This window comes from Equus quagga, chromosome 16 (assembly GCF_021613505.1).
Source record: "Equus quagga isolate Etosha38 chromosome 16, UCLA_HA_Equagga_1.0, whole genome shotgun sequence".
In the NCBI taxonomy this organism is placed as follows: Eukaryota; Metazoa; Chordata; class Mammalia; order Perissodactyla; family Equidae; genus Equus; species Equus quagga.
The window spans coordinates 80505829-80577917 of NC_060282.1; the positions used below are offsets into that span (position 1 = coordinate 80505829).

At 40.8% G+C, this 72089-nt stretch overlaps 1 long non-coding RNA gene across 1 annotated transcript; it reads right to left on the minus strand.

The window, feature by feature from the left end:
• Positions 1-21341: 21341 nt before the first annotated feature.
• LOC124227697 (uncharacterized) lies at positions 21342-33337 on the minus strand. Its single transcript, XR_006885520.1, has 3 exons — positions 33289-33337; positions 29810-29869; positions 21342-21632 (listed from the first exon to the last, which is right to left on the minus strand). It is a non-coding gene; the product is annotated as an uncharacterized LOC124227697 (long non-coding RNA).
• Between the last annotated feature and the right edge of the window lie 38752 nt (positions 33338-72089).

The window sequence follows — 72089 nt, forward strand, 5'->3', positions numbered from 1 at the left end:
TTGCTTAGGATAAATCATATATATTTGTGTGTGTGCATATGTGTCTGTGTGTGTGTTTAAATCATGGGGAGCACGGTAGCATGCAGAGCACTATGACATATGCAGTGTGGCTCCTTGATGTGTATTTCCCATCAAGAGTTCACTTTTCAGATTTGCGATAAAGCTTCTTTGCACCATTTGGAAAAAAAAGAAAGAAAGAAAAAATGGAAAAGCATCTTCAGAGCAGCAGGGGAGCCCTGGCTGCCTCTGTCGCTGCTATTTTTAGCCTGCCCCACTTCCGTCAGACTGGGTCAGTGCTGATGCCAGGGGCAAGATGGTGTCCTTGGCAGGAGCAAGACAGTGCGGTAGGGATGGTTTTTAAAAGCTGCACCTAAAAACTTGGAGAGTGTGTGATGAAGTAATTCTTACTTTTGAAAGGACTGTGTTGTGAACTCCTAAATGTTGAAAGACTTCGAATTGAGGGGAAACCACAAATGCCCTTGATCAAGTGAAATGAGCACAACCGGCCGCCTTGGCCCTTCTCTCAAGGCATTTTAGTCTGGGCGCTGCTGTGCTGATGGTGCAGACTCCACAAAGGTCAGAGCTCACTAGATCTTTATTTGGAAAGATTACCTAAGCATCACAATGCCTTAGAGTTCAATTTAAGTGACAGGGTCAGAAGCAAATCCCAAACTGTAGATCAAAGGAATATCTCAGAAGCTTGAGAGGGATTAATCTTGATTCTTGGGTTCTTGGAATCGTTACACAGAATTGCTAATTAATTGGGATACATTCTAAAAATGCATTGCTTTGTTGTTTTTTCTTGTTTTTGCTAAAGAATCAGGATGATTATCATAGAGTTTACTGAATCCAGGTGTGGGATGGAGGATGTGTAGTTCCATATTCTCACGCAGAAGGCACTGGCCGGGAGGAGGCTGCTGCGATGGTTCCTATGTCCACTTCAGATGGTAGGAGTTACACTCAGTCGTTGTCCCATATCCCTCCTTTGTACCCTGACTCCTCCAAAATTGGCCATCAGCACATAATATACGTGCCTGGTCAGCCTCTTTTTGATGACCAATTCCGCTTTTTATAGTAGGTATTGTCCTGAGAGAATATCTCCAAGATAGGGCTCAGACCCACCTGCCAGTTGAGTTTTGCAAATTCAAACTGTATAACCCCCAGGCAATTGTTTATTTCTTCACCCTGGTTCTGAAACAGTCAAGTCTTTGTTGACCGGTCCCCATATGCAAGTCCAAACTGCCGACTGAAATGTCCACCGGAATGCGGAGTGCTTCTCCCGCGTAGAGGTCATAACCAGGCCTCTCCTTTTCTTTCCATCAGTTTCCACAGAAGGAAGCTCTCTCTCTTTGGGATCGTAATTCCATTCATTCATTTCTTTATTTCTTAATTGACTGTGAGCAAATCAGTTCTTTACACCACACCAGCTTCCTTCGACACATTCTCCTCCTGCCCACAAACCTACTTTCCTCTCTTGTTGGAACCTGCTCCCTTTATTGGTCTCTCGAGGTTCTGCCCAGCCTCCTTATGCTAGAATCTATTTTGCTACCGGATACTTCCTAGGACTCTGGGTCTTTTCTTAGCTTGATCCAGACTCTTTTAGTCTCAGAGAGCTATTAATTTGTTCACTCATCTTTCCGAATAACTTATCCAGAAAGCCATGTGAAGATAGCAGTCTTCTATTTGGTCGTTTTAGATCGGGATTCTCTTCCTTTCCTCATGGATCCTTTGAGAGGAGTCTTCCCTTGGTTCACCCTGGGTTTCATTTAGCTTTGGCTTCTGCTTCCAATGTTTTTCTGGTTGATTAATAGTCCTAGCTTTTCAATTCTCTTTCAGTACATTATGGTCTTATTCTATCTGAATCTAAAAAAAAACCTATGAAGGGTTCACGTAATTCCTGTCTCTAATGTCCTTGGCCCATCTGGTTGTGCACAAGGACTTTATTTCCCCATTGACTGACCACCAGACCTTGGCTAGAAAAGGGTCGTATTTCATCGTGTACCAGGCAGAGCATTATTTTTAATATTATTAGTGACAATATTGTTGTTCCTCTTTATTGAGCATGTGGTCATTTATCAGCCTTATGCTGAGCGCTCTGTAACTATGTATCTGCGTGTGCTCAGAATACAGTGAAGAGGCCCTCAAGACACTCAGTACAAATAGCCATCAATAGGAAACACACTTCAAGACTGTTCCCTATTATGTCCCTTTCTTAACTATTTAAATACTCTGAAAAATTTAAAATTCCTAACTTATCTAACCAGAATTTTCCCAAATTTATACATATTAACATTTCACAAAATCAGTGTTTTGTGGAACATATTTTGGAAAAGGCAACATTGCATCAATTCATACTTAGAGGAAACCAGAAAGGTAGACTTTATTATTCTCATTTATAGATACATAGACAATTTCAGAATGATTATGATACTTGCTCAGTTGAACAAATCATGACATAACAGAGCTAGATAGCAAATGCAGGGCTGTCTGAGTCCAAGGCCCATGCTCTCAACCACTCTGTTATTGTTACTTCAACATCTCTAATGCTAAAGGAAACTTATTTTATACCAAATATTTTTCTGACATTTAGCTCTCCCGATCCCCACAAATGGATCAACTTTAATTAAATGCACCACTTGGATTTGGAGGAAGATAAGATTGCAATGCTTTTGTGATCTCCCGAGCCAGGTTTTTTAATTCACCAGCACACTTTTGTGACATTTACCCATTTTGATGACTTAGCAGCATTCTGAAGTAGTCTCATAGTGGTTCCTGGAAGTCGATTGTAAAATTTCCAGGAATTTTTGGAGCCATTTGTTAAACACAGCCATTATTTAAAATTAAACTACACAAACCTGCAGTTAAATAAGTTATATCAGAAACAAAGGCAAGAAATGCTCCAAACTCATTAATTCCTAATTATTTTACTACATTTTACTCTTATCGATGGGCTTAAAGTTATGTATCGTGGCTGTTTGGTAGAAATACTACACAGCAATGTACAACTGTGCATCTCTTACTGTCACACTGACAGCTTGAAATTGACCATCAGGGGAGTGTTTACCCCACAGAAAATGGCAAATACTATCTATCATTATTTGATTTACTGTTGCGTTGATTGTCTAGATGCATTTTTCAGTGCAGTAGTTACTGGCCACATGTGCCGCTTGAGCACTGATGTGACTAGTCTAATCTAAGATGTGTTGTAAGCATAAAATACACAGCAGATTTTGAAGACTTAGTATGAAAAAAGTAAAACATCTCACTAATAATTTTTATATTGACTACATGTTGAAGTGATACTATTTTGGATATATTTGGTTAAATATATACATTATCAAGATTAACTTTAATCTGTTTTTTTTTAGTGTTACTGGAAAATTGAAATTATACATGTGGCTCACGTTATATTTCTATTGGAGAGCACTGGTCTAGGCTTTAAAAAGTGATGGAGAAAATGCTAGTAACATAAATTATACTTAAAAATTTGTTTTGCTTTTAGCCATTACATTGTGAATAGCACAAAAAAAATGAGGAAATAATCTTCCAGTATTCAAAAACTATTACCTAATTTAGTAAAGAAGCTGCGTACATCATTGACAAACAAGTAAAGTTTTGACAAATGTATTTGTTGTTTTATTTTTTTCTCACTTGGTGTAAATGAAAATATAAACCAAATTCATTTCAGAACTATACTCATTTGCCAGTTGCACGTATAGGTTGACTGTGGATGTAAGATTTTGGCAAATTACAGTGAAAGAATTCTATGAGAGCCATTGGCTACATGGAATTTGCAACAAAAAGTGCTTTAGAGGTTGCTATTATTTGTAAATTTTGTCTTGTACATCCTTTCTTATCAGTAGCATTTATAATAAACTTATGTACATAAACTTTACATATCACGTGGGCAAAATAACTATGGCCAAAAGCTGCAAGGCATACAGTTAAGATATATAAAATTGGGAAAATATGAGATAAGGTTCATCTGTATCTGAGAGAAATATGTATCTGCAGAGAAAACGCTGCATTTAAACACTTAAAAATCTCAAGACAATTTTTAAAGGAAGTCCATTGTGTTTAGAGGCAGGAAGCTAAGAAATAAACGTTAAGAAAATGGCTTCTCTGACTCTTCAAAATTCAATCAAAGTCTTTCCAAAAGCTGAATTTAAAAGGATTTAAAATGCTAAATTAGCTTAGCTGATATTTGGTTCTTGCTGTTTTCTGACACAGGTGCCATGATTATTGCTTATTTTTAGCTCACATTCAATCTTGTCTCTGCTCTTACCTAGGCCTACTCTATTAAATTTTAAATAGCCCAGCTGTGAGAGGTTGTGCTTGCTCTCAAAATGCTCCATTAATTAAATTATCACACAGGAAGTGTTTAATTGCCACTCTTGCGAGAGTCATGATGAGTGGCTGGACCCATGGAGGCTCAGGAAAGGCTTCTCTGAGGAAGTGGCACTGCGAGGTGCTAGGAGAGAGGAGGAGGGGAGGGCAAGGTGCCTTCTGGGTGAAGGGAGCAGCACATGAAACGGCCATGTGGTGGGAGGGAGCAGCAAGTACAAGGGACTGAAAGAGGCTCTTGAGGATGGAACAAAGCAAGCAAGGAGGAAGATGCTTGAAAATGAGGCCAGAGTCATGGGGATGGCTCAGCTCTACAGATAAGCTGTGTTAATGATTACTGTATTTGACCTTCAGAGCAATGAGAAGCCGTAGGTTGGAGGTGGGGGTGCGGGAGGAAGGGGAGCAGGACAGACCCATGTGGCTAAGATCAGGTGTGCGTTCTCAAGGGTCAGTGCTGGCTACAGGGTAGAGAAACAACTTGGGGAGGGGGGAGACAGGGTGCAGAGTGGAGGCAAGTGGATCCCTTGAGAAGCCATTCCCAGGCAGGCGAGAGAATATAATTTTCTGGAATAGAAAAATAGTGCTAGAGAAGGAAAAAGCAGGTGGAAACATTCAGGAGGCAGAATCACAGGATTTCATGTAATCTCTACTAAACACAAACATTGGTGTTTCTCACCAGAGTGAAAGGCCATTGGCCAGGCCTCACGAGGGTGCACACAAGATGCATTTTTTCCAGCAGTTGGGGGGCGTTTTTGCTGGCCAGACACTCGTTTGCCACATTCTCCTTGGGATCTAGTAAATGCAGCTGAGGCACAGGCCTGAGAGCATCGTCGGTGTCTAAGGCAGAGCGCAGCGGCTCAGCCGTGAAGCAGTCAGAGCCCAGGCGTGCCTTCTGGGCGCCTCCAAAGAACAACCAGTGCCCGCTAAGCGCTGTGCTGAGCGCCTCCTTCTCTCTGAAGGGACCCCTCTCTGAGCTCGCAGGTCTTTTCCCGAGTGGAGATGGTGGATTAAAGCCCTCATCTGTCACATTTTTACATCAATTTAGTGTTATTTGGAGACAGCGACATTGAACTATATTTGCATTTGAACACGAACTTATCATAAAGAAATTAAAAATCAACTGTTGAGAACTTTAAATTTAGTTACTGATGAAATTCCATGTCCTAAGTATGGTGACCTAGTCAGCTGCCTTCAATAATTTGAAGGCAGATGCTTTTTTCTTGATTTTATTTTCTTATACTCTCATATCAGGGAATGTTTTCAACCAACAAAATTAATGTCATTCACTTTCCACATCCGTTTTTCTTTTTCCCATATACCGTTTTTGTCTCTCTCTCTTACTCTCCTGGTGAAATACATTTTCTGCTGTTTCTAGCTGCTGTAAAAATTCAGGAAAAATATATATACATGCATTTGCTAAAAGAGCACTAAAAAATGACAAATTACTTAATTTCAATGCTTTCAAAAATCAATCATGGAAAGAACTCTTTGAGTATCCATTGAAGTTGCATATAATTCTCCAAGAGGAAGAAACACTGATGGAATTTTTAAAAGGTTATCTTAAATTTCTGGGTTTTTTTCTTTCCCCCACATTGGATGTCATCCTTTCTGCTCTTCTTTTTAATTAGAACATGATGGGAACTTGTGTATTATTGGGTTGGCTCAGAGAAGCTAAGACCAATTCTGTTAAATAATATACTCTCTGGCTCTTGAATAAGGTTATTGCTTTTGAAAACCACCATCAGGTTCTAAAAGTTTTGTGTTTACCTTTCATAACATAATTGTTAATCAAAATCATTGCATCGCTGTGCTCTATTACAAGGGTTTCTCTACTTGGTTAAGAAAATTCTTGGGTTGAAATTTACGTTTTTAAGGAGTAAAAGCTACTCTGACTGTAATCATGAATGTACACTAGACCTGCTTGCTCTTTAGATTTAATATACACCATGTGTCCTGTACACGTAGCGGCCCATTTAACACTGAACTAGACCTTGTAGGACGGCAAGGCACACACATGGCGCGGAGTGCACAGAACAGCATTAAGGAGGACTTTCGTCTGGAAACTCACTGGACAGAATCCAGAAAACAGAGCTTTGGCTCTGTTAGTGAAAACAGAGAAGGACATCTCCATTTTATCCCACTTTCACAACCAGGCAAGAAAAGAGACGGTCGATATAATAAAATAATCACAGAATAATTTTACTTGTGATGCATATTGTCTAAAACTTCATTGCCTTTCACATTCTGAAGCTCTTTTACAGATAGGCGAGGAAATGGGAGCTGCTGACAAAGAGGAAGGAAGGAGGAATGTCAGCTACTTTACTGTGAATAAAACAAGGATCTCTGGATCCAAGAAGGTCAGCATCCACACTCATTAAAAGCGGTGTGATTCTGTTCGTACGTTTTAAGACTTTTTCCAAGATAATAGTGATATCAGAAGAAGTAGCATTTTTGATCAGTCACTGTCATGCCTTCTTCTAAATGCTTTGCATGTTTTATCTTATTTCATCTGCACAAGTTTGTTAGAAGGGTCCTACGTTAGCCACAGTAAGTTACACTGTTAGTCAGTGGCAGATCCCAGACAGAAGGGTAGTAAAAGGTGTGTTTTCCATTTGCTGAACCAGCTGCTTACAAGTTGTGAAGTTGTGAAATATGTTCACGTTGTGAAAAGGCCATGGGGCAAATTTCAGCATTTGGTAAACAGAGGTTCTCTTCTCACATGTCATATAAACTTTCTCATGCCCGTTTTGTCATATTTCTGCACGAGTGTGGGTATCCCTTTTCAGCGTATGGGATTAATCTTCAGACGAGAAGCCAGAGCTTTGTACTTTAAATCGTTCTAGTACTCAGTGAGGAAATATCCGAAAGAAGCCGAACAGAAATTAATCCTCTAACTTGCCTCTCTTCATTCAAGAAGAAACGAAATTGTCTTCCAAAATCTGGATGAGAGATACATACAAGAGGCAGTTAGCACAGACGTGGTCAGGATGGATAGCACTGAGTCACAAGGGGAAACAAGTGAGCTTTATTCTTAGAAAGCACGACTGTGACCAGGCCAGAAAGCCACACAAAGAATCCCTGGCTCGCTTTACTACGAGAAAGAATTAACACCACGCGCTCTTTAAATAATAGAGTGCTGTTTTCCTGTGCCACGAATTGTATGTTGTGGATACAGTTGTGTAAACACACGTGTGTGGTGTTTCCCACCCATCCTGTTAACAAATAATTCTGGGTATTTTCCTTTTTAAAATATGTCTAGAGCTTAATTCAAAGGAACCAAGCGAACAAGGCAAAGCCGTATACTGAGTCCTCACTATTGACGTACTTCCTCACAAGGACGGTGGCCCTCGTACTGAACAGGGACCGGCTGTGCAACCTGTCAGCCTCTTCAGGGAAGATGGGACCCGTTCCCACGGCCCCGCAGTCCCCAGGAGGGTATGTCTCCCGTCTCCCTTTCCGCCTCTGTAAGCAACGCCACCTAGTTAGCTCTTCTCAGTCAACACACGAATGTTAGGTAGAATTTTGAGCGATTTTTAAAACCTCTCACTCTGCAACTCACTCGCCTACCAGCGAGGTGCCCACCCTGGTGCCCATGCACACACACACACACACACACTTGCACACACAGTCCTCTAAGAGCCTGTTGTTTTCCTAACATCCTGGTGAGAAACACGGAGTCCAGTGATTCAGAAAAGGGCTCTGGAATACAGCTTCCTGAGGGTCAGGCCTGTCACTGGCTTTGTGAGCTTGGGCAAGCCCTTTAAATTCTTTCAGTCTCAGATTTCTCACTTTTAAAATTGAAAAACCAGCCACCATGATACACTTAGATGCTTTCAACACGTTCCAAGCATTTAAAATGTGTCAGGCAATCTTCCAGTCACTTTACATACATTAAATCATCGAATCTTCATGACAACCCTGAGAAGTAGGTATTACTATTGTTATTATTTTCCCCATTTTATATAAAGAAATGGAGGCACAAAGAAGTTAATTTGCTCAAAGTTACAAAAGATAACTGCCTCGTCTTTATTTAAGATGTTATTTTCTTCATCATCGATTTACTTGGGTAACTTCTGATTTCTTAAAATATCACATTGAAATATTTATCTGGATAACTGAGTTTTTTGGTGCCCCCTTAAGTTCTGTACCTGAAGTGAGGGCCTCACTTGCCTCACCCTGTCCTGGCCTGAATTGCTCATCTCTGAGCTGTCATGGGCCTTGGATGATGCATGAGAAGTCCTTTGTACAGCCAGCGACCTTTTAAATGGTGCTGTCATCATTATTATTATTCTTTCATGTAAATGAGGAAAAAAGAAGAGCTAAGTAACTTTTCTAAATAAGCACAAAATGGCAGTTTGAAGAAGAATTTGCAAGTCTCACTTCTCTCTTGACCCAATAATGTATAATGTAAAGAGTCTGCTTTTATTGTCACAGGTACCAAGATTTGTATAATACTTTCTCCTTTTCCAAAACACTTTCATAAATAATATTTACAATTATATATATGCTATAACTTATATATATGTATTATTTATAATATATTCACATAATTTGAGCTTTACAACAGGAAGATTAAGTAGATAGGGAAAGTATTTTTATCTTCTTTTTAGTATGTGAGAAAACCAAGACTCGGTGGGACTAAGTAGTTTGCTCGAGGGACCGGCGGGCAAGTCATGAAGAGCTTTACGTTGTGTTTTGCACCCATTTAGGAGAAATTCTTAGTAATTGCTTGAGCCAGACACCCTCCTGCCTTGACATCCCTGTAATGTCAGTTCAGGGGTTTGGTGCACACAGCTGCTGCCTGCTCCTCCTTCTGTTCTTCTGCAGACAAAGTGATGAAGGGGTGGGATGGATGAAGGAAATGCCACAAATTGCCGAATCCCACAAATCTCTTCTTTTCTCCTCAAAGGGCACAGAAATGCTTCCTGCTTTTCCTGGGGGCCGGGGGAGCAGGGGCACCGAGCAGGAATGGTGACTGTAGTTAGCAATGAATTGAAGTGTTAAAACTTCTTCTTTCCTCTTTGTTGCTTTTACACTTTCAAAGTCATCTATAAGAAACAGCCATTAATAATGTAACTTGATTCGTGAATTAAAAAAAACCTTTGTTTTTAATCTGAGGGTCTTCAAACCCCGTTATCCTTTATTGATATACCTAGAAAGCTTAGAACAATGATTGCTGTCATTTTATTTCCCCAAATAATTTAATTTAAGGATTTTAATTTTCATCCTGTGCTTTGTGACTAATCTGATCTTGTCTCTTCTCCTTTCAAATTTTGGTTATAGCTCCCTAATTATGGAATGCAATTAATCACAGAGCAAAAGGTAACGTCTTTAATTTTCTAGAAATAAGAGTCATATGACCTCTGAAAACAGCTGTTCACACTTGTGCTCTCGCAGTGAAAGGGCAGCTTTTGGTACAGATATCTTTTGCAGGGAAAATTGAAAAATTGTGAAGATGCAATCTATAGCATCAATAAAATAGTCATAATAAAATATTTTTCTCTTAATCTCTCATCTGAAAAATAGTCTTAATTCTACTAATAGTCTTTTTTTTTCTTTATTATTCTAATACTATGAGATAAACCCTACCACTCAAGTATTTCTTTTTTTTATTGTGGTAACATTGGTTTATAAGATTATATAAATTTCGGGTGTACATCATTATATTTCAATTTCTGTGTAGATTACAACATGTTCACCATCCAAAGACTAATTACAATCCATCACAACACACATGTGCCTAATCACCTGTTTCGCTCTCCTCCCTCCCTTCTCCTCCGGTAACCATCAATCCAATCTCTGTCACTATGTGCTTATTCGTTGTTGTTTTTATCTTCTATTTATGAGTGATATCATACAAGATTTGACTTTCTCCCTCTTACTTATTCCGCTTAGCATAATACCCTCAAGGACCATCCATGTTGTCACAAATGGCTGGATTTCATCATTTCTTATGGCTGAGTAGTATTCCATTGTGTATAAATACCACATCTCCTTTATCCATTCGTCCCTTGATGGGCTCCTAGGTTGCTTCCAAGTCTTGACTATTGTGAATAATGCTGCAATGAACATAGGGGTGCATGTATCTTTACACATTTGTGTTTTCATGTTCTTTGGATAAATACTCAGCAGTAGAATAGCTGGATCATATGGTAGATCTATTCTTAATTTTTTGAGAATCTCTGTACCGTTTTCCATAGTGGCTGCACCAGTTTGAAACTCCTACCAGCAGTGTATGAGAGTTCCATTTTCTCTACATCCTCTCCAACACTTGTTTCCCGTCTTGTTAATTATAGCCATTTTGACGGGTGTGAGGTGATATCTCATTGTACTTTTGATTTGAATTTCCCTGTTAATGATGTTGAACAGCTTTTCACGTATCTGTTGTTCATCTGTATATCTGCTTTGAAAAGATGTCTGTTCAGATCTTTTGCCCGTTTTTTAATTGGATTGTCAGTTTTTTTGTTGTTGAGATGTATGAGTTCTTTATATGTTTTAGATATTAACACCTTATCAGATTTGTGGTTTGCAAATTGTTGGGTTGTCTTTTTGATTTGTTGATGGTTTCCTTTGCTGTGCAGAAGCTTTTTAGATTTTTTTTTCTTCTTCTTCTTCTCCCCAAAGCCCCCCAGTTCATAGTTGTACATTCTAGTTGTAGGTCCTTCTAGTTCTATTATGTGGGATACCACCTCATCATGGCTTGGTGAGCTGTGCTAGGTTCATGCCCAGGACCCAAACCTATGAAACCCTGGGCTGCTGAAGTGGAGCATGCAGACTTAACCACTCGGTCACAGAGCAGGCCCCCATGAAGCTTTTTAGTTTGATGTAATCCCATTTGTTTATTGTTTCTATTGTTTCCCTTACCCAGTCAGAGATGGTACTTGAAAATATACTGCTAAAACCGATGTTGAAGAGCATACTGCCTATGTTTTCTTCTAGAAGTTTAATGGTTTCAGCTCTTACATTCAAGTCTTTAATCCATTTTTGTGTTAACTTTTGTGCATGGTGTAAGATAATGGTCTGCTTTCATTCTTTTGCATGTGGCTGTCCAGTTTTCCCAACACCATTTATTTAAAAAACCTTCCTGGGGTTGGCCCCGTGGCCAAGTAATTAAGTTCCTGCACTGCACTTCAGCAGCCCAGAGTTTCACCAGTTCAAATCCTGGGCATGGACATGGCACCGCTCATCAGGCCATGTTGAGGCAGCACCACATATGACAAAACTAGAAGGACCCATAACTAAAAATTCATAGCTATGTACTGGGGGCTTTGGGGAGAAAAAGGAAAAATAAAACCTTTTAAAAAAAAAGAAAAAACTTTCCTTTCTCTATTGTGTGTTCTTGGCTCCTTTGTTGAAATTAGCTGTTCATATATGTGTGTGGGTTTATTTCTGTGCTCTCGATTCTGTTCCATTGATTTGTATGTCTGTTTTTCTGCCAGTACCATGCTGTTTTGGTCACTATAGTTTGTAGTATATTGTGAAATCAGGGAGTGTGATACCTCCAGCTTTGTTCTTTTTGTTGTTGTTGTTAGGAATATTCACCCTGAACTAACATTCAATGCCAATCCTCTCTTTTGCTTGAGGAAGATTAGCCTTGAGCTAACATCTGTGCCAATCTTCCTCTGTTTTGTACGTGGGATGTCTCCACAGCATGGCTGATGAGTGGAGTAGGTCTGCTCCCAGGATCTGAACCTGTGAATCCAGACCGCTGAAGCCAAGATTGGGGAATTTTAACCACTCCGCCATGAGGCTGGCCCCGCAGCTTTGTTCATTTTTCTCAGGATGCCTTTGGCTATTTGGGGTTTCTTGTTCCATATAAATTTTAGGACTCTTTGTTCCATTTCTCTGAAAAATATCATTGGAACTTTGGTAGAGATTGCATTGAATCTGTAGATTGCTTTAGGAAGTATGGACATTTTAACTATGTTAATTCTTCCAATCCAAGAGCATGGAATATTTTTCCATTTCTTTGTGTCTTCAATTTCTTTCAACAATGTTTTAGAGTTTTCAGTGTACAGGTCTTTCACCTCTGGTGAAATTTATTCCTAGGTATTTTATTCTTTTTGTTGCAATTGTAAACGGAATTATATTCTTAATTTCTCTTTCTGCTACTTCGTTGTTAGCGTATAGAAACACAACTGATTTTTGTATGTTGATTTTGTACCCTGCAACTTTTCCATATTCGTTTATTATTTCTAAAAGTTTTTTGGTGGATTCTTTAGGGTTTTCTATGTAAAAAATCATGTCATCTGCAATAGTGACAGTTTCAATTCTTCCTTTCCAGTTAGGATCCCTTTTATTTCTTTTTCTTGCCTGATTGCTCTGTCTGGGACTTCCAACACTATGTTAAATAAGAGTGGTGAAAGTGGGGGTCCTTGTCTTTTCCTGTTCTTACAGGGATAGCTTTTAGTTTTTCTCCTTTGAGAATGATATTAGCTGTGGGTTTGTCATATATGGCCTTTATTATGTTGAGGTATTTTCCTTTTATACCCATTTTACTCAGAGTTTTTATCATAAATGGATGTGTATCTTGTCAGATGCTTTCTCTGCATCTGTTGAGATGATTGTGTGATTTTTATTCTTCATTTTGTTAATATGGTGTATCACATTGATGGATTTATGGTTGTTGAACCATCCCTGCATCCCTGGAATAAATCCCACTTGATTATGTTGTATGATCTTTTTAATGTTTTGTTGTATTCAATTTGCTAGTATTTTGTTGAAGATTTTTGCATCAATGTCCAGCAGTGATATTGGCCTGTAATTTTCTTTTTTTGTGTTGCCTTGTCTGGTTTTGGTGTCAGGGTAATGTTGGCTTGATAAAATGAATTAAGAAGCTTCCCCTTCTATACAATTTTTTGGAAGAATTTAAGATGGCTAGGTATTAAGTCTTATTTGAATGTTTGGTAGAATTCACCAGGGAAGCCATCTGGTCCAGGACTTTTATATTTGAAAGGTTTTTGATTATTCTTTTGACCTCCTTACTGGTGACTGGTCTATTCAAATTCTCTATTTCTTCTTGATTCAGTTTTGGAAGGTTGTATGATTCTAAGAATTTATTCATTTCTTTCAGATTATCCAATTTGTTGGTATATAGCTTTCCATAGTATTCTCTTATAATCTTTTGTACTTCTGAGGTGTCTGTTGTAACTTATCGTCTTTCATTTCTGATTTTACTTATTTGAGCCTTCTCTCTTTTTTTCTTGGTGAGTCTAGCTAAAGGTTTGTCAATTTTGTTTATCTTTTCAAAAGACCAGCTCTTAGTTTCATTGATTTCTTTTTGTATTTTTTAAATCTCTATTTCATTTATTTCTGATTTTTATTATTTCCTTCCTTCTACTGATTTGGAGCTTTGTTCTCCTTTTTCCAGTTGCTGTAGGTGCACTGTTAGATTGTTGACTTGAGATTTTTCTTGTTTGTTGAGGTAGGCCTGTATTGTTGTAAACTTCCTCTTAGAACTGCTTTTGCTGTATCCCATAAATTTTGGCATGCTCTATTTTCATTTTCACTTGCTCCCAAGTATTTTTTGATTTCTTCTTTGATTTCTTTGTTGACCCAGTCGTTGTTCAGTACCATTTGTGTAATCTCCACGTATTTGCAGCTTTTCCAATTTTCTTCCTGTAGCTGATTTCTAGTTTCATACTGTTGTGGTCAGAAAAGATGCTTGGTATTATTTCAATCTTCTTAAGTTTATTGAGACTTCTTTTGTGGCCTAATATGTGATCAATCCTGGAGAATGTTCCATGTGCATTTGAAAACAATGCGTATTCTGTGGTTTTTGGATAGAATGTTCCGTATATATCTATTAAGTCCAGCTGGTCTAATGTGTCCTGTAAGGCCAATGTTTCCTTATTGATCTTCTGTTTGGATGATCTACCCATTGGTGTAGGTGAAGTGTTAAAGTCCCCTACTGTTAGTCTGTTGCTGTCTATTTCTTCTTTTATCTCTGTTAATAATTGCTTTATATGCTTATGTGCTCCTATGTTGGTTGCATAGATATTTACAAGTGTTATATCCTCTTGTTGGATTGTTCCCTTTATCATTATGTAGTGCCGTTCTTTGTCTCTTGTTACAGTTTTTGTTTTAGAGTCTATTTTGTCAGATACAAGTGTTGCTACCCCAGCTTTCTTTTCTTCGTCATTTGCGTGGAGTGTATTTTTCCGTCCTTCACTTTCTGTTTGTGAGTGTCTCTAGGTCTGGAGTGTGTCTCTTGAGTGCAGCATATATATGGGTCTTGTTTTTTTATCCTGTTGACCAACCTATGCCCTTTGATTGGAGCATTCAGTCCACTGACATTTAAAGTAGCTCTTGATAAGAATGTACTTATTACCATTTTTTACTTTCTTTTCTGGGTGTTTCAGTTCTTCTCTGTTCCTTTCTTCTCTTGCTCTCTTCCCTTGAAGTTTGATGGCTTTCTTTAATATTATGTTTGGGTTCTGTTCTCTTAATTTTTGATGTATTAATTACAGGTTTCTGGTTTGTGATTACCATGAGGTTCATATATAGTAACCTACGTATATAGCAATCTATGTTAAGTTGATGGTCTCTTTAGTTTGAAATTTTTCTAAAATTTCTACTCTTTTACTCCTCTCTTCCCACATTTTATGTTTGGATATCATATCTAACCTCTTTTTTGTGTGTATGTGTATCCCTTACCCTCTTACCATGGAAATAGTTAATTTTAGTACTTTTGTTTTTTAACCTTCATGTTATCTTCATAGGTGGTTGATCTACTACCTTTACTGTATTTTGCCTTCACCAGTGATGTTATTGCCCTTTTTTTTGATAATTTTCTTATTCCTATTTGTGGTCTTCTCTTTCCTACTTAAATAAGTCCCTTTAGCATTTCTTGTAAAACTGATTTCTTGGTGATAAACTCCTTTAATTTTTGCTTGTCTGGGAAACTCTTTATCTCTCTTTCCATCCTGAATGATAACCTTACTGGGTGGAGTATTCTTGGCTGTAGGTTTGTTCATTTCAGCACATTAACTATGTGATGCCACTCCCCTCTAGCCTGAAAGGTTTCTGCTGAGAAGTCAGCTGATAGCCTATGGGCTTTCCTGCTTATGTAACTTGTTTCCTTTCTCTTGCAGCTGTTAGGATTCTCTCTTTAGCTTGAATTCTTGACATTTTAATTACAATGTGTCCTGGTGTGGGCCTCTTTGGGTTTATCTTGTTTGTGCTCTCTGTGCTGCCTGTACCTGGATGTCTGTTTCCTTCCTTAGGTTGGAACCGTTTTCAGCTATTATTTCTTCAAATAGACTCTCTGCCCCTTTGTCTCTCCCTTCTCCTTCTGGGACACCTATAATATGATTGTTACAGTGCTTCATGCTGTCCCAGAAGTCCCTGAGACTGTCCTCATTCTTTTTAAGTCTTTTTTCTTTTATCTGTTCAGCTTGGGTGATTTCCTCAGGCTTGGGAGCCCCCAATTGTTTCAGGCTTTGGAAGGTGGGGCAATTCCCTATGTGGCTCTTTGAGAAGCACAAGTCTGCTGAAACTGACGAGCCCCACCATCTGCAGAGCCACGCACCCAGTCCACAGTCCTACCCTGTGTGTGCACCGCAACCCCCTGAAGCAGACTCAGTCTTCCCATTGCAGAGACCCCACACACTCCACTGATGCAGGCCTACCCCTCAGCACACTCTACCCTATAGAGGTGAACCTACTCACCCAGCTACAGAGGTTCTGAGAACCCCACCTATGTGGGCCCACAAGTTGCCTGGGGGCTTGCTGTTGGGTGGAGCCTGTCCCTAGCATGGGCTTCCTGCTCTGGCTGAGCTAGATTAGATCAGTGCTCTAGTGCATGGGGCAGAGCCTGCACTAACAGGCCAGGGGAAGAATTCTAATGGTGTCTGCCATCATCTGTGTCAGCACACCTGTACTAGGTCACAATAATGGCTGCTGCCAAAGTCTCAATCCTTGGGGAGGTCTCACCTCTCAGTGAGATGCACTCAGAACCCATCAGGTGAGTCTCTTTTCACCAAAGGACTGTGTGCCTTTCTTTCTGGTGATTTTAGGTTGCTTTCTGAAATGAGTGAATTTGTGCATGGGTGCTTTAAGAGCAGGCTTTTTTTCCCCATTATATCTGATAGCTTTTGTGGGGGTATTCCCTGCTGTTGTTCATAGCCAGCAAAGCCAGGTATTATGACACTTGTCTCAGTTGCGTTGAGTCCAAAAGCTACTTACTATGGTAACACTCCCCCACTCAGATCCCCCATTCCTCTAGGGAAGGCTTCATACCTTAGGATTTCTCCTGACTGGCCATGAAGCTTCACAGCTAGAATGTGGCTTCTCTATCTAGAAAGGAATTTCTGCCTCTCCTGCCCCAGTCAACACTGTCCCTTGTTGTGGGGATTCTTTTTATCCAATTTCAAGTTCTCTCTCAGGGGTAATTGTCCCAAGAGCAGTTGTAAATTTGTTGTGTCCATGAGAGAAGATGAGTTCAGAATCCACCTAAGTGGCCATCTTGACACCAAATCTCAAGTATTTTAAATTCTGAACTTTTTTTCTCTCATTGTTTTTTATTGATGTTTCTCATTTTCAAGTCAAAACACCATGCTCATGAAACATGGAGGAATTATAATTAACAGTCACAGGAAGGTCAATGAATACTTGGTCTAGGAGAAATTCTTTAAATTGGCTGGCCTTCGTAATTTAACACTAGCTCCTATTTATTGAGCATTTCTTTGATCAGAAGTATCACCCAGAGGTTAACAGGTGGACATTGGAGCCAGGTTGCCTGGCTCTGCATCTGGCCAGCTCTGTGATGTTAGGCTAGTAATTTAATCTCCCTAAGCCTCAATTTCATGCTTGATATAATGGGACAAATAATAATACATATCTCATTGGATCTCTTTGAGGGTTAAAGTAGTTAACTTATTAAAGAACAGTGTCTGGCACATTGTAAGTACTCCACAATATTAGCCATTATTATGAAGTGGTCACAACTGAATAAAATGCTTTGTGGTTCCTAGAGAAGCCATCAGATAGATATTGGGGCCCCAATTTTGTACACAAAGAAAACTTACACTCTATGAAGTTTGTCTGTAGTGTGAAATAACAAAGAAAGACATGACTTAGCTTATGGTAGGGCCATCTACCATTTCTGATGGACAGTCAACCAGTAATGAACTTGTTGTCATTCACCTGAGTGTACTTAATTCAGTCTATCCTTACCACTACAAAAATAGCAAAGAAATAACACTTTATAGGCACACAGACACAAGAATATTGAGGAGAATTTTCAAGTCCTCTGGAAAGGTTGACTTGGACAAGTAAGATAAAGCTTGAGTTAGGCCTTGTATGAAGTGTAGGACTTGGACTGAAGAAGAAATGGAAGACTCCGTGGCAGAGAAATAGCATTAATAAGGCAAAGTGAGGGGATAGTGTTACCATATTGCTAGTTTAACACATCTTCAAACTTCAGGAGGAGAGGGACCAGCACCATCTTGCTAAACAACATCCTTGTTGATGATGCTCATCAATTTCATTGCTTTTTTTTTTTTTTTTTTTTTTTGCTCTCCAAAAGCAACCTTTTCAAACTTTTAAAGCTAATTATTTGGGGGTTTACCACTATTTCTCCTAATAGATGTTATCTTCCTTCTTGATTTTCCAGATTAGTTCATTATGGACTTCCCACTATAAAATACAAGGGTCTGACTCTTGTTCACTCCCTCTACTACTCCTTCCCACAACACTTGCCTTCCCCCAACACTTGCCTTCCCCCATGCTCTGAAAGTAGCTATATAGTAATTTTTATTAGATCAACATTCAGTGTATGTCTTATTGTGACTATATAAATGCTAAACCATGTAGTATACCATCAACATTTTTTACAGCTTGTGCAACTCACCACCTCATCTCCTGAATAATTATTTATATTTTTGTTTGTATAATTTTCTGTGTAACTATCACTAATTCAATACTAAAATTCACCCCCCTGCCCAGTTGTATAAATTTCCTCTCAACGCACTCAAACACTTGAATAATGCAAGCAGAAGGCTTTGCTAGAGTCTTCTGACCTACTCCAGTCTGGAGTGGTTGTTGTGTGGGATCACGTACAGCTATCATTTTGGAGTCTCCCTTCACAATAGTCCTGGGAATGCCCTTTGCCTCTCTAATGCCAGGTCCCCTGTTTATTGAATTCCATGTCCATCTTTTTCTTGGTTACCTTGTTCTTTTGATGACACACATCTTCTAGTAGACTCCTTATAAGTGGTGCAGAGAATACAAGTTATCTGATATATTGCATATCTGAGAATATCTTTACACTCACACTTAATTAACAATTTGGCTTGAAATAGTTAGAACTATATATTTTTTAGAATATTGAAGCTATTGTTCTATTGTCTTATATTTTCCAATGTAGGTTTTACAGAGGTGCTCTTCATTACTCTTCAAATGGATTCTTTACTCTTTAATTATTGGACTTTCTCCCTCTCTCTCTCCTTCCTTCTCTCTCTCCTTCCTTCAGCTTGTCATATCTTCTCTCTATCCCCAGTTCTCTGAATTTCCATCATGATGTGGCAGTGTGGATTTAACTTCATCCATTTTGCTGGTCCTTTGGTCAGCTCTTCTAATTCACAAGCTAATGTCTTTCAACTCTGGGAAACTCTCTTGAACTAATTTAGTTCTTTCCTTGTTTTTCTTTCTCTAGAACTCTTATTATTCAGATATTGAACTTCTTAGGATGATCCTGTAATTCTTCTATTTTTCTTTCTGAATTTTCCATTCCTGTTTGTTGCCTTGCTTTCTGGGAGATTTCCTTATCATTATAGTGAATCAAGAACATGCATTAGAAATAAGAAACACTGAATACCAATGTCTAAGCATACATTTCAAGATGTAAAAACACGAAATTAAGTCAAAGAGAGTAAGAGGAACGAAATGGCAGAGTTAAGAGAAGAGATTGAAGTGGAAAGCAAACATTTATAAGAGAGATCACAAAGTCCAAAGCAGGTTCTTTGAGGGAGAAGCTATAATATTGGCAAACCCCTTGGAATACTTAACAAAAAAAAGACAGAGAGAAAACACAAACAACAAATGACAAGAATAAAAGATCATCACTACAGATCTTACAAAAATTAAAAAGATAATATGAGAATATTACAAACAAGTTTGAGCCAAAAAGTGTTTAGATGAAATGAATAATTTCTTGGCAAAAGAGAACTTATCAAAACTGACACAGGAAGAAACAGAAAATCTGAAGCATTATACCATTATTAAATAAGTTAATCCATCATTTAAAAAATTCCCACAAATCAGGGGCATGACTAGGTTTTGAGGAGTCTGATATTTATACAACTTTGAAGACCCTGTTGAAAAAAAATACAAAATTACAAGTGAAAATGAATATTTCTTTGGATGAGAAAACAAGTTGCAACAAAATATAGGTATAAAAAACTATCCAATATCAAAATATAACCAAATCCAAAAAAACCCAATATGGTACTTTTATTAATTAGATGCCTGATACACTTCTTATATTTTCTTTTATATCATTTGTCTGTAAAGATTTTGGTCATCTTTATATATAACGATAACTTAGTAATATCATTTTCTGTAGTGAGAATAAGATAATTCAAATCTTTCTTCTAGTTTATCAAATTATTTTATTATTGGTAGGTTAGAAAAATTTCTTTCAGATTTATAACTCATTATTGTAAGGTCATGTAAGCTTTTAGAATTGCTGTCAAGTTTGGGAGACATTTCTATCAAGCTTCTTTCATGTATGAGCTGTCAGATCTCAGGACATTATCAAGCGTATTCCTGAAGGAGAGGGTTTTTGTTTAATTACTCTGCTTACAATCTATGCATCTGATGGATGACAGGATAATTTTCCACATATCAGCTTCGAGTTCCACATTTATCACCTTTTGGTGCTAGGTGCCACAGGGTGGGACCACAGTGCAGTATGACCTTTGGTTCTGTACCTTTGTGCCAGGATACTTGTTAGGGCAAGGTAACATTTGCCTTATGGTATATCTACTTCTGACACAAAGAATATTCCAGATCAGGAATGCTTCACAAGTAAATTCTTCCAAACACTTAATGAAGAAGTGGCATCAATCTTTCACAAACCCTTCAGCAAATAGAAATAGAGGAAACACTTCCCAGCTTGTTTTATGAACCTGTTGAAATTTTCTTGCTGAAACCTAAAAAGGGCATTGCAAGGAAGAAAAATTGCAGGCAATCTCTCATGATTACAGATGTAGAATATTAAACAAAGTATTAGCAAACCAAATCTAGTAATATATAACATGAACAAGTTGGTTTTATTGCAAGAATTCTAGGTCTCAAATTAACCTTTTGAATCAATCAATGTAATTCAACACATTAACAGAATAGAGGGGAAAAATCCCATGATTGTCTCAATAGATGCATAACTGCCTTTGTTAAAATATAACATTTACTCACAATAAAAATTGTTAGCAAACTAACAAAAGAAGAAAACTTCCTTAATCTGATAAAGGTTATCTATAACTATCTCACAGCAAACTTGGTGGTGAGATCAGAAATGAGATAAGAAGCCTGCTAGTAAATTGTACTCAAGGTCCCAGACAGTGCAATAAAGCAAGAGAAAGAAATGAAATACACAAGAATTTAAAAAGAAGAAAGAAAATTTTTATTCACAGCTGACACATTTGTGTATGTAAAAACCTAAACGAATAGGCCATTAGAATTAATGAGAAAATATAGCAATGTTGCTGGATATAAGATCTACACGTAAGAGCAATTGTATTTTTACATAACATCAACAATCAATTAGACATTAAACTTTTTTAAGTTACAAATGCAAAAGAATAATCCCTTCAAATACCTGTGAGTTAAAGATGTATAAAACTTGTACAAAGAAAACTATAAAACTTTATTGAGAAATTTAAAAATGAAGAAAAGATGGAGGCATATACCATGTTCATGTATTAGAAGTCTCAATATCATGCAGGTTTGATTCCTCTCAGATTAATCTACGAACTCAATGCAATCTCATTAAAGAGTCTCTTTCAGCTCTTGTACCACTGACTGACTAGCTGGGTAAAGATGGACGTTAACTTCTGTGTCTCGGTTTCCTCATCAGTTAAATGGGCCGGTAATAAAACCTACCTCAGGGGCTGAAGCGAAGTTATCACAGAGCTGACGCAGTGGCCTTAAGGTTTCGTCGATTTGCAAAAGTAAGATATTTAAAAGCATCTTGGCAACCAAAGTCAAGATTAAGCATAAAACCTGCAAGGGTCCAGTTGTATATCCATGATACCTCCTTCTTCATAAAATGGCCTCTGAAAAGTCAACTTTTTAAAATAAGAATTTTGTTTAGTGAGTATAAAATCAAGAAAAGTATTTTAATTTGGGGAAATAGCTGCTCTCAGGTCTAGGGGAATTTGAGGAAATAGCTCTGCCATCCATGAAGTTCCACCTCTTTAGTGAGAAGGTTGCTCTCTCCTCCCAAATGCATTTTGTCTCCCTCCTAATGGTGAGCTGGTGAGTCTGGTCTGTCAACAGACTGTCTTTCCCACTGCCCACCCTTTTTTCTTTAGATGCAGTCACCTTCTTCAGAGGCACTCAAAGTCGGCACTGGTCAAAGGCACACTGTCTCTTTGGGCCTCATTATTATGATCAACATGATGCCATCTTTCAAAAAAATTGTAAATAATACTTGAAAACAAACTTCCTAACTATAATTAAAATTTCCAGGGTTTCAAGCATACATATCTTCTAGGTTAACCTGTTGGCTGACTTCAGAAAAGCTGTACCGTATTTTGTGGAAGACTGCCCACACAGGTGCTGGCTGAATGCTTCTGCATTTGCAGAGTTAGAGAATGCCAGTTCTTTGTGGGCTGTGCCAGTGGGGTGTCAGGGAATTCTGAGGAATGGCCTCATTAAATCAGCACATAATGGGAAAACACAAAATGCCTTCAGGCCCAAACAGACAATGAGACTTTGACCAGCGCAGACTTCAAGTGCCTCTGAAGAAGGTGACTGCATCTAAAGAAGAAAGGAGTGGGCAGTGGGAAAGATAGCCTGTTGACAGACCAGACTCACTAGCTCATTGGTTAAGAGAGAGAGAAAATGCATTTGGGAGGAGAGAGCAACCTTTTCACTAACAAGATGGAACTGTGGCAGGCTTACCCAAGATAATCTTCCAATCTTTAGATCAAACGATCTGGGAACTTAATTACTTCTGAAAAATCCCTTCACTTCAGTATGTAAATTGGTGTTTAACTGAATAACTGGGAGAAAACGTGAATATACCAGTGGCCCGGAATCTTGGGACATCTTAGATTCTGCTTACCAAAATGATCTAGGAAGAAATAGAGATTCTTTTATGCTAGACGTCTCGGGTGTTCAGAGAAGGAACTTATTCTGACTAGTGGATGAAAGCGAGGAGGTCCCAGGCTAGGTGCAAGTTGCATCTCAGTGGAGATCCCTGGGTGGAGACAATTCCTTCCCCAACAGCCTTACCCATCTCCTTCCCACTGATGGCAAGTTCTATGAAGAAACCCCTACCTATAATGAAAACAGCGTCTTCAAGACTTCTGAATTTGATATGCAACTTATACATCTACTGGTTGGCCCACTTTTAAGAAATAAACTTTATTATTGTAGTATTACATTTGTACAGAAAAGCAACAAGATTGTAAGTGTATAGTTCGACAAATTACCACAGAGTGGACATACCCATATAACCACACTCAGCTCAAGAGACAGAAAATTCCCAGCATCTGAAGGGCTTTCCAACATCCCCTACTGAGCTCTATGCCCTCCCACCTCCCCCAGATTAACCACTCCCCTGATTTTTAAGACCATAGGTTAGGTTTGCCTCTTTTTAAGACCTTCTTTATAGTTAGAAACTTACAATAAGTAACATTTTGTGTCTGACTTCTTCCATTTGACATTATTTTGTGAATTTCTATTGTAAGGATATGCCACCATTAATTTACCTGTTTTATTGTTGATGAGCCTTTGGGTTGATTCTAATTCTTGACTACAAATAATGGCTTCTGCGTGCCATGCACACCTGCCTGCTGTGTGTATTCCTAGAGGTGGAACTGGTTGGTTATAGATGAGGCACGAGTTCCACTTTAACACTTTCTGCCAAGGAGAATCTCCACTCTTAACTGTGTTTAAAGTCTCCCAGTTCAGAGACTCTCTCTTTACTCCAACCAGAGAATAAACTTAGAATTTCCTGCCAGATGTTGGAAGCTCAATCATGGAGCTTGTGGAGTGAAGGAAACAATCTAAGGATGCAGTTGCTTCTTAGTTATAGTTGCAATTCTTTCTCCGTGTGTTAGCCAGCCCATCTCTCTTCATCCCCTTCCAGAGGTACCTGGTGCTGTCAACTCCGGAACTTTTGAGGTTTTACCATATAAGTCAGTTTGGTTCTCAGCTATCCCTACTGTCAGTTTAGAGACACTTTCCTTGGGTCTGCTGCCTTTTCTGTCTTTCCAGTTTTCGCAATTTTGATGCTGCCATGCCCTTTCCCATTTCTTTGTCCCTATGAGGTTTATATCATTAAAACAAAATCCATTGTCTTTTGTTTTTTGTGGGGAGTTGGGAAAGTACATGTGTTCAATCTGGTCTATCTGGTACAGTAACTTTAAGTGTTCAATGCTCTTCCCAGAGTAACGAAGGTTACTTTGCATTCTGTGAAATGGCTTACAGCTTCATAAAATAAGGTTTTAGCCTGCTTCTTGTGGCTTGGAATTTGTTCCTCTCTTTTCTGTCATGGTTTTGGAGATATTTGTGCATTTTTAGCTTGCTCATAAAGTGTCACGAGGAAACATATGATCTGCAGCACCGAGTCTAATATCACGTAACTGTATGTTGATGGAACCAAGATAGTTATGAGCTGTGTCTTCCACAGTGAGAGGTTAGTGATTAAGATGCTTTGGAATTATTTAGATGTTTTCTTTCGTTTTTATGCCAGTAGTCTGAGAAATCATGTTGCTTAGATTGTAATATAAGCTATTTTGCTGGGTAGAATTGGGGCGATCAGATAACACTGGTCTGATTAGCAATGTCATCCAATTGATAGATTCACACATGGATTTCACACAGGGGATTTCCAGTAAGATGAAACTCTGAAAATTGTGCCAGATTCTTCTATGCCTAGAGGCAGAGTCACCTTGAAACAAAGTTTTGTTTATTATTTTGGAACAAATTACTTGAGGGGTCTACATTAGTTATGGCAATGTAAGGTCAATGTGTACCAATCATCCTGGAGGGAAAAATTAACAGAACCATGCGTGGCCTCCTGAGAGTGGCTCTGTAAATACCACTTGGCGTGGGAACTGGTCCTGGACAGAAGGTGGGAAAAATCTGCCCAGGAACCAAGGAACTGCTTGGAAGTAAAAAAGATCAACACCCCTTTTCTTTTTGCATTTCAACATTAGGAAAACGTCCCTCCCATTCAGGAATGGTGATGACAGACATCCTCTGGTAGGAAAGCACATCACAGGCCTTGGAGGGGAAGCTGCCATGAACGAAAGTAGAGCCTGTATTGTAACTTGAACCTAAGACTCACGGCCAAGAGCTGATCCTGGCACAGTGGGCAGACGAGGCCAACACCCCTGCAGACCAATCTCTTCAGGCATGATGGTCCTGTTTTAGGGTCAGAAGTTGAGTATGTGAATGCAAACTAAATAACCCAGGTTTTCCAGCAGCCTCTGCAAGAATCAGGACCAGCAGAGGCTTTACTGATGGAGAGAATAATTATCCTTTGGACATTGGGGTCTGGAAACATCAAAGTGTTCAATAGAACACTGTGGGACAGTAACAGACATTGTGGGAGAGTAAAAGAATCAATGACATGAGTGGACCAGCCAGACCCTTCAGTTTTTTATCTGCTTGGCATTCAGGAGGATTCATTCTTTTGAACTGACTAGGTTTGTGAGGTTCTTGAACAGTTTCAATAAGAGAACATGTTTATTGACTCCCTAAGAGTGCAAATCTGAGGCTTTCTACTAATGAGCACATGGGAATCCCTAAACAGTTAATGGAAAAAATAAGAGATATGATTGTATCTTTAGTTGATGAAGCAGGGTGTACCAATTTTTATTAATGAGCTCCCACCTTCCTTCCATATGTATGTATTGTATTATTAGTTAATCTTGAAAGTGACAATGATGGTACCCACATTATAGGATTGTTATTAGCATTAAAGAAAGCAAAGAATGCAAACATTGAACACAGTGCTTACCAGGTAGTGAATGCTAAATACATCTTTGCTGCTGCTGCTCTCCTGAGTTCCTTCTGGTAGCTGCAAAGTATTTGTAGTACCAGGGTGTAGAAAAATCATCTATGTAATTGGCTCTGTGATCATAAGCAATTTAGTCATCATTTTGGACCTTGATTTCTTGGTTTTTAAACTGGAGATAGTACGGCAATGTCACAAGCGTGCTGCAAGGATTAAACAAGATAAGGTATGGAGCCGTGGTCTAAAGTATTAAGGGTAAGGCAAATGGAACCTCTTCTGATTTTTAGCATCATTCCAAGGAAATGGACAATCTGATTTGTTAACTAAATGTTTACAGTAGCTAGTCCTGAATCTTGATCTCTGCATGGGATTTCTCTCTGAATCTTGATTTCTTGCCTTCAAAGGAGAAGAAGTCTTGAGGAGCATTCGTACTCATCTCATTTCTTGAGGAGTGTGCTATTTGCTGTCATTCTTCAAGGATTTTTGTTGCTGAATTTTCCCCATCAAGACATAAAATAGTGGCCAAAAATAACTGGTATATACTGTTTGAGTTGCTATGAGTCTGACTGACTTTCTCCCTTCTCCCGTGAATATACTCCTATCTCTTGGTGCATGAATTCTATCTCCTTGTTCAACACCAAGGAGAGTTTCACCGTCTGGAGTGGGAGGGAATAATTGGAACCAGCAGAAGGAAAGATAGTTAAAAAGAGACTCTGGGGGCCAGCCCCGTGGCCGAGAGTTTAAGCGTGTGTGCTCTGCTTTGGTGGCCCAGGGTTTCGCCGGTTCGGATCCTGGGCGTGGACATGGCACCACTCATCAGGCCATGTTGAGGCAGTGTCCCACACAACACAACCAGAAGGACTCACAACTAGAATATACAACTATGTACTGGGGCAGGGAGGGGCTTTGGGGAGAAGAAGGAAAAATAAATAAATAATAAATGAAATCTTTAAAAAAAAAGAGATTCTGACTTGATGACTCAGTGACAATCAATCGAAGAAGAACGGTCCTTGAAGGCCATTATTTCAATTCTTCGAGAGTGATGGACTAGCTCCACAGGGAAACCAGGAATGATCCCATGAAGCCAAGTCTCCAGGCAGAGTTCCACAGGGCAGAGGACCACCATAGCTCCTTTTTTTTCCTTCTTTAATTTTGGAAAAACTGGGAAGATGTGCTCGTTTTCTAGAGACAGTGGATAGATACTCTATAAGAAGCTGTGTACCCACTCTCAGAATGCTCCAGGCCACGGTGTGCTGATCTGGTCCTCACCAGATCCTCAAAGCTCCAGTCAAGAGCCTCGGCCAACACCACTGGGAAGCCAGTTGGGGAACTGGGAGGACTGGTACCCACACGAGGAGGAACCCAGCTTGGTGCCCCGGTGCTCTCTCTGCCACTCAGCTGATTATCTTTTCTTTCTCACTTGTTATCGCTCTTTCTGATCATTTTTCCCTTGCATCCGAAGGCAATTTTTTATTGTTTCTGCCACTGAAAATGATTCCCTTGCTCTTTAGAACACCAGCTTATGAGGCTGGAATGCTGGCCTCGTTCCAGGCAGTCAGTACCACCGGGTGATTCTTCTCCTCTCCTCCCTCCATCCCCGCCTCCCTTCCCTGGGCCGGCCCCATGTGCCTGGCAATTAGCAGACAGCCCATCGGTTCTTCTCTCTTTTAGCGGCTCTGTCACAAATAGAGGCTCGTTAACAGCTGCTGAATTACCCTCAAGAGACAACACACAGTCTGCAGTGAGGGTGCTGTTTTTACTGAGTCTCCAAATAGGGTTTCTAAACACAGGGTCTGATTTCCAAAATCAGGCCTCAGTGTGATGTGAGTGGAATGGGCAATGATGAGAGGCACCCACACTGAACACAGATTTCCAGTACATGTAGCAAATTAAGGCATTATTATTCTTTAACTATAGCCCTGTGCTTTTGGGTCTGGTTTATGTTTTATTCAAGATTAAATTTTACAGTGTTTGTCATCCCAGGACATAGAAAAATCATCCATCTCCTGTCTCCACACAGGACTCTAAGTTACCCCAACCACATGGGCGGGTTTAAAGGTTTAAAACTTCCTTACACTAGAAGATTCCTCATTTTCCTTTGCTTTGCCTCACAGGTTTCATCCTTTCCATGGTAATTTACTCTAGTGCAAGGTTTCTCAACTTCAACACTCTTGACAATTTACGCCAAATATATATATTCCTATTTGTGACGGTTACCCCTGGTTGAGGACTGTTGGTCTAGTGGAAGACAAAATGGGTAACGCAGAGGGACACAGAGGCTTGAGTCCAGGTCTTAGTCCAACAGCTCCTTGAGGTATTGTCTAACTCCCGTCTTTGATTCTGGAATGCGCTGTGCTCTTAGAGTCTGCTGCTGGCCAGAGCACTGGGATAATGAGGCCAAAGCCATTTGTCTAATCTGAGTGGGCAACCAAAGCTGGTCAGTTCCATGTCCCCAGACTGTGCCTCTAACCCCATGTAGCCGTAGTTTTGGAAACTCATTCTTTTGGAGGACTAAAATTATTCTTCTTACCTTCATCCTCCAACTCTCCATCACCCAGGTAGTTATTGTTAGAAATATCTCAGGTATCCTTCCGGAGTCTCTTTTCGAGTTTATCAACAAATGTGAGTATAGGTTCTTATTTCTCATCTATTTGCCAAAAAAGGGCATTTTATGTTGAGTTCTTTCTTTTCTATGAAAGAATCAGAGAGCTCTTTCCATATCAGTCTATATAACCTTTTCTCTTTTTTTGTAAACAGCTGCCTAGTATTCCACCATATAAATTCCAGCATATGAATTCCGTCATATAAATCATATAAATCTGACTTAATATGTATGTCCAGATTTTCTCTTCATTTCTGGGGTTTCTGTCTCGTTCCTTTATTCTGTCTATTCATGCAATGCTGCCTCACTATGTTACACATACACACACACATCTATATATATATATGAAACATGTTTAATATTTGGTCAGGCTGATGCCCCATCATTGCTCTTTCTTTTTCCTTGGAATTCACTGACTCTCTCATTTGTTTTTCCACTCCATTCATTTTAAAAGGGAGCAATTAATATAAGGGCATTTTCCATGCTTTAGCAGTGCCTCTGGGAGTGAGGGCTGGGCTGGGGCTCGGGCCTGTGGGCCATCATCTCCTGCAGCGTGTCCAGCCTCCGCGAAGTACTTCAAGGACACCTACTTTCCTTTCACAAAATTCCCATGCTCTTGTCCGTAGGACTTGTGGGAGTGTATGAGGTGAAAGAGCGTATAGAGTAGGCAAAGTCTGACGCTCTTATTTTATAGAAACTCGGCCAATTTGAAAAGAATGGAAACAGATGGAGTGATCAGGAGTTCTCAGGCTCATCCTTGAGTCACTGACTCTACCCTGAACACCTCGAGGCTGGACTTTCCAATGTTTCCCTTGAGGCAGAATACTCATTCCGCTGTCACTGTACTTCGTTCTTCTTGTTCCCCATATTAAACTGTCTTGCTTGAATAAAAGAAAAGACACTGAAGATGAGTGGTTCTTTCAGATCCCTGCTACGCTCAGGAAGGTGTCTAACCTAATACCCGTATTCATGGGGGGGCAATAGATCAAGGTCCCGTAGTTAAGTGGGTCCGCCCACATCGACTGTTTCCCATGAAAGATCTTGCCATTTCCTTGCCAACCTTTTGAAACTCATATTGTTGAGCTGGTCGGGCTCAGTGACTTCTGTGTACGTGCCAAAACCTGACCTCAGATGCGTCTAGTACTCCTCGGGCCCATTTTGTCAAGCTGGTACAGTCAGCTTGCACACCTTGGCACCAAAGCATAAGCACACAATTACTAATGTGAGAAAATAATGTAGCTTAAGAAACAGCAATAATTCCAATGATTCATTAGGATGATATCATTTAACTATATAGTGCCAGACACAGCCTGTATTTCTTTCTTTTTTTTTTTTTTTGAGTGAGGAAGATGGACCCTGAGCTAATATCTGCTGCCAATCCTCCTCTTTTTGCTGAGGAAGAGTGTCCCTGAGCTAACATCTGTGACAATCTTCTTCTATTTTGTACGTGAGATGCTGCCACATCATGGCTTAATGAGCGATGTGTAGGTCTGCGATCAGGATCTGAACCCACAAACCGGAGGCCACTGAAGTGGAGGGCACGAACTTAACCACTATACCACCAGGCCGGCCCCATCCTGTATTTCTTATATACTCTGTATTTGCAAACAATAATTCTGTTCTTTATTTTATAGGATTAAAGTCAAGAATTCATAAAGCGTGACACTTACCTCGAACGCTGAAGCTCACCTTGATTCATGCCAAGAGCTGTGTTTTGTCTGAATTGAAATCTAAAAAAATTGATTGACAATCACTATATTTTATTTTATTTATCTATTTATTTTCCCTAAGGAAGATCTGCCCTGAGCTAACAGTCATTCCTGTCTTCTTCTAGTTTTCAGTATGTGGGCTGCCAGCACAGCATGGCCACTAACAGAGCAGTATAGGTCCACGCCTAGGAACTGAACCCAGGCTGCCAAAGTGGAGCACCTCAAACTTAACTACGAGGCCCCCAGGGCTGGCCCGACAATCACTATATTTTCAAGACCATGAAAATATCTGCCCAAGAACGGCAGGAATTAATCCTTTACGTGTTCAATTTTTCAAGATGTTAGAACAACCAACACAACTAGCGGAACACTTTGATTTCCTTTGTCTTGGAGATAACACATTTGCTCAACCGTAAGCAGCGTCAGAGACCGTCCAGTGCTGTGAAAATGACAGCAGCAGCATGAAGCAGCTTTTGCACATTGCCGCGTGCAAATCAAGGGTGTGCCAGCCAGAAACCTATGGGAATAGGATATCTGGAGACTGTTCTGCAGCAGTAAAGATTGCCCCCAGGTCCCAAGATCAATACTATTCTCACCTGTTCGTCTTCAAACCCAGACCCAGAAAGGACAAAGGGCAGGAATGAATGGGCGTGCAGTGGGTGCAGAGGCGCAATCAGCACCATTCTGCCCTCAGTTTGTGCTGTCTGAGACATCTTGACCCCTCTGTTCCTCGGGCATCTACCTCAGCAAATAGAAGCTTTTGCTGAGTTCCTTACCATTTTGCTAACAACAGTCAGGGAGAAACGGCCTGTTGCCCCCATTAGCTTGTGAACATTGTAAGGTCAGAGACTTTCATTTTTTGCATCTTGCATCTTGCAACCCCAGGTCCCTGCCTGGCACAAAACAAACTGACAACACATTTAGAATCATCCTTGATTCTCTCACTGGTGACTCGGTTTCTCTTCACAGTGCAGGCATTGGTGTGTGGCTTCCAGCAGTTCGCAGTCCTTCCGTGGCCTAGATTTCTCCTCTAACAGTGAGGGCTCAGACTTTGTAAGTGCTGTGTAAAGCATTTTAAGCTTTCCTTGCCATGCTCTTGCCATGATTGATTTTCTTAGAATTTAAGCTTAGAGCGAAAGAAATGGGGAGAAGGATGGAGAAGAGCGGGAGGATCAACATAGGAGATTGTAGCAAGACCATTGCCCTGAAGGCTTTTGCATTCTGGGAGAGATGTCTCCTAGCAAACAGTGCAAAGTCACATGGCCCAGACACACAGCTTCTCGTGAGTGTTCTTCTTGCCGTCGTCAGGCTTAATGGATAATTACGAACTTTCACAGCCAAGTTGTTGTTCATCTAAAGTCTGAGTTCAGAAGGTAAATTTCTTACCTTTTCCTTGCTGTAGTTGGCTTTCAATATACATAAATCAGTGTTTGCATCACCACACCTGAATCCTTTCAGCTGGCCCACGATCCTGCCTGTCTCCTCTCATTTCTCAGGGGCGCTTTGGCTGCTTCATCTGCCTTCAGCTCATCCGAGCATTGCACAAGCATCATTACAGCGGCCCCTGTTGCCCACATGAGAAGGCTCTCTATGCTCTGGTTCAGCTCTCCTGCCCGACAGATGTGGCGTGAATGTGTGATGTAGACTTGTGTGAAATGCCTACGTGCTATTACTCTTGTTCAGTCTTAGTGAATAGCTGGCTTAGGTCCCAAGTTTCCCATCTATTAAAAATGAAATTGGGGGTATACTTAAGCTCCAGACCTGCTGTTTAAGCAGAATATATAACCGCCCACATAATGGGGTTTCTAGGGTGAGAAGTCGAATCTGTCCCTCATCACTGAATGTTGTCTAAAACCTGACTTCTGGAGTACTAGCCCTTCATTTTTAAGGACTAACAAACTGCAAGGTATGGAAAATGCAGGAAGGAAAGGAGCTAACATTTTTGAAATGTTATGTGTTCATCATTCTTTCGGGCAGAATCACTTAGCATTTTATTATTTGTTTAATTTACACAAGAAAACTGTGAAATATATATTATTATACCCATTTCATGGATGAAGAAATTGAGGTTTAGCAGGAGCCTCAGGTCACACAGCTAATAAGCGTGGAAGCACCACCAGCACACAGTCAGTACTTGGGGAAAACAGGATTTGAACTCTTCTCTGCCAGACTTCAGATTACTTGCTCTTTCCATCATATGCCGGGAGGAATCTCAGAGTAGTCTTCCCAGTTAGGGAATAGCATCTCTGGGGAGGAGAGGCCACTGGCAAAGGGAAAGTGACAAGAGCAAGAGGACTGAGTTTGCAGGGTGTCATTGGCTGCTCATTGATACTTTTGCTTGGAGGTGGCTCTGCGGGTGGTGGCTGCAGAGTGGGTCTCTCTGGGGACGCCAGTGGAAGCAGGTCATACAAATATATAATCAGAGAGCACAAGAGCTGTAGGGGACGCTGGAGACTACCTGGTCCAGTTCCCTTCCCCGACTGCAGGTGAAGAAACGGAGGACGGGAAGACAGAGCGGTTAGCGGCAGAGCTGAGTCTGGTTTTGTACTTCAATCTCCCAGCTTCCTCAGCTTCTCAAACTCTCCCTCTTCTTGAACCGCCATCTTGGGTTATTACTCTTGATCCACACTTCAAAATCCATCACTTAATAATGTGCCAGCTTCCTACAACTATAGACATGAACGATGAACAGTCTTGTACTTATTTATTTATACCTTCCGGATGACTCAGACTGCTTTACCCAGGGGCACCTTAATAGATGCACAAACTACTCATAATGTGCACTGTAATGTTCACCTCCACCTCATCATACATCGACCACAATTGTCCATGTCACAGTACCAGTAGGGACATTAGCACCACTTCATTGCACACGCGCAACTCACAGCGGCTCCACATTCCTGCTCAGCCTTCCTTTACGTGTTTCTTAAAATTCTAAGGGAATGTTTTCATTACTCCAAAGTGAACAGGATAGAACCAAGCTCCAGCTTAGGGAGTTAATTATAGCTTTTAATTTCAAATTTACCTCTTCATAAGGTCACTCACTGACTAAGGAACAGTCTTACCCGAAGTTGCCTGCGGCTCACATTTCCTCGCGGCTTTCCAGGGCTCTGCTGACTCATAAGGTAAAATCACTTCGTCTTCCAGGGCCTCAGGTTTCTCCTGTGTAAACTGGAGTGGCTAATGCAGACCAGCTTTGAGCTTTTTTTGTGACAAGCAGTGAAAAACGATAGCAAGCTGAATCGTAGCTTTCTTGTACTCAAAGGATAAAACTGTTCCGAAAAGTTTAAGTGACTGTTCAGCCCAATCAATCAATAGCTCCTTTGGTTCAACATTCCCTATATTTTTGTTTTATAATTCTATCACATAATTTAATAGAAGAGGGGAAATTAACTTGTGACTTCTTAAAAGACACAAAGAAAAAAAAGTTAATGTCTTACGTTGAGTTCTGACCTGATGAGAGTCACATTACGTAAAAGTAGATCAGAAAAATGATCGGCATTCTCACATTTTGCAGGGCCATCAGAATCTGTAAGAAAAAGAAAGGGAGATCAAATTATTATGCTGGGATCAAGAGACACTTGAACAGTGGATATGACAAAACTTCATTTCTCTCTGCACCTCTTCTCTATTATTTCTAAGATACACTGCATTTGTTGTTGTTGTTAATTTTTGTTCCCGTGAAGGAAAACTGTCATAATCTAGCTGTGCTGTGTATGGACAAGATGTTTCATATTAGATTTGAAAGCCTGAATAAATGTTTTAAAACACCTTCTCCTTTGCTGAATCATATTCACAGGGATTAAAGATGTTTTGTGTTCAAAATAATTCCTCCTGGAAGTATTTACACACCATAGTCGTGTCCTTCTGGTGTCACTCAATGTCTGTGCTGCCTCCATGACATTTTTGGGGATCCATTCTTGCCATCTACTCAGTGGTTGAATGGGGGTCCTTGGGGAATTTTCTTCCTCTATAAAATGGATACTCAAAAAGGCTTAATGATTAAATTAATGAATTAGTGAGTGGGTAGATGGATGGTAGCAGACCAGAAATATGTAATTGGCCATAAGAGGCCAGCGTTGGGCATGTGAAAACTAAAGGTGCTTCTAGTGTAGCCAGAAAGATCATAGCGGGCATGATTGAAGTGCCTGAATGCAGCACTTCTCACACTTAAATGTATATATGGACCCCCCCCGGGGAGCTTGTTTAAATACAGAGTCTGATTCAGGACATCTGGGTTGGGGCCTGGGATTCCGCGTTTCTAACAACCTCCAAGGTGAAGCTGGTGCTGCTGACCCACAGTCTGAGTAGCAGGACCTTCCAGGGCCTGTCTTCGAGAAGCAGATCGCAATATGATGGGACGGCATTGAGAACAGCTGAAACCGGGCACAAAGAAAGCAGGGCCCTGCATGTGGAATCGCAGTGGATTCTTGCTGTTTGTGGTAGTTACATCCTATAAAGTCACTGAGTTAGCCAACACTGAACCATTGCTCCTGGAGAAAATGCAGAGCTCAGGTCCTGTGGGCCTTTGGTTGGTCCCAGCATTTTTGCCAACCAATCAATACATAACTTTGTTTTATGTGTTTTTCTGTTCAAAGCCCCTCTATTTAATATATATTGTTGATTCATTAGCACTGAACTCATGGCCGTCAGCATTGTAAGTCATGCCTGAATGAAGATTCTCTAACACAGGCATTTTCTCTGTGAGACCCGTCACAGCCTTTTTGCCCTTAGGAACACTTCAGACAGCACCTCAGTACCATGCTCAGGGGCCATTATAAACAGCAACATCACCAACAAAAAGCACAAAAATGTGAGAAATGCAACTCTAAATACACTGCAAAAAAGACACTGTGTTCACAGTACGAGAGCTCAAAGAAGAAGGCAGAGCATCAGCATGGTTGACTTCTGCTGGGAACTTGTGGATGACACAACTCAAATGTTTTCCCTCCCTGCACATACCTGTTACTGACCGTGAAAATGTCAGGAGTATTGATTTTGGGGTTACAAATAAATTTTAGTGAGTAGGTGAAGTCACAAATATGGAATCTGTGAATGATGAGCACTGCCTGTATGATATTCAGATGTGAGATGAGGCAGAAATGACATAATAATTGCTGCCACTTAAGCAGAAAACTTCAGGAGGCTATGCTGAAAGAATTGGATTCTTCTGGGAAACGACAATGAGAATCTGAGAGTCCCACTGGCCAGCAGGGAGGGACCACTGTGAAATCCCCAAAGAGTGCAAAGCTTGTTAGTCTCAAGACAATGCTACAGGTCCAGCACTAGCCACATTTGAGACTTCTCTGGGGAAATGAAGGCACTGCAATTAGACAAGACCAATTGGCGTTCCCATGTGGTCCCCAGTTATCTAAGCGTCTCCCAGTCAACGTTTCTCAAAACTTTCCCACCAAAGTTCCTCTAATAGAAGAAGAGAGTCAAAAACGTGTTTTCAAGAGCCTGTCTTGGCAAGGTCCAATGTTGTATTTTATTCCATAAAATATCTGGGTTTGTTTTAATATAAAAGTATTCTGTATTATTTACCACCAGATAAACTGGCCTTTCATCAAGAGGGACCTCACGCCTTCTCAACCTCCTGGCACACATCACTGCCCGGGGGCTCCTTCACTCAGCCTGCATGCTGGTCATCAAGATCAGTGGTTGACAAACTACTGCCCGTGAGCCAAGTCTGACCCATGACCTGTTTCTGGAAATACAAGTTCCATTGGAACACAGCCATGCCCATTTCTTTAGTATTGTTTGTGACTGCTTTCACACAGCAAAGGCAGAGTTGATAGTTGCAACAGAGGCTACAAGGCCCACAAAGACAAAGATATTTGCTATCTGGTTCATTAGGGAAAAAGTTTGCCCACCTCTGCTTTAAACTATTGTGTTGCTTTTTCTTAATAATTGATGTTATTACTTTTCCAGCTTTGTGTATAAAAGGGCCCTTTAGATGTTAAAAACCAGGCAAGCCTGAATTCGTTAGATCCAGCTGGTTATCAGCTCAGATATTGATTTCTATGGAGTGAGCCAGATCTTCAATTAGACAGACTCACGTAACTCCAGTGGAACCAAACAGGGACTGGACTGTGAACCAGCTTTACCAGCCTGAGCCAAGCCTCTCCCTCCCAACTGGGAGAGCCAAGGGTGTTTCATGTCATATAAATGCGAATGCTTCCTTGTGTAGGCGATTCTGTAATGGGTGGTGGACAGGAGGAAATTTAGTGTTTAGACTCCATAGTACTGATTAAAAGAAGGAATTTAAACACGAAGGGAGGAGAGGGCACACGGAAAAGGAAGAAGCATCCACGCGCAGGGCAATGGGAGGGGTTTGGCATCCTGCAGCCGAGAGCCCAGGCAGTCAAGAGTAGAAGTAGCTAGGGCAGAGTTCAAGCGAAGCTTTGAGAAAATGCTGAGCATTTAATCTGGGATAAATGTGACTGACAAATCCAAAGGACAGGCATTGCACTAAAAATAGCAGATAAGCCAAGAGAAAGGAAACACAGATTTGAAACAGAGCAAGAGGAAGGGCGACAGCAAAGCCAGAAAACATCTACAAGTTTGTACCACAAAAAGAGGGAAACTAGTTTGTCTTCAATGGCTTTTGGGTGAGTGTTCAGAGTTTGGGCAACTTGAATCAGTTGGAAGAAATTGAAAGTGTTGACGATGGCCATCCACTCAATAAAAAGAGTTTTCAGAATGCTCCTGGATTTTTTTTCCCCGAGATTCAGGACAAGACTTAGAGAACCACACAGAAAGGATCTTGATTCCTCAGGGATTGGGAGGTGCATAGTCCCAGGAATTGGGGAGAGAAAAAGCAGCATGGAATTTGTAAGATAAGGCACATTTCTTGGAGCAAAGGTTGAAAACTTGCTCCAGGAAGGGCTTGGTTAAAGGAACATGGAGAGAGATTCAAACCTGGGGAAGTCTCAAAGATTTTTTTTCTTAAATTGGACAATATGGTGTCTGTAATTATATTATATGTGTAAAATCTGATTGGCTTTATATAGTATCTATGCCAAGAACTTTTACATCTGAGTAAATACACCAAATAGGTGTTCCTCCCTCCTGCACCCTGCAAATAAAGCGACAGGCAAGTTATCGCTGTTGCATACGCGCTGTTAACTAGAGGTACAGAAATACAAAAGGACAGGATTTCTTTTGCACAAGGAAACATGTCATTTCCCTTGCTTCCCACTGGCAGCCATGTTGATGGATGGAATCAGCCTCAGGATGAAGACGACCCAGAGGATAACTAAGTGGTGACATTAAACAAAGCAGTTCTTGCTGGCACGGTGGAGCCACTGGTATACTCTGTGCTGGACCTCCAATTAGATAATAGACTACAGTTCTTTTTGGTTTAGGTCATTTTGAGTTGGAATTTCTATTGCTTCCAGCCAAAATCATACTGATATATACAGACATGTGCCAGGTTGCTGAGTGTCCAGATGCTGAGGCTGCCCTGGTGAATATGAGCTTGACAAGGGCTCATTGGGAGGGCAAACAAAAAAACCAGATGGTCTTGGTTGAATAATCTATGATGGCTATTAGACCCCAAAATTCGGATCATCTTGTTGATGCCACTCTTGATGGATTAATTTGAATTTAGGGAGGGGGATGGATTCTGTGGGAGCAATACACACAGTAGGAGTCAAGGTTCCTAAAGGTGAAGGGAGATACACATGGTAAAGATTGGGGGGACATTGGTGATAGGGGCACGTACTGGCAAGGGAGACCCAAGGGAAATGGAGGGGTGTTTCCACAAGGGAATTCCTTTGAAGGAAACTCAGAAGGAATATCCGAGAATGTGGATGGAATCCAGGAGAACATGGAATCAAAGAAGCCAAGAAAAGAATATTTAAAGGAGGCAATGGTCAAATGTGTCAAAAGGAGCCAAGAGATCAAGAAAGATGCGAACTGTCAACTCGCCACTGGCTTTGATAACAAAGAGGACTTAGGGTGAAGATGACCCAGAAATAACCAAGTGGTGAGCCTGAACGGGAATCAGAAAGAAAGCAGTTTCTGGTTAGAGAGAGGGTGGGTGTCAGAAGGGAGTGAGTTGAGCGGGGAAAGGAGGTAAAGAAGTGGAATCAGGGAGTAGGTTATTTTTTCAAGCAGCTTAGTGGGGAAGGAATAGAAAGATGTGGAAGGCTGTGTACATTTGGTGGTGGTGGAGAGAGACTTGAACGTTTCACAGGAAATTCTGTTGGGTGCTCCTGATTGAGACCCTCTAATATAGAGGAATGACTGAGTTCCTTTAGCCGTGACTGTAGGCCTGTATCATTCAAGCATTTGGAAGGGCCTGCTGTAAAAGGTCCACCCTGTGAGTCACACGCTGAATGATGGCGATTAAACAGATGGCTTAGGGTTTGCCAAACATATCATCGATTTGTTGAGTTTGGTTGTAAACGTCATGGCTTTTCGTTCCTTGTGTAGGATTGTTGTTTTAAGTACCTTTTTCAGCTGGGTGTGCTTGCTCCATGGCTTTAAATCTATTTCAGAGCTTATTTAGCAAAATTTTAAACACTTGTTCTTAATTATAAACGTTGTATATATAAGTGATGGGGAAATCCCTCTGGTTCCACTACACGGAGAGAAAACTTCTCTAAACATTTTGGTCTATTTCCTTTCAGTCTGCTTGCAGTTCACGTATTTATTAGCACCTCCCATGGGCCGGTACTTCACTAGGCCTGGGTGCTCTCAGGAGGATGAATAAATGTGAGGTTTAGACCCTTTCTCCGAGAGCTGACAACATATATGAAAAGAGAGTGCATAGAGAAGCGAGCAGTCATTCAGCAAGGTGGACTATGGGTCAGGACCAAGACTGGGGTGAGGTGAGTGAGGCCACATCATGAAAGTCCTGGAACAAATTGTGTTTATTTAAAATTTTGATATTTTGTTCATTTGGATTTTTAGTACTAATTTTGATCCTTTAAAAAATATCCCATTAAAATATTCCATATCTTGATTACTGAGTTTTTGAGTGCCCTTAAATTTGTACCCAAGGTAAATGCCTCCCTTCTCACCCTGGTCCTGGCCTGGTGATGGGCTTTGGATTCAGACAGATGTTGGTTCTCACCCATCTCTCCCACCTACTAGAAGTGTGACTTGAGCAAGTCACCTGACCCCGTCAGCTCAGCAGTTTCATTAGCAGGGTGGAGATAGTCCACCTAAGTGAGCTAGTACAGGAAAAGTGCTTAGTTTAGGGATAGCAAATATTCAATAAATAGAATATTGTTCCAAAACAAAAGTGAGCAATCTAGATAATTACCTGACAATAGCGCTGTTCTAGAGAAATTTGAATCAAATCATATATGTGATTTTAAGATTTCTAACAGTCACTTTTAAAAAAGTGAAAAGCAAAAGGTGAAAATTTTAATAACATTACATAACTCAATATACCCAAAATATTATTACTTCAACATGAAATTAATATAAAAATTCTTAATGGGATATTCTACATTTTTTTAATGCTAAGTCTGGGAAGTTGCATCCATATTTTATACTTAGAGGATGCCTCGGTTTGGACAAGCCACATCTCAAGAGCTCAGTGCCACCCCACGCTGGCAGCTACCATATTGGACAGCACAGATACAGACATTCTCAGAAGATTGATGGAGGCGAGAGCCCTTGGGACAGAAATGGGGAAGAAGGAATGCATTTTCTAATGCTTTTCATAGGCGAACTTTGGAAAGAGCACAAGCTCCAATTCCAGGGCACTTCTACTGTCCTTGGAGTAGCTCTCATGTGGTCCTTGATATATGAAAGGCTGTGAATGTTTGGCAACACGACTACAAAAAAATACTCATTAGGAAGAGTACATTGCTTCCTTTTCCATTTCTACCAGTTCATCAAACACTATTTGCTTCTTCTCTTATTCCCTCACTATTGCATTCTAAGAACATCTTAATATTACCTACAAGCACTGTGGCCATGGATTTGAAATACTTTGAGTTTTAAATTCGTCTGTTCCTCGCTCTGAAGGTTGATGAACATTTGAAAGCATATCACTTAGAGATTTTACAAGTATTTTGAAGTCTCAAAGAATTCAAATATAAAGGGAAAAAAACCCAACTAAACTAAAAATTGGCAAGGAATTATAATTTCAAGGAAAGTCTTGTTTAGAGCCAAATTCCTAAAAAGAGACACTGGGCGTGTGGTGGTATGTTTCTTACTAAAAAGACGAGAATCTGTGTTTCCTAAATTCACTTAATTCACTGTGTCAGGAAAAAAAAGAAAATATTCCCAAGGAATATGTGAAATATCCTTCAGTGGCGTATCATTAGGAACATATTTTAAGGCATTAACTCCAAGTCCCTTTGCTTCCTGGCCCCCTGGGCCCCCAGAGGGAGACTCACCTTCTTCATCATGCGCACGCCACCTTCTGTCAGCAACGAGTGCAGGCCAGGGGCTGCATTGCCAGCAAAAAAGCAGCCAGACTCATCAGGAACATGAAAGAAATTGCTGCTTTTTTTTGCACTCATAGTTTATTTGTGGCATTTAACATTTTGCTTCAACTCAAGATACGCTTTTGGAGGGCATGAACTGACTCATTCTGGAAATGGTGGGGATGAAATTTCCTTACCTAAAAAGCGCCTTCCCTGTGACCTACATATTTTTAAGGTAAATGCTGAATGATTCACGATGCACTAAGAAAAAGTCTTTCTTCCTCCAACTCCACCCTCCTGGATTGGAAATGAGCGTGCCAAAACTCACACAGAAATCATCTCTGGAGGTTTTCCAGGTTTGAGAATATGGGAAAGGAGGCCACTTAGGAGCCTGCAGCCTCAGCACTCTGTGTGTGCCTCACGTGAGCAGCTTCAGCCTCACCTGAGAGCTCTTTAGAAAAACAGAATCTCGAGCCCCACTCAGACCCAGCAGCTCAGGACCTTCATCTTAGTGAGATCCTCTAGATGATTCTCACACACATTAATGTTTGACAAACGCCGATTTATAGAGTACAATTGTCTCCATAGTTTTATTTAAATCATCGTTAAAGGACAGCATGATAAATTGCTTCATTACTATTACCATTCTTTGAGTTAAAATACAAAGTTTCCGTATTTAACCATTTAACTAACTTTAAGATGTCCCTTAAGATAATGTATAATACCATGCTGCTATTTAAAAGTGACTGTGACTTGAATATTAATTTAAAAAATACGTTTTTATGTAATCTACAAGTACCACTGTAATCTCTATGGGTTTTCACAGTGTGGACAGCTGTTCTCAGTACAACGCCTCTGTGGATAAGGCCCGAGATGGGTATTTTTTGAAGCTCTCCTGGAGAAGCTGATATGCAGCCAGGGCTAACAGCCACTGCTTTGTCTCCAGAATACCTGATCCACAGACCTCAAGGTCTTGGTGGGATTCAGAACCAATGTGACCAGGGTCTTCTTTTTAGATGATTTTAGTTCCCATCTGTTTAAAATATGCAGCTGCCCCGTGGACTGACCCAGATGAGGGTTTCTTTCCTGCCTTTTCTTACTCTCCTTGGTTTTCAAGTTCTCAGCCGTACTCTGCCCCGGCGTCACTCATTAATCATTTCCTTGCACACTTCTGGTCTCTTTCCAGCTTTCCAGAGTCTTTCTGGTCTCCAGGAGCCTGAAAATAGCATCCCAGATGTGTCTACCTCCGTTTTCCTCCCTCCCTTCTCTGTGACAGTCTTCAGAGACAGCCCAAAATAGCACTGCCCTTTTCTCGCTGGGACTTCAACATTCTCAGGCAGTTTTGCATTTTTAAAAGGAAAAAAAAAATCTGGACTAGCTAAATTAGATTTCCAACAACTGAGATCACTGATCAATTTTCTACAAAGCCACGGATGATATTTAAAGACTAGAGATGCTGGGGGGAAGGTAGCTGAGCTCAGAAGTCTGTGAGTTTCAGCCTGCGTCTGCCCTCCAGCCCTGGGTCAATGGCTGTGAGAAGCATCTCAGGGCTGGTCTTCATGCTTGAACGTGAAACAGATGAGGCCCCTATCCTGTTGCATTTACTTTAAACCCATTTAAAAATGCTTTTTGGATGAATAACATTAAAAATCCAAAGAATGATGGCTTTAACCAAACTAAGTTAATTCTATAAAACAAATAAGAATAAGTTAACATCTTATAAGCAATTCTGGTCAGTTACTTTTCTGCATAGTTTAGAAAATATGTGTATTTCACAGCTAGAGAACCCGTTTGGATTTGAGAATATAACTGTTAGAATAACCTACATATTATATCTCTATCTGCTTGGGGTGGGGACTGTTTTGATAAGCCCTTAGGGAGTTAAGACACTTCTTAAAGAAGGAACAGAAACTGCTGTTTTCTATTTGCCATCATATGTCTAGGAATCAAGAGTGCTGGATTCCAACTTCTATTTCAAATCCCTTTCGGTCTTCTTGCCTCCAGCCCAAGCATCCCCTCACTTTGTGTTCCGGTCTGAGACATCTCTGCAGCCTGTAATCTGTTTGTCCACTTGATCAGCCTATGAGATTGGTCTTTAATAATTCATATCTGCATTGAGCCCTAAGACAGGAAGCCATTTCAAGCTGGCACAATTAGAAAACCAATTTAAAGATGGGAAGGATCATGGAATGATTGCCTTGGGTTTTCAGTTCGCTGTGAGGAGAATTGAAAGTTCAAGGTCCTGGATTCAGGCAACTTCTTCCACCAACGTTTTGGCCAGCCAAGGGACTCAAAATCAAGTAGGGCAGTATAATTCACCAGGAAGTGTACTTTTCAGGAAAGCACTTTAAAGATAAAGAGTAAAAGCAGTTTATGAGACCTTAATGACAATGTCATCATTCAAGGGCATGCTTAAAAGTTAAATTTTTACTAGAAAACTATGTAAATAAATATGAGATCCTTAAATGCTTTAAAGTGCAAATTATCAAGATTTAAAAAAAAATTTAAGTTGATGTAGGAATTTATAGATGGTATGGTAATCTAAATTGTTTTTGGAAAAAAGGTGTTACATAAGTGAATAAATATAATTTTTTTTTGCAATTCTATATACTATCAAATAGGTTATGGAGAACTCAGGAAAGCGTTTCTAGAAGAGAAATTTTCCCCTCAAAAATCCTATGCACTTTAATAGATGGTGAGTTCTCCATTACATAGTCTGCCTTTCCTGTGGACCAGCAGAGGCCAAGTTGAAATCCTGAGCTGAATTCCTCATTGCCAACCCATATTCAACCCACTTCCAGCTGTCTTTTCTATCTCACCCAGCTGGGATGTGCCCAAGGGAAATAGCTTGGCTTCAATGCCAACCAAGACAAGTCTGCTGATGAAAACAACCAACAAACGATTGCCACAGGTACCCTCATTTCCCTTGATTAGGGCAATCACAGGGAAGAATCAAGGGGTTCGCTAACAATCATGGTGGGATTGGCTCCAGCGCCAATGACATGCGTTACTTTGAGTCTGGATACCCCTGCACCACCTGGCTGGCACACATGCGTGTGTGCGCGCACAAACACACACACACACACACACACACACGTGCCATGTGGTGGCTGGTAGGCGAGTTTGGGACTGCCCAGGTACAAGTTCCCTGTGCTGGTGCTCCTCCCACTACTGGCCCCGTGTGTACCCTCCCTAAGCATCAGGGGATGCATCCTGCCATCCCCTGGGCTACAGCCAGGCCAGAACCGGCCTCCAGTTGCCTCACTGGAAGTCTAGGAGCTTTCTGCCCAAAAGAAAAAGAGATTCTACTTCCAAATGGATTGTTTCATGTTCAGCCCTAGGTAGAGTGGCCTGTAAGGAATGACCGTTCTTCAGTCTTTCTGGAGTATTTTGTGCTTTCCTAGCTCCCTTTAGCCCTGTAGTTTGAAATGTAGGGAGCTTTTAAAAATCTACTTAGACACAGGCCTGAAATTTTAATTGAATTGGTCTAGGGTTGAGGCCCAGGCTAAGTGTCTTTGAAAAGCTCCCAGGGGATTTTAATGTGCAGCTAGAGCTTAGCTTGTAAAGGGCCCCTTCCAGCATTTCTGGGAATCCTGGAAGACATCACAAGCGTGCTCAGGATTAAGACTGCTCGGTCACCAGTGGGCTCTGTTCTTTTTTCCTTCCTTTTCTGGTTGTGTCCCCTCCTGTTGGGCACCTGTCTCTACAACCAGGCATGTCTGTCTCTGTCCAGACCAGCACCGCCTCCACAGCCTTGCTGCTCAGCCCAGGAAACACTACGGAGTCGACAAGGTATCATTTTCAGGATCAGGGCCGCTAGGCCTCAAAAGTAATAATAATAAACACTTACTCCTCTTCCTATGTGCAGAACTGTTCTGGGCACTTTACATATATTACGTCATTTAATCCTCACAACAACCTTAGGAAGCAGGAGTATTGTTATCCCAACTCACAGATGAGGAGACTGAGGCCCAGAGAGCTCAGGTAATATGGTAGGCGAATCCTAAAGAGCAGCCCCCAAGATTCCCCCCTCAGGTTATTCAGTCAAACTCTGATATAGAGACCGCCCTGATGGATGCTACAGATGTACTCAAAGTTCCAAGTCAATTTCCCTCAAGATTCCGAGACAACCAGGTAGGTCTGATCCAATGGAGTGAGCTCTTAAAAGCAGAGAGTTTTCTCCAGTTGGCAGCAGAAGGGAAAGTCCGTGAGATTTTAAGCATGAGAGGGAGTCAACTTTCTATTGCTGGCTTTGAATGTGGAGGGGTGTGTGTGACAAAAAATGCAGGTGGGCTCTGAGAAAAGACGGTAGTCCGAGGTGGACAGCAATGAAATGAGAGCTCAGACATACAGCAGCAAGGCACAGGATTCTGCCAAAAACATGCACGAACTCGGAAGTGAATGCTTTCCCAGAGCCTCTGGATGAAGACCCAGCCCACCTGACACCTTGACTTTAGCCCTGTGAGACCTCAGAGAGCAGAGAGCCAGGCACACCCTGCTGGGCTTCTGAGCTACAGAACCGTGAGCTAACAAACGGGCGTTGTGTTAAGGCACTAAATGTATGGTAATTTGTTACACAGTAAGAGAAAACTAAGACTGGCAACTTGCCCAAAGTGAGTTAGACAGTAAGCAATAAAGCCAAGATTTAAACCCAAGAAATATGGGTCAACAGCTCTTTCAGATTACTTTAAATTCCCACTCTCAATGCATCCAAGATGCGTTGAATGATAAACACATACTGTGCCCTCCCACTTGCGACCTCTTGACTGAGGCTTTGTAATTAGGCCAAATGTGTTGATCTGACTGTCTTTTCCCTTCTGAAGAGGTCTCCCAGCAGGCTGCTGAACTCCCTAGGGAAAACCTTTGGTAGGTTAGCATCATGTTCCCCAGGATTGACCCACTTGGGCTTAGGTTGGGACATGACATTCTGTCCACACACACGCATAGTTCTCTTTGTTGAGAATATTTAGCGCTTAATGCCTAAGAGGGCCAAAGCTATTTATGACAGGACCCACTCATTGTCCATGCTTAGCCTGCATTTTGATATTCAGATATAGGATGCATTTCTTTGAACTCTCTAATACTTCACTGTGCCCATATCACTGAGATATTTACATTTCTTTCTTTCTCCTGGAACAGATACCAAGAATTCACTGGTCGGTGTGTAATAGCTTTTCTTTCCATAGCTCTAAAAGTTTTTGTTTACTGAATGGTAGTACCAGGTAGTACGCTAACTGCTTTGCAAATAATGTCTCATTTAATCCTACCAATAATTCTCTGATGTAGGCATCATTATTTCCATCTTACAGATGAGGCAACTGGAGTGCAGAATCACGAAGGAAGCATCTCTCCGAGGCACACAGCTGACAAGGAGGGGAGCTAGGGTTCTGCACCGGGCTCTCTGACTTCAAAGACCCTTGTTAAAATAAAATGCCTGCTACTTTACTCATCTTCAGAGCACCCCTGGAATCTCAGACCCACCCAAGCCTTAGACCCACAAGGCTTCAATATAGCTCAACTACATGGCTCAAAGCCCCTTACAAAGTCAATTTTCAGGCAAATTCAATATTAGCCTGCTGTGCGATCTATCGGATGCCTACACATCTGGTCGTATCATCAATATGAAAACAACTTCACTCATCGATGCTGGCGTACATGTGGTCTCACTGACTTAAAGTTAATTCAAAATCCTGAGATTAAAAAATCTTTACGCAATGATCGCACCAATTAGTTCATTTACAACGTCACAATGATTCTTTGAGATGCCTTCTACAAATTTCTCGTGTTTTCTGGTATGGAAAATGTTTACTGTATGCATACGTAAGAGGTTTCTTGTCGTTATTAAGAAACTGTTTACGGACAGAGTTTCTGGATGCTACAGTAATTCAGGCAATAGCAATGACTGTTTCCTGATGTCCGTGAACCTGCCAATTAAGAAATTTTCAGATTAAAATCTAGTTCATTCCTTTATTTGCAAGGAAAATCTTGGTACATGAAGTGATCACATTTTTCTTTTTCACCGTAGCCTAAAGTTTGTGAATTTTTAACACAAAAATGAAGGGGAAATGAGTAGCCAGAATAGGGACATCATGGGTGGTTATCCCAAATGACAGTGGGTGGCTATCCTAGACCCTGGTGGTCATAAATCCTCTGTAGGAGGCTGGTCTGACCCGGCCTCAATTTTCCAGGTAACTCCCTTTTTGTTTTTCCTGTAGAGCCCTTTCTGGCCAATATAACGCCAAGATGATCCTATTATTGCAGAAATCATTGGTGCGGTGGTATCCAGCACGCCCTTGGCTGTGATCATCTGTCCACCAAAAGCCTTTGGACTTTAGAAAGTTGCAAAATACAAATGCTAGCCTCCCAAAGGCTGGGAGGACGTCTCATTCAGGATGTGCCCCGGCACCCATCACACAAAAGTGCTCGATGCAGTCAAGCATTACTTAAGGAAGCAATAAAGGAAGGAATGGCTTTTCATCCTCCAATGGAGCCCAGAGTCAATGAGCAGCCTTGGAAAGGGAATCACCAAAATATCCCTTTTTCAGTTTCTTTGGGAGATTGTTAATCAGGACTTTTGTCTTTAAGAAATCAAACAAGTATAAGCTTTCTCAAGGTGTGAAGTACAGGCATTAAACAATGTCAGATACCTCCCTTATCATATGAGAATGTGTATTTTACCAGGAGGTATCATCATTCATCCACTTATTCACAGATTCCACCAGGCCATGAGTAAGGCTATTGATTTCCTCCTGAAGTCCCAGTGCTCAGTAAATTTATCCCTTTGACACATGTTCGCTGAGTTCCAGGCACCGCGGTAAGCCAAATATTTACTCGGGTGAAGCTGCCAATGATCAAAACGTTGTTCATTTGTTTTCAGGGCCTGAAGCATGTTAATCATATAATACCTTTCACTCACGGAGCCAGTGCAAAACCTTGTCTAATCTAATCCTCAGAGGAACAGGGAGCCATTATGATACCTGTGCAGGGAGCGCACCTCACAGGAGCTCGATACGTCCGTGAAGGGATTATTATTAACCACGTTTGACAGACGAAGACATGGAGACTTGAAGAAGTGAACGATGTTCACAAGGTCAACATTCTAAGTGTAAGAACCCAGGTTCTCCACCTCTCATCCCTGGTTCAGTTTTGTTTTGTTTTTTAATTCAACACACTAATATCTTCACCGGTGACAAGTCATCACCTCAGAGGAGAGCTTGGTATTTTGGAAACACTCAAAATTCACTGAGAGCCAGTTATTACAAATAAGGTAGGCAACCTAACTGGATAACAGCAAGGAGTTTGTATTGTTTTCTTTTTAATAAAATTGAGGCATTGACAGTCAGATAATGAACCATATTTTCTTGGATGGCTTATGCAGTGGATCTGTGGATAATTCTGGGAAACTAGTTCCAAATTTTTGTGAACAGTGTCAGCTGCTCTAAAAAAGAGGCACATGTGTTTCTATAGGACTGCTTTTGGAGGAATGGGATGGTTTTTGTTTTTTTTTTTTTGAGGAAGATTAGCCCTGAGCTAACATCTGCCGCCAATCCATCTCTTTTTGCTGAGGAAGACTGGCCCTGAGCTAACATCTGTGTCCATCTTCCTCTACTTTATATGTGGGACGCCTGCCACAGCATGGCTTGCCAAGTGGTGCCATGTCCACACCCGGGATCTGAACTGGTGAACCCCGGGCCACCACAGCGGAATGTGTGAACTTAACTGCTGCACCACTGGGCCAGCCCCAGGAGTGGGATGTTTTTATAGGATGTAGAGGAGTTCACAATTACTTCCAGGAGTCTTGGTTCTGTGGTCCAGGCTGTATCTTTCCTTGGGCATACACAGCACTAATTGCATTTGTTGTTTACTTCTAAGACAGACAATGGAGTATGGGAACTGAGGTTTAGTGACCACACAAGCAATAATAATTTATATAATAAATATATAAATATAAATAAAGTAAATATGTATTTTTAAAAATATATATACATATACATAAACCAACCAAACACAGCTTATAATCAAACAAATCTAGACGCAGTCAAGAACAGGGAATAAGGGTGGCAACTTATACCAAGAGAACTCTGCCCAGGCAATCCCTTTCGGGATTGTACCATACGCGGGGGAGTGAGGCAGCTTAGATGAGCCGTAGGTAATTCTAAATAGAAGCCTCTCCAGCTTCTTTAAAGACCTTAAAGCAAATGGAGTAAGCAGCTCAGGCAGAAACCCTTGGCTGTGGTTCCCTGTTAAGGGTCGCAGCCCCTCTGGCCTGTCTGTGATGAGGTCAAGGAGAGAACATTACATCAACAAAGCCGGGGGGGTTTGGGCGTACACATCTCTGTAGTGCTGGCTGATCAGGCTGAACCATTTCACCCTCCAGGGTAAACACAATATGCGGAGTGTGGTTGCAGAGCAGAGGAAAGCTCAGATTTACAGCCTTTTATCTCTTAATTTTAACTTTGATGCCTATGGCTGAAATCTGATGTACTCTCAAGGTTTCTTCCTCCCATAGCTATCAAATAACAGCAAGCAATCTACAACGCCTGGGCATTTTGCAGGAGGAAGGAAATATCTTCTGGAAATATCAAGAGTAACCTTCGACTCTCCGTGCGCTGGTGTTCACTTGTTTTTTCTCAGGTCGTACAGCAGGAAACTCTGTAAGGTGAGCCTACACATTGCAATGAGGTTGTTAGAGGTTACATGGAGAGCGGGCCGAGTGCCAGATAAATCCCTGGGCCAGGTTTTATCATCCGTGACCTGAGAAACTCAGCTAAGGAAACAAGCATTTCTAAACATCAGGGCTGCTGCTGAAGGAAATGTGTGAATAAAACCAAGCTAGATAAATAAACAGTAATGGCTATCACCTGGCAGAACAAAATTGGTAAAGCTGCAACCATTGGAACAAAGCAGTTATTGAATGTTAGGCTGGAGCTAGCCAACCAACAATGGAGGCATACTTACCCGAGAGCACCCCTGGAAGAGTTAATCTGGAGAACTGTTGGAAGCCAAAAATCTTGAAAGGCCCAGATTAACTCCATAAGAACCAGAGAAGATGACATCGCTTTCAAAAAGGTTTTCCCTCTTCTCTCTGGAAATAGAAGATTCTAGAATCAATAGATCATTTACTCATTCTTTTCTTATTCACATCAATGACTACAAAGGGACAGGTAGGATATTCTAAACTATAAGGGAATGTTAGGATACTTCGAACTTTTTGCAGTCTCTTTCAATTAGAGTTTCACTCAACCCTCATCATGAGAAGGCCCTGACGGAGGCTGGAAGCCGGTCACCATCTGGAAGCCCGGCTGTGGCGATGTCCTTCCTCTCCTTAGCCCTGGGGTCATGTGACTTACCAGCTTGCCCATTCGGGACCACTCTTGGTGCTTCCTCAGCCACACCTGCCACACCCAGTAGAACTCCCTAGAAGAGAGGACCACCAGGGAAATGAGAGCTGGTTCCACACCACAACCACTGGCATTGCTACCGAGCCCCAACGCTCACCCTCCCTCAGAGGGAATCAATGCACCTTTCACTCGTTCCTGGCTTTACCAGTTATTACTCATGAAAAACCTCCTTTGTTAAACCAACCTGTCATCTCCAGACTGTTTGAACCCAAAACCCTCTCACTTCCTTGCCTCCCAAGCACTTTGGCTGTGCTTTTTGGAACATCATAGTCTTACGGCCTTACTTTCTCACCTTTCTCAGTCTCCCTGCCTTCCCTGAGCCCGGGCTGTTTTCAGAGGGCCCTACGCTTCCCATGACACTCACAGGAGAAGGCGCTGCTTCTTCGACCCTTCATGTAAGTAGGAGTGAGGAGTGGGGAGCATCTTCTTTGCTCGCCATACCACCTTTAGACCACTTCTTCCCACCCCCGGAGCGGCCCCCACCCCTACCCCTGGTTTAAAAAAAATATTCAGCCATAAAAAAGAAGGAAACCCCTTTGTGACAACGTGAACGGACCTCGAAGGCATTATGCTAAGTGAAATAAGTCAGAGAAGACCAATACTGTATGATCTCATTTATATGTGGAATCTAAAAGATGGAGCTCATGGATACAGAGAACAGATTATTGGTTGCTGGAGTCCCCCACCTCTGGCAAAACGAGTGAAATGGGTGAAGGTGGTCAAAAGATACAAACTCCTAGTCATCAGGTCAATAGATTCTAGAATGTACAGCATGGTGACTACAGTTAACAACACTGTATTGCATATTTGAAAGTTGCTGAGAGAGTAAATCTTAGAAGTTCTCATCACAAGAAAAAAAAATTGTAACTAAATGAGGTGATTGATGTTAACCACACTTATTGTGGTTGTCATTTCAAATATACACATGTATCAAATCATTATGTTGTGCACTTTAATACAAGTTATGTGTCAATTATACCTCAGTAAAACTGGGGGGAGATTTTTTCAATAACACACCTGAATTGAAGCTTCTAGCACTGAGCTAAAACACCCGCTCTCCTCCTCACTGTAGTCATCCACTGACCTCCCCTCACACCCCTTCACTTATTGAAGACTCTGTCTGAGAAGCGCTTCCTCTCCACTCCAACGTCAGCCAGCATCCTGGGGGCTGGAACTTTAATGTGGATATTTATCTTCCCTTCTGCCACAGCCGTCTCCTTCCACAGTCGCACCAAAGCCCTTGCCTTCGAGGTGAAACTGTACAACCTCCCAAATCACTAGTTGAAAGTCACTCTCTCCTGTCTAGAAAGCTTGCTCACTCAATCATTCACTTCTGCAATCGTTCCTTCACAGTGTTGGGTTCACTAATGCTGGGATCACCCCTCTTCCCAAAGAAGCTTCCTTTCTATCTATTTATTAATCTTCTCTGGTACTCAATCTCTTATTTAAGTGGCTCTGATTCTATAGTACGTCTATTCAATTGTTCTCTTGCAAATACCCTCCTCTCTCCTACTGCATCTACCTAGGGAAAAAACTCAAAGTCCTCTTCTCATATCACTCATCACAGTCTCTCCAAATAACATTATCCATTCCTGTGGCTTTAAATACCATCTCTATCCTGACAATCCCCAAATTTCTATCTCCACCTCCGTGCTCTCTTCTGCATTCTGAACACAAACACAGTTAACTGCCTGCTTACCATCCCTCTCTGGATATCTCACAAGCACCTCAAATGCATTATTGCCCATGTCGAACTGTCTTTCAACCCTCCTGGTCCATTAACTCAGTAATCTCGGTAAATGGCAACTCATCCTGCGTTCATTCTTGATATCCAGCCAACCACAGGTCCTGTCACTTCTGTCTCCCCAATTTCTCTCATCTGCCCTCGTCTCCCCTCCTCTGCCTGTGTCCATCTATCTCAAGCCTCCTTGATAATGGCACTAGCTTCCTCACTGCTCTGCCACAGCCCCTCTCTATACTGCTCCCAAATTTACGCTCCAAACAGCGGCCAGAGCGACCTCTTAAAAAAGTGTTGATCACGTCTCAGTCCTCCTTAGACCTCTTCAACGACTTCCCCTTGCTTTCGGCATGAAGTTAAGAATCCCTGGCATGACCCCCAGCACCAGGCACCATCTGATCCTGCTCTGTCTCCAGGCTCACCCTGCACCAACCAGGCCCCTGGGCAGCTGTTCACTTCTCAATGCACGGAGCCCACTCCGCGTCCGTGGTACTCTGCTGTGTCCTCTTGCTGCTCCTCTTTGCTTGGTTACTGCCTACTTATCCTAAGGTCTCAACCTGAACATTCTTTAGGGAAGTATTCCCTGACCTACAGAACTATTTTTCTTTGCTACATTTACAACTGAGTAAAATACTATAAATACTAAACAAAATAAAACACTGTAAAATTACAAATAAAATCAAATAACTATAAAAATACATAGTTTTGAAATTACGTGTTGAGTGTGTGTTCCCCCTGCCAGACGTAAAGTTCACGAGCTCAGAGACTGTCCTGGTCTTATTTGTCACTCTCTCCCCGGTAAGGTGACCAACCATCCTGGTTTGCCCAGAACTGATGGAGTTCCCAGCATGTGGGACTTTCAGTTTTAAAACCAGGAAAATCCTAAGCACACGGAGAGGATTGGTTTCTTTCGTCTCCTGTGCCTGGAACAATCCTCGGCACATCCTTGTAAAATGAGGGATTAAGAGGAAGAGCTTCTCTTCTGGACCGCATGAACGTGGCCTCTTCTCCTGAAATCTCCGAAGCCTTTTCTGACGGTTTCCACCCTCCCCCCACCTTTCAACCCAACTCCACGGCTAGGTTTTCCGTCTTCTGGGTTCTCATAGTGCTGTGCATGGAGCTCTTTCTCAGTACTTACGACATGGCGTTGTCCTTGTAATCTTGTGTTTATGTATCTTTCTTCCCCACTGGACTTTGAGCTCCTTGTGGGTAAAGACTGAGTTTCTAATCTTTCTATTTGCCCTACTTACCACAGCGCCTGGCACACGGTAGACACTGACGAATGCATGAGGAAGGAAGGGAGGGAGGAAAGAAAATAGAAGAAATGGAAAAAGGAGGGAGGAGGAAGGAAGGAAAAGAGAGAGAATGAGGAGAGGTGACAAGGCAGGCAGTGACCCCTCTGGTTATTATTCTAATGTATGAAGCCCTGTGTAGCCTGCTTGATGGGCCAATTGTGCCAGCGGTAGGATTTCTTCTAGTGAGAAGTGAGAAGCAATGGGATAGACTAATGGAGCGAAATTTGGGATAAATGCCTTCCTAATTTACCCCAAATAATTGCCCCCCTGCTATTCTTATAAACATTTCCAGGCCTGTTTAGAAGCAATCTTCTCTGTTCCAACACACTTAACCCTGAAAGTGATAACGTGATGATATGGGCTTGGGAATAGACATTCCTTAAATGCTAGCTCAGAGCACTTAGATATATTGCATCAGCTCCCATCACCCCTCCTGACCCAACACCCTCTTGATGAAATAACAATCTTGGATACTAATATCAATTCCTCTTTACTGGCTGTGTAACTTAAATCTGAATTACCTCCCTGGGACAAAATTAGATTTATTATCTATAAAATGAAGAGGTTGGAGTTTGTGCCTCTGAAAGTCCTATGAACCTGTGGACCTATTTTTCTTCTGTATGGTTCCCTATATCTGCCCATGTGCATACAGAATCTAATGTTAGTGTTGTGGGGCTTCCCAGGTGTATTAACTGTTGAGAGCACTCCAGAAATGGAGAGAGGAATGGAAGGAAAAGAAGGGATTCTGGAGTATGTAAGTTAACGAAGTATCTAAATAGGGACTGCTGATGGATTTTTTAGGATTCTTCCTTTGAATGAGAATCATACCAATTGTTCATCAGAGCACGTGCAGTGGGTTAGAAAGATAGAGAACGCTTATCTATTGATTGAAGCAAAAGTTCCTTTGTAGTGTAGGCGCTTGTCTCATATGCTGGGGTTTGAATGCACGTGGTCTATGTGGCTGCCTGGCTGTTGCAGGTGTCATTAATTAGACTCTTCAACTTCTCTGAAGTAAGAGGAATGTATGGATTTTTTTAAATAGTGGCAAAAGAAATCAGAAAAGGGATAGAATCAGTGAGCTCTTGAGGAAAATTACAGTAAAGAGGACAGAGTGAGCATTTTATCTCCATTATAATCTTCAGAAAGCACACGTGCCATTTTGCAGAAGTCAGAGCTGTCAGCTGCAGCCTTGATATTTGTGAAGCAATGGCTCAAAACTGTATTTGTTGTGAATGGGAGAAAATGAGATCATCAAGCTTGCAATCGCATGCAGGCACTTGTATGCACGTGCACGCATGCACACACACACGCACACTTGTACTCATGCCTTCTAGAACTTCCCCCAGTGACTGTAACATGAACTCATTTTTGTAAACCTTTGCTTGCAAACCTTTATTTGCTTAACGTTTATGTACACTGCCGACTTCACTCCTTTCTTAGATCTAAATAAACATTTTTAAAAGAGGAGGACAGAAGATAGCACCATTTATACATCTTTATATCCACGTCTATCTATAAATGTTCTTCCCAGGTAAGTGATGAGAGTACTAATATGTTTCATGAAAATTATTGAAATCTGTTTAATGAAAAGGCCAATCTACACCTGCCATATTCCCTTCCCTTTCTCCCATGGTATTTGATGAAACAAGGAGGAAGCACAGAAAATGTGAACAGTAGTGAACTCAAGGAGCAGCTTGTACCAAGTAACTCGGCCTTTAGCATCAGCCAGTTCTCTAAGCAAGAATCTATGGGAACTACTAGATTACACAGAATTTGAAAATAACTGATAATGAAGTAAATATAATACGACATTTTCTGTTGCCTGAGCAAAAGAAAAGATTGGTTAGTGATCTGAAAGAGAATGATAGGAGATGCGAGATATTAATTAGGAGGCTGTCACAAGACAGCAGAAATGGCTAGAGCGTGAACCAAAGCTGCAGGGTAGATGGAGGGAAGGTCGTGGACGCAAAAGATACTAACGGCTGTAGGACTTGGTGACTGACTGGATGTGATGGGTGGTGGAGAGGAGGACATTTAGGGTGATGCCCAAATTTTCAGGTTGGGAAATGGTAGGTTTGGTGAGGGCATTCCTGAGATGGGAATTCAGGGCAAGGAGAAGATTGAGGGCTTAAGATGATGAACTCAAAATCTCAAGCTAGCTTTAAGGTCCCTGAGGAATTTAGGACAGATTTCCCGTAGGCAGTGGGATTTATGATGCTAGATGTTAGGACAGAAGTCTGCCCAGAGATGTGGACTTCACTGTCAGCAGTATGTAGACGGTGGTTGGACTTAGGGAATAGGAGGACCAAGGATGATCAATGAGACAGTAATACACATTGTATACTTTCTCAGTCCGATAAATAGACTGAACGTGGGTGAGCTTCCCCTGAACACCAGAATCACTTCACATCCTGGGATATTCTGACTCAGTGTGTTGCTAGCATGTTATTTACAAACATAGTCAGTGCTTAATAAAGACTTACAAACTCTATGACTTCATGCTTTTATAAACCTATTTGACCAACAGAAAAAATATGTGATTTATCTATAGAGATTTCTATCAATAGATAAGTGTTCTCTATCTTTCTAACCCACTGCACGCACTCTGATGAACAACCACAGTCTAGGAATAAGTCTAGGAATAAGAACAGCCAAGATTTCTTCTCATTTTTGCCACTAACGTGGATGTGATCAGGGAGAAATCTCTTTCCATCCTTAACTTCTGTATCTATAAAGTTATAGGATAGGACCCCTTCCAGTTGAGATATTTTGTATCACCTACAACTTTCCACAAGGAAATGTATCTCTCACCGGAGGTTTCAACTGATAGTTTATAATCCTCTAAAAGTGTCCAATGTGCAAAACTCCTCTAGCCAGCAAAGTCTAACGTAGTAAAGGAGGATTTCTGCTCTGTGCCTAGTAATTTTCTCAGTAAGAGAATTTAATTGTTATGTGGGTTCTAAAAATGAAGATAGGCTAGAATCTGCATTATACCCCAGATAAATAGTGATCCCAAAATAACCTGGTTGTATAACTAAAGGGAAGGGAACAGGCTGAGAATGGAGAACTAACCACAGCGAAGTTGCTTCTTGGAAAATATTTGGGGGAAAACTTCTGTCTCTTGCACAATCCATTCATTGATGCTTATTTATTTGTTTGTTTGCTTGGGAGGAAGTAGTCTTGGGGAGAATTTTGCACATCTAATAATAGAGCCAGAAGTCTTGCACCAGTGTGTCTTTAAATACCTTTCATTAATTTCCTGTCTCTTTACACTGAAAAAGGAACCCAAGATAAAATTCATTGTTAACTGGTCATTTCTACTTGGAGATTAAATTCACAAGGCTCACTGAAATAGTGTTCAATAGTTATCTAAGAAATATTTGTCTTATAAGTTTAATCATGGTGTAGCCCTGTGCTATGTAAAAATGATTAACTAGTTGAGTTAAAACAGAAAAAAAAAACCTCTTTGGTCAAAAACCGTCAGCCGCCAGCAGTTGAAAGTTGACTTTTAAAAAATTTATGTTCAGTACATTTGAAAAATTATAAATGAGTATAGTTAAATTATGTCAGTAGTATTTTAAGTAGTCATTTTTTTAATATCAAAAATGGGCATTTTCTTGTATTCCAAAGGGAAGAGCTTTTGTTCAACCCAAAGTAAAATGTCATTGAAATCCTTAGGGAGATTTAATTTAATTCCACCTAATTTCTACCATGATTTTGTGACAGTCTAGAAGCTGGTCTAATTTCTAATACACTTAAGAAAATAAATATTTGTGTTTGATTAACCCAATTAATTTTATTAATTACTAATCTGTTCCTTGAACATAGGGAAGTGGCCTGAGTAATAAACCAAGAGACAACAACAGTACAAGGACAATGAAAACCAGTTCCATGTTTAAGGATGTTTGGGGGAAAACCGGGTTAAACAAAGGTAAGGATGCTCCTTTACTACAGGACTTTTCAGAGCCCTCACATGCTAATGTGCGTTTTGAATCTTCAAAGACAGTGTGCAAATCCAAATTAATTTGGCCTGGAGAGCCTTTCTCCTTCCCCACCCCATCATCTCTTGTGAATAATGAACCACAGAACACACACTGCTGCTCTCCAGCTTCTAAGCTCTATGCCTGGATTAACTAGCCCAGCACAGAGCTGCGCATCGGGACCACTCGAAAAGCACTTTTGCCGGATGAGCTTTGGCATGATATAAGCCCCAAGGCACAGACCTTTAAAAAGTCTCAAATATGTGGCTGATTTTTGTTAGATTATCACTCAGAGCGCCATACGTAGTGATCTTCTACTGGAGGGTTTGTGGGAGGAATTCATCTCCACTCGCAGCCTTGGAGAATGCTGCCCTTCACTTTGGTGCTGCTTGTTACTGTTTTTTGGATCCAGTGAGCCTGGTTTCCTCTCCCACAAGCATTAGCTGCTAACCTGGTTAGAGCCCACTTTCGGTCGTGCCTCTTACAAACGTGCAGGAAGGACTGCATATCACTTGCGTTGAAATTAACATCATCCCTGACTTCTCTCTCTTATTTCCTGTATGACTTGATCTCCCCCATCACAAAATTTTGCTTTCATTTGATCTAGTCATGTTTTATTGTATGTCTTTTTATAGGTTATTTTACACCCTTTCTGGGTGGGAGGACAGGAGCAAAGAGGAGAGAGGGAGAGGAAGCAGGAGAGAGAGGGAAAGAAGGAAAACCCACCCTTTCATATGCCTTGTGAGCCTTGCCAGTTCCTTCTTATGTATAACCAAAATCTTAAAGTAAAAATGACCAAGAAGTTTTTGCAAACAAGTAGTTTTCAAGAACCTTCGGGCAAAATGGAAATTTGTTCCAGTTTTACCAAGGAACACGAAAGGGATGAGGCTAAACTTAAAGAGAGGTGGGAAGCAAAGCTCATTGACCATGAGAAGAAAGAAGAGAGAGTTTTACAACTGGGCAGATCAAAGATGTGAATTCTGCAGCCAAGTCCCCAGAGTAAGGTCACAGAGGAGAACCAGAGACTGGGAGTAGAGCGCTGACCGGGTTGCAAGGCAACAACATCATTTTAGCAGAACCAGAAGTGGGGATGAGGCAGCTGAGAGGAGAGATGACAGGATAAAGGTGCATCTCTGGACGAGAGTTCCTTGCAATCAGGAAAGCCGAGAACAAAGGATTTCGTACACGCTGCAGTAATGATGTTTTATGAGAATCATGCCTCCCTAATATATAATTTAGTTTTACCCACATCTACACCCAACTTGTAATTCTACTGCTGCTGTGTCATTCCAAACATCGCGACCATCTCCGACATTGAAATGAGTAAAGGGGAGCATCACTCCTTTAAACTATAATTACCTCTGTTTCCATACTGAGCTGAGGCAGAGAGACATAAACTCAGTAAAGGTTAGCCTTAGGAAGAACTTAATCGCACAAACAAGAGACCACAGGGATAAGATAAACAGATGTAAATCTCAGGTCTGGAAGGGTTCTAAGCGGTCATCCAAACCAAACTCTTATCTTAGGAGTTAACTTAGTTTAACTCAGTTAACTCCTTAACTCAGTTTCCTTAATGAAGAAACTGAGGCCCCCAGAAAAGTGACTTGACATTTCCTCAGCTCAGAAATTGTAGCTCAAAGCAATGTAAATGAACAGTAAAACAAAAAAAACCCCACAAAATGTAGTTGAGTATCAAGAACAGGATAAGATACAAGTTCCCTAAGGAAATCTGCAGGGTCCACCCTGCTGGCACCCTACCAAACCTCTCTAGCCTCCTGTCAGCCACTGCCTCTCTCCCCCTTCACACCAGTTTCCTTGAGAACCCACCCGCCACCGGCAGCAAGGCACGCGCCCCTCCAAGATGCTCTGGGTTGCTCTCGGGCTGTGGCTTGGCTCATCTCTGCAACGCCCTTTCCTTTCTTCTTCACCCCTTTGCTGGCTGACTCTTACTCAGTCTTGGAGGCTCAGCCTGAGCTCGTCTCATCCTGAAAGTCTGCCCTGACCTGCCTCTCTCATAGCCTGGCTGAGGGACCCTCTCTGCAGTGCCCCTTGCACCACCTTGCATCAGTGCATCACGTTTGAGGGCATGGGATCTGGATCACATTGCCTGCAATTGAATCCTATCTCCTTCTTACTGTCCTGTGTGGCCTTGGGTAAGTCACTTAATTCCTCTGTGCCTACTCTCTGCACTTGTGAAGTGGGAATAATAACGCATCAGTCTCCAAAAGGATACTATTACATATCAAAAGAACTCATATGCATAAAGTTCTTAGAAAACTGCCTGGCACATAGTAAGTACTCAATAAATATAAATATTAGCTACTACTATAATTATCTCCATTACTGATCTTGCTGAAATATTCCTGAGTTCCTTGAGATTAGCGAGAGAGAAAATGCCTTAACCATCTCTATCTCCAGCTCCCAGCACAGTACCTGGCACTTAGTAGATGCTAAGTGTTTTATAAATGAATGTGTTTTATAAATGAATGAATGGATTAGTAAAGGCTAAAATTTTTATTGTCATTCAGTTTGCAGAAGTGGCTTAGGGTAAGACTTAGATTTGAGAGGTGTGGTCAAATGGAGCAGTGTAATAGGTCAACTACATTTTGAGGCAGGCAGAGCTGGCCTTATACCAGAATGTTGAAGGTTCCTATGAGGTAATCTCTTTCACACAGCTAAACCCGCAGCTGTTCCCAGAACCCAACTGCTTAGTCTAACAGAACAAGGAAGTGAATTGAAACCATTCACCGATTTTAAACCATTCACCCGTTATGAGTGAATGGGTGGGCCTGTTGCCTCTTTTCCCCTCATGGCTAGAAGTCTTATGTAAAACATCTTTTTATAGTTTGAAAAGATATTGTTATTGTTATGTTATTAATATTATCAAAAGACAACTTAAGAATAAATATTAATTTAATGTTAGTTATATTATTAATTTAGTAATTTAATATTAATACTAAAAGGTGTGTTTGAATGTAACTAGTTCCCAAATCAAGCAGGAATTTATTGGTCCCCTGTAGAAATATCCATATTCAAGTAAACTCTTTCCCACCTCTTCCCACCGAATGGTCTGAATGGATGTTTATCAATAAGAATGAAGGAAAGAACCATGAGCTGCAATGGTCACTAACTACCCCTGTGACAGCACAGACAATGAGAGTAATCTATGGTATGTGTTTCATCCCCATTTAAAAGGAAAAATAAAACCTCTCTCTATTCTCTTGCAGCTCTGACGCTGTCTCATGAATGAACCTTTGTCCTTCTCTGGCTGTTGTTTGGTGTGGACACTTGCAGCATGGAGCTTTGTAACCAGATAGAGAAAGTTTAGTGATCATGAAGATTACCGCTAATCGACAGGCTAGAGTCTGACAACACTGACAGAGAACAAAAGACAGCATAGCTGTTGTGGTTTCTAGTTGGGAGAACACAATACAAAATTGTAGCTTATTAGAATCTAGTCCTCACTAAGCTTGGGATTTAAAGAAAAACAACCCCCCCAAAAGGCTGTAGATCATTGGTTTTATGCCCCTTTGTTAGACAAAGGAAGCCTTAACTTTGGAATGGAGCCTATACTGATGACACACACGTAGCAGGTGGCTGACCTCCAGTCTAGTAATCCCCAGTGTCCTTCTGCATTTTTCGGCTCCCTGTCACCCATCTCCTAACCTTCCCTTGGGAGTTAAGTGTTCTTTACCAAGTTTACTAAGATAACTTCCTCCACTTGGTTCCTGTTTGGCAGAGGAGATGAGAAACAAGAGCCTTATGTACCCAGGCCCCAGATGGCCTTAGAGTCTACTTGGAGATTTGGCGAAAAGACATTTGCTGGAGAGATCAGCGCCAAACATATTGTCGCGCTTTAGAACCCCCAAAGAAGTTCAAATCCACAGCCAGAAGCTTTAAGTAGAACATGACTTTGGATAAGTAAAGATGGGCTTCATGAGAATTTAGCAATGGCTTGAGTCTCCTTTGAGTCTTGGACGCTTCCTAGGTGCATCAGCCAAGGTGTTACCCCGTTGTCGCTTCAGTTCCTTCCACCTCTCCATAATCAGCCTCCTCCTCCTCACCATTCTCACCACTCCTATTGGGGTTTTCATTATTGCTTCCAAGAATCACTTTAACAGCTTCACTTACTCATCGCGTGCCTTTGGGTGACACGGGAATTGCTATTAAACAATGTTTTTGTCTTCAAAATTGAGTTAATTTTAGTATCCACCTCAGAGGAGGTGATGTCCAGATTAAATTATAGGAGATAATCCCAGTAACAATGTTCAATTTGCCACATAATCAATAAATGTTTGGCAACGTAGAGAAATACAATACTCCCCATACATATTCCATGTGCTTGATTTCATAAAAATAATGCAAGTTTTCATTTTTTAGATTACTGTAAAAGACAGTGATTTTTTGTTGCTGACACAAACAAAGTCTATTTTTTCCCAAACAAAAGTTGGATCCTGCTGGAGCAGCACAGAAGCACAAGAGGAGCACATGACCCAGTAATTATGTGCTAAGGAAGCTTTTGAGTAATGGCTTCTGGTCATTTTAAGAACTGTAATCAGTGTTTAAACGTTGGCAGAGCGCTTATCAAGAGACGGTTTACTGACAAGGACATTTGTCCTGGAAAATATCGGAAACTTCATTCACAGGATTGTTTCTGTTAATGAGCATTGTGTCAATAAAATGTTACAGCTTTTCACATCTGATTTCAGAGTTTTAAGGTGGTGAAACCTGAAAAAGAATCAGAATGAGACCCTAGCTGGGTGACTGACGACCAGCGTAGCGAGGTCTCCCCAGATGACTGGGTTTGGCTGAAACGCTCTCTTACAAACAGTGGTGTGCTCTCGGGGAAGGAGGGTAGGAGCTTAGAGTGATGGTGTAGCTCACACTGCATGAGGCAAAACTTACATTCTTAGCTTATCTAATAATTGCTTTACTGTGTGAGATGTAAGAAACGGTTTAAGCACTCCGAAAGTTATTTTCAAAATCATATGAACTCTAGGTATGTTTCTAAGTAATGTAAAGGAACTAAGACAGATTCCATGGAATTCTCCAAAATGTTTAATTATTTGTCCTACTTTTCGATCTGAACATGTGGGTTAGAGCTAATTAGAATAAAGACTAGATTGGTTTCTACTTCCAGTCAAAACTGAATTTGTGGGATAAATTTTCTGGGAAATGTTTGTCAGACTTCACTAAATTCCAGGCTGTTATTTTTCCCTATGTTTTTGGCCTGAACTTTAGCCTCTTCCTGAGTGTCAGCACCGCACTACGTTTGGGAAGTTTCTCATATTTCCAGGTGATTCTGGCCTTTCATTGTTTGGAATATTGATTTTAGCTAGCTCCTGTGGATTATAGGCTCTCAGTTCAGTTAAGCTGAATGCCAACATGTCTAGATGCTTCTGCTCAACTATTCCCTCCTTCAAAGGGGGAGGAAAAAGCATTTTTCCGCCTTTGAGAATCAATAAGAGAGTCACTGACCAAGAGCTCTGTGCCCACACAGCCGATCCATGAACAACCAAAAGAATGGAGCCAAAAGAAGGGTTGTTTCTTTTCTGCTGTGATACACGGTTACTCACAGCGGGGCCTACTGAGGAGCTGTAGACAGAACAAAGAATTACGTAGCCCCTGCCAGCAAAATCACTTACGCTGGAAAGTGGAAACCAAAAGGCAGCACGTGATAAAGAAGAAAGCTAGCATTTGAGAAAGAAAGCCCAGGTGGGGTGACTCAGAAGCTGTAAACGTTTAGAGCTGCCAAGAGCACCAGTTGGCCCTCTTGGTAGTTTTCCATGAAGTGTCTTCCATGCAGGTTTCACCTACTGACATGATCTGAGTTTGCCTTGTACTTCCTTTCATTAAACACTGTACATTTTTCCAAATGCAATAGTCTAAGTATCGAGTTAATTCCAAACCCCATAAGAATGTTTTTAGGAGGGTAAGTGGAAGCTATTTTGAAGAACCCTTTTTATTTTTATTTATTTGTTATTATTTTATTGAGGTCACATTGGCTTATGACATTGGATAAGTTTCAGATGTACATCATCATACTTTGGCTTCTCTATAGACTGCATCGTGTTCACCACCAAAGTCTAGTTGCCATCCATCACCATACATATGTGGCCTCTTTACCCCTTTCCCCTGCCACTCACACCCTTCTCCTCTAGTATCCACCGATCTACTTGCTATATCTATGTGTTTGTTTGTTTGTTTGTATTCCATGTATGAGTTGAATCATACAATAGAGCTCATTGAACTGTCTTTCTGAGTTTTCTTGTAGCTCATTGAGTTTCTTCATGACAGCTATTTTGAATTCTCTGTCAGTTAGGTCATAACATTCTGTGACTTCCGGTTTGGTTTCTGGAGAGCTGTCATTCTCTTTCTGTTCTGCCTTGTCGCTCTAGCTCTTCACGGTGCTTGATGAGTTGATCCTCTGCTGGTGCATTTATGGTAGTAACCGCCTTTCTTATTTGGGTACAGTTTTGGTTACTTTGGTTCTGAGCTGCTTCTGGTTGTATTTGAGAGCCTGCACTTCCCACTCTCCACTGCCTCTGCGAGAAGCATCGCCAGTGCCCTCCTTGTACTGCTTGTGCCTCTGAAGTTGCTGGTGCCTTGTTGCTTAAGATGCTGCTGTAGTCTCAGGTGTTGCCACCAGCGTCACCAGGCTGCAAGCACTTCTGCTGTTCTGGAGTCACCTGGGCCTCATATTGCCCCACGGGCTCTCCATGGGCTTGGGTGCTGCTTCCTCATGCACCCCCTGTGCTGCTGCTCCCAGGTAATCTTGGGGTGCTGGCCGCACCACTGAAAGGGGTTCTGGGTTCATGGGTGTTGCTGTCACTGCCATGGCCCTGGGGTCTGGTATGCAGCTTCTGCTGCTAGTAAGGTTGGTGTCAGGGTACCACCTCTGGAGGCTGGGTCACAGGTTCTGCTGTGGTTCTTGAAGTTTCAAGTCACAGGTGTCACATACCACCTCTGAGGGAGGGGCAGGGGCTAAGTCCTGAGTGCTGTTGCTGATCCTGCAGCCTCTGGCCACTGGCACGCACCAGTGTGCTTTTTGAAACCTCAGGTCAGGGCACCTCTGCCCCTGCCTGTGGTATTCACATTTTGGGTGCAGCCCTTGCTGCTGGAAAGACCAGCACCACTGACGGGGAAGGGGAGGGGGAGGAAGCTGGGTCTCCAGCACCACTCTGTGTCCTGAAGCCTCCGGCCTGTACGTCACCTGCCACCGCTGGGAGACGCACTAAGCCATGAGTCTCCTTGCTGCTCCTACAGCCTCTGGTTTCTGGTGCATACTGGTGTGCTCTTTGAAACCTCAGGCCAGGGCACTCCACCCCTGCCAGGGAAATCCATGTTTTGAATGCAGTCCTCACTCTTCTGGTCACAGTTGAGCACACCAGTGTGCTCCTTGAAACCTCAGGTCAAGGCACCACTGCCTCTACTGGGAGTATCTGCATTTTAGATTGTTGGCCCACCAGGGGAGGTAAAGGGGGGCTGCTCCCCTAGTTCCACTGCCTCCCGGAGGTCCAGTCCACTCCCCTTCAGATGTATACATGCATTGATCTCTCAGGCATTCTGGTGTGCTGTGCAGAGAGTCCTTCATTGGTCAGTGGATATCTCATTGATTATAACTTAGAGGGGAGAGACAAAGGGAACAACTCACTCGGTCATGTTGCTCACGTCAATCCCTTGAAGAGCCTTCTTTATCCCTCCGTTATTTTTTCTGAGTTTATTGCTTGGAACTTAAGTCCAAGAGATTGAGGCTAGAACTGTCAATAAATCATGATCTCTTCTCAGTAGGTTTATTTTTCATAGTGACATATACACAGCAATTCTGAAATATTCTGTGTGTGTTATTAGACTGAGCAACTGAGAAGAAGGAAGACACAAACAAGGGAGATCATTGTGGGATTGGAATGAAATTGGAGGCATCAATATAGACACGTCATTTCTGATATACATAGTAGCCTGACTTCAAAGATGGCTGCTGTCAATGTCTTCCCTCCCTGTGCGTTCATGCCGGTCTGCCATCAAGACGGGATATCTGTTTCCTCACCTATTTCCACGGGACTGCCTGTCTCTAGGATAACGGGGTCTTTCTGGAGGCTGAATCTTATAATTCAGCTCCATTGTTGAAACATCATCACCAAGTGAACACCAATTCAATCGTTTTTCTTGGTTGCTCAGCATTCAACATCACATCAATTCTTTCAAAATGACAAAACATCTTGAAAATAGCTTACCATTGATTTGAGACAGATAAGTGGCTAAGTGCTATACATTCATTATATCATATATTTAATTATTTTTAAAGTTATAAAGTAAGATATTATAAACTGTATTATTGTTCTCAAATACTTGCTGCCACTCTCTGGGAATGGAATATGTTTTCCCATCTCTGTACCATCAAATTAGGCCATGAGATTTGCTTTGTCCAGTGAAATAAAAGGATAGGTTATATGTAACTTTCTATCTTAAGAATCAAGAGATGGCCTGTGGTCTGCCTGCTCCTTCTGATTCCATGCCTCTGAAGCTGTGTACGTACGCAAAGATCAGCCTCTATGAGCCTGGGTTCCAGAATGAAGGTTATGTGGAGCACAGCCCCATGTTAACTCACAAAAGATATGTCGATTGAGCGAGATATACCTGTTGTTTTAAGATACAGAGATTTTTGGGGTCATTTACTGCTGAAGCATAACCTAGCCTATTCTTTATTCACAAGCACTGGGTTAAAAAATAATAAAGTATTTAGTAGCCAATAATGAGAAACCACTATTCCTTGTCTCACCCCTCCCTAGACTCAGAGACAACGAATTTTTAACTCTTTTAGATATTTCTTCTAATAGCTATCAATAAATTATATTTTTATACTGCTATTTCTTGATTTATCAGTTTCAGACATTATTTATTTCCTGCTATAATAGGTAAGGAGTTAGTTCTCTTGCACTCCCACCTCATTATCTATCTTCCCGTTATAGTTAAATGACCATTTTGGGGGCCTTCAGAAGTCACTATTATGATTATTTCCCAGATCCTAGGTCTTCCTCTTCTTGATTTATTCCTTCAAGAAGCTTCCTGAAAAAAAATTTTCATGGAAATAAGTTCTCTGCCCCTTACATTTCTTAAAATATTTTTATTCTACCCTCAAAATTTGACTGATAGTTTGCAGTGTAGAATCATAGTGTAGGTAGTTTTTGAGTATAGAATTCTGGATGAAAACCACTCCTTCAAAAACTTAAAAGCACCACTCTACCATCTTCTGGCATTCCATTGACAAGTCGTCAAGCACACTGTTGGGAAGTCCAATGTTATTCTGATTCTCATGTGTTTATAGATGAGGTGCTCAAGATCTTTTTCAAGCCAACCTTGATGACCTAGTGGTTAAAGTTCAGTGTGCTCCACTTCAGTAGCCTGGGTTTGGTTCCTGGTCACAGAACCTCACCACTCATCTGTCAGTAGCCATGCTGTGGTGGCAGCTCACATAGAAAAACCAGAAGAACTTATAACCAGAATATACAACCATGTACTAGGGTTCAGTGAGGGGAAAGGAAGAAAAAAGGAAAAGGAGGAAGATTGGCAACAGATGTTAACTTAGGGCAAATCTTCCCCTGCAAAAAAAAAAAAAAGATGTTACTATGAATGTAATACATTGAGTCATCATCTTTAAAAAAAAGAAGATTTTTTTCCTCTCAGAAAGCTTTTAGAAAATTCTCTTTTCTAAAATTTTGCAACAATGTTCTTTTTGTCATTTTTTTGTCATTCAATGAGCTGCATACTTATTTGGGTCTTTTCTTCTCTTTTGTGTGTGTGTGTGTGTGTGTGTGTATAACTCCTATTAGCCTCATAGTAAATTCTGTTGGATACTCTTTCCCTCATCTTTTCTTATACATATTTCATCTTTTTTCTTTCTGTGTGTTATTTTAACTTTGTATTTTTGTTGTATTTCCAAGATTTCTTTGACTATATTTTTCAACTCTTCTTCTGAAATTTTTATTTTGACAAGGAAATTTTTAATATCTGTGAGTTTTTGATGACTGTCCACATCTCCCTTCTCTTTTGCTTTCCACAACTTTTCCTGTCATGGCTACAGAGTCAGTTCATGTCCCCACTGGGTCACCTGAAGTTCTTTGCCCATTCAGTGCTCCAAACAGGCCACTTACTATATTCTATTTTATCATGTTACAATCTTATTTTATGTGAAAAGTGCCTGGCACTTAACTTTTACCTCTGTATTTAAATCCATAACATAATCATTGAAAATATCTTTCTGCTGTATGTAATATATTTGAGAAATCTTTACTTTTCTTATTTTTGGTAACTTTTTCTGAAAGTGGAGGAAGCTGTGAGAATATATACTTTTAGCCCTGAATTTCAAGAACAAATATACTGATAAAGGTTTAACACAAGAATTATGGTAAAATGTGATCTTTAAATTCTGGACTCCCAAGGAAGGGGATCTTAGTCACAGGCAGACATGCTTCCCAAGATTCAGGAAGTGAAATATGGCAAAGTCCAAAGAAAGCCCAACGGAGATCTACAGTAAAGGAGAAAACATGACTCAAGAGGACAGAGAGGTCATTCTCCACTTAACACCTCTGAGTAAGAAGAAGGGTTACCAACGTGGTTACGAAAAGAACTTTCCAGACTTTAAAAGGCCTGTAGAAAACACAGAAGGAAGACCCAACATATCACAGTGGTTGGGAGTGCAGACTCTGAAATAAGCTGGCTCACCTCAGTCTAGCTCTACTCCATACCAGATGCCTGACTTTGTCCACGTGCTTAGTTTCTTATCTGTGAAATGAGTTAATAATACATACCTCATAGCATATTGTGAGTATCAAATGAGATAATGTATATAAAATGTTCAATAAATGTCAGATTAAATACGACACATAGTTAAGATGAGTGCAAAGTGTATTTGGGTGTACTCTAAGGACAGTATAACAAAGGTTAAAGCTAAGAGTGAGCCAGGGCTGGCAAAAATATCAAGAACAAACAAAAAAAATTTTTTGAGATAAGTGCAGCCCTGGGAAAATAAAGAATAAATCTGATGATTAGGGTGAATAGCATCATATTAATAAATAACAAAGTAAAAATGTTCCAGCATTTCCTCTGTCTGCTCTGTCAAGATGATTATGATATCAGGAAGAAAAAAATTTTTTTGATTATGCAATGAAATTATAGCAGAAATTAGAGTAGGAAATTGTAAGAGAAAATTTTTTATTCTAAAGGGGGTTAAGTCTCTTGGATGAATTCTCTCCCAGGGTACAGTGGAAAATTCCAACTTAAACACTGAACCATTGTCTATCATCTTAAGAATATGTTGATCTCATAAAAGGTATTCAGAGACAGGAGACAGGTTTCTATTTTTCCAAATTTGGAAAAGAAGAAAGCAAATGCTGTAAACTATAGACTGGTGACCTTGACATTAGTCTCTCACACAAAACTCTTGAACAAATATGACTTTTGGAATGCTTAGAGAATAAAGGTTGATTAATGTCAATAAGGGGTTAACTAAGAAAATGTTTTCTATTTTTGATGAGGGTTTTAGCAAGATGTCTGGCAAAGTATACTGTGATAGACATGGTAATACAGACAAAAGACTGATTAAAAATGAACAAATCTAAATCTGAGTGATTATTTGTGATGGTGTAGTTCCAGTGTTCTATCCAAGTCTGTGTGTCTCTGTGTGTAAATTTTTTTGATTGATGATTGCAGGGAGGACACAAATATTATGCTTGGCAAATTGGCAATTTTATTAAACAAGTAATCATTGAGTTGACATGAAGGCAGAAGGAAAGAAAATATGTTAGATAAATTGATTTTAAGGTTATGATAAATAAATCCAATAAGACAAAATTTAATGAGATAAATATTTATAATGTAAGCCAAATATAAAATAAAAATTATTTTTATATTTTATACAATATGGTTATATAATTCATAAAAATATACAAATGTTACATATTAATACAATAACATACAAGTGCATGTGTAAAATATATAATAAAATATAAATGGAAAAATCTCTCCCATCAATAATCACAGGTTTGGGACAGATGGTGATGGGTAGGTAGTTGACGCATGAAAATCAATTTGGTGTTGTAGCTGCTATCAAACTTAAAAACAGTTAATAATGTGATGAGGCTGGACCAACAATTAATACAATCTCAGCTACATACATAAAATATTAGAGCCCAGAACAAGGGAAGTGATTGTTTTTCCCCTGTGATCATGTACATACTAGAAGACCGTTGAACTTCTATGTGCCTTTCAGGGAGTCACCTCTACAGGGGTGTTTGGCAAGTTTTGATATTAAGAAGACAGAGGAAAAGAAAAATGTCGACTATTTGGTATGAAGAAAAAAAGGCCTTTGAAGAAAAAAATGATATGCTTGAGAGACTTTCTTAAAGATCACTGGATTTGTAAATGCCAAAGATTAGACACATTGCTTTGCAGTTCTGTAGAAAAGAATGGGAACAGTAAGCAGAAAGTCATAGCCACACATAGATTCTATGGTTCTATCTACTTCACAAGGTTTGGAGAAGAGGGAGATAAGAAAGTTTATGTAAAAGTCTTAAAACCACGCAATACACGGTAGCTGTTGGTGGTGTTGCGGTCTTTCTTCTTTGGTATGTCACACCCAGACTCTTCTGATTGATTCTCCTATTGATCTGAGAACAAATTCCATATAAATTCAGCCTTCTTCAGTTAATTGTCATATATCTCTTCTTAGAATTGTATGGCAATGAAGGAGATGAATGGAATTATTTAGAAAGTCAATAAGAATAAAACATATTAGTGCTACTATGATAGTCACAGAAAGTTTGCCAAGGACAATTGTGCCAAGAGACACTGGCCTTATTCATTTGTCCATTAGAGACTCTAGCTGAGAAGAAACAATTAATCAAGTTTTCTTTCAAATGAGAAGAGCTGCTCTTACTTCCATTATGCCAGTATTTCTGGATTTGCCTCTGGGAGCTATTTTAGACACTTTAAAGTGATGTTTCTTTATTGAACTAAATACTTGACAAGCCACCCAAGGCAAATTTGCCACATGTATTTATGTAACCCAGGAACATGACCCTGGTGGCTATGTATTTCCCGTAGAAAGCATCACCGAACCGTTCTACCATTGGTTAATGAATGATTATAAGGGCTCAACCTTCCTGAAATAATTACCTTGCATTAAAATGGCTCCTGAGTCATTAAGTCTCAAGGACATTTATTTCATCATGTTTTCTTGCACGATTCAAGGCTACCTATGACTTTGCCACAGTTAAAAAATTAACTACATATTTATGATAATACTTAATCATCAAAGTGTATGGTAAGTCTGCTATATATCTTAACAACAAGCAAACTTTAAAAGACATTATCTTTTAACAGAATGATTTATCATCATCATCATTAAATGAAAGAGAAAATAATTAGAAATGACCTGAACTTTTATCATAATTAGTAATTGGAGTTAATTCCAACTTCAAATTAATTCTGTGAAAATCTGTGGGATATTATAAGAAGTCAAAACAGTTGCCTAAAGCACATAAATGCTTTTCTCCACTTTGCTCTTTTTCTCCTTTATCTCTACATCCTTTCTCCTCTTGTTTTCTCCTTTTCAACCTATTCACTCATTTTTATCTCCCACGTTGATTTTCTCTCCACCATTCCTTAAGGAAAAGCCAAAGAAAAGCCATAGTTCATATGTGAAATATCTACATGTCATATAATAAGAAATATATTTGGTCTTTGCCCGCAGCGCTGGCACGGAGCCCCTAAGACCTTTGGAATTTCCTGAGTGATAGGAGTATCTTTTGTTGTTCTTCACAAGCCCCTTTCAATGACACCTAGGTTTATAATGAGATGATTTGGGACGGGGTCCCTAGATAACCTCAGAATGGGACTGGTCATGGGACCAAGATTAGAGGGTTAGAATTTTTAGCCCGATCCATTCACCTCCTGGGAGGGAAGCGTTTGCTGGAGATTGAGCTCTATAAAAACTCTTGAACCACAAGATTCGGGGAGCTTCCAGCTTCTGGAAAGGTGGTGCACCTGGAGAGGGCAAGGAAGCCCTGTGTCCCCTCCTCCCACCTTGCTTTATACATCTCTTCCATTTGGCTGTTCCCAAGTTGTAAGTGAAATGTTTTTCTCAGTTCTGTGAGCCATTCCATCAAATTATCAAACCTGAGGAGGGGGTTTTATAGTCAGTCAATCAGAAGTACGAGTGGCCCGGGACTCATGACTGGTATCTAAAGTGGGGGCAGCCTGGTGGGACTGAGCCTTTTAATTTGTGGGATTTGACCCTCACTTCAGATAGATAGTGTCAGAACTGAACTGAATTGTGGGACACCCAGCTAGTGTTGGAGAACCTGAGACTGGTGGGTCTCAGAAAACACCACGCTACAAATGCTTCAAAACTAACAGCTGATTAGATAACCACCTATGATAATTAGGCCCTTGCTCATTAATAAGTACTCAAGTATTCTTTATTATATTTGTATTTTGTATTCAAGGGCTGACTTTCCCTCAGTTTTTAAGTGACTTAAAAGTGAAATAGGTGGGAAATTCTGATGAAATCTTCTTTTGTAAAGGCCACTGAGTCTGTAAATGCCAAGCAGTGTGAAGACATTTTGTGTGAAGTTTATTATAATACTTCTTATTTAAGATACATGCAATGCGTAATTATTATCGCACTAGCTGAGAGAATCTTCTCAAATTACAAATGAAGACCCATCACTTGACTTGAGAGCAGCACCAGGTGGCCAAATGTATGCCTTAGATGAGAATGAATTAATTATGAGGTCAGTGTGCTTATTCAAAAAAAAAACCACATACACATAAAAAGAAAATTTGTAAAACTCCTATATTGGGATGAGATTTGCAATGTGGATAATTTCTTCACATACCAAAACTGTTTACATCTGATTCTTTTATAAAATTATTTGAAATGTTTTTTCAATGGTTGAAAAAACGCCAATGACTTTAGGGGCTAGCCAAATCACAGGCTGGAGAAGATAATGTAGTGGTGAACACCATGAAGTAGTACATTTACAACTAAAAGCATTCACAATCAATCCATTAAAAAATAGTGAGTGGGCAAATAAACACAAGTTCAACAGCATTATAGAAGATAAACCCTGTTTACAATAACGAAAGAGATAAAGTAATTAAGAACAAGCAAGAAGAAAATGGTACAGCTGGATGAAGATTTCAATGATAAACCCTCAGTCTACAAAAATAAGAACTGCAAACAAATCTTGATCTCTTCACAGTGGGTTTGTTTTTCATAGTGGTATGTGCACAGCAACCCTGAAACTATATTGTGTGTGTTATTAGATTGAACAACTGAGAAGAACGGAGACCACCGTGGGGTTGCAATGAAACTGGAGTTATCAGTATAAACTCATCGCTTCTAATATAAATAGTAGCTTGTCTCCAAAGACGG